Source organism: Dioscorea cayenensis, chromosome 7, assembly GCF_009730915.1.
Source record: "Dioscorea cayenensis subsp. rotundata cultivar TDr96_F1 chromosome 7, TDr96_F1_v2_PseudoChromosome.rev07_lg8_w22 25.fasta, whole genome shotgun sequence".
Classification (NCBI taxonomy): domain Eukaryota; kingdom Viridiplantae; phylum Streptophyta; class Magnoliopsida; order Dioscoreales; family Dioscoreaceae; genus Dioscorea; species Dioscorea cayenensis.
The window spans coordinates 24933947-25006035 of NC_052477.1; the positions used below are offsets into that span (position 1 = coordinate 24933947).

At 34.8% G+C, this 72089-nt stretch overlaps 4 protein-coding genes and 1 pseudogene across 4 annotated transcripts; 3 read left to right on the forward strand and 2 right to left on the reverse strand.

Moving 5' to 3' along the window:
- Nucleotides 1–11150: 11150 nt before the first annotated feature.
- LOC120265722 lies at nucleotides 11151–15439 on the reverse strand (annotated as a pseudogene).
- A 10074-nt stretch (nucleotides 15440–25513) lies between these two features.
- On the forward strand, nucleotides 25514–26248 carry LOC120265218 (cysteine-rich repeat secretory protein 38-like). Its single transcript, XM_039273099.1, has one exon. It carries the CDS (start codon nucleotides 25514–25516, stop codon nucleotides 26246–26248), a length of 735 nt encoding a protein of 244 aa, XP_039129033.1.
- A 66-nt stretch (nucleotides 26249–26314) lies between these two features.
- LOC120265219 lies at nucleotides 26315–37394 on the forward strand. The gene is made up of 2 exons (XM_039273100.1): nucleotides 26315–26626; nucleotides 37245–37394. The coding sequence occupies exons 1-2, from the start codon at nucleotides 26315–26317 to the stop codon at nucleotides 37392–37394; spliced, it is 462 nt and encodes a 153-aa protein (XP_039129034.1).
- A 22766-nt stretch (nucleotides 37395–60160) lies between these two features.
- On the forward strand, nucleotides 60161–61899 carry LOC120265721 (cysteine-rich repeat secretory protein 8-like). Its single transcript, XM_039273676.1, has 2 exons — nucleotides 60161–60916; nucleotides 61031–61899. Exons 1-2 carry the CDS (start codon nucleotides 60222–60224, stop codon nucleotides 61632–61634), a joined length of 1299 nt encoding a protein of 432 aa, XP_039129610.1. The 5' UTR covers nucleotides 60161–60221; the 3' UTR covers nucleotides 61635–61899.
- Nucleotides 61900–63032: 1133 nt separating this feature from the next.
- Nucleotides 63033–67072, reverse strand: LOC120265220 (protein FAR1-RELATED SEQUENCE 5-like). Its single transcript, XM_039273101.1, has 4 exons — nucleotides 65338–67072; nucleotides 64885–65105; nucleotides 63327–63383; nucleotides 63033–63146 (listed from the first exon to the last, which is right to left on the reverse strand). Exons 1-4 carry the CDS (start codon nucleotides 67070–67072, stop codon nucleotides 63033–63035), a joined length of 2127 nt encoding a protein of 708 aa, XP_039129035.1.
- Between the last annotated feature and the right edge of the window lie 5017 nt (nucleotides 67073–72089).

A 72089-nucleotide genomic window follows, 5' to 3' on the forward strand; every position in this document is an offset into this window, starting at 1 on the left:
ATGGCACATTAAGTGTTGGACATTATTTCAGAAAGAGCAGCATGGGTTTACAGGGATTCTGTGATGCATATCTGGGTGGTGATCTAGATGGAATGATGAGTACTACAGGTTATGTGTTCACTCTAGGAAATACAACAGTCATTTAGATATCATGACTTTAGAATAGTGTTTCACTTTCAATCATTGAAGCAGAATACATGGCAATCTCATAAGCAACAAAAGAGATGATCTAGTTGAAGAATTTTCTGAAGGAGTTGGGCAAAGAGTAGAGTAGTAGTGTACTTTTCAGTGATAGTCAGAGTGTTATTTATCTTATAAAGAATCCAATATTTCATGATATGACCAAACACATCCAGCTGAGAAATCATCACATTGGTGGGGTGACTGAGGATGGGATAATATCATTGAAGAAGACACTTGGTGAAGAGAATTCCGCAAACATGTTGACAAATAGTGTAGCCATCTAGAAACTGAGGCTATGCATGTCCTCATTTGGCCTTCAAGTTATTTAATAAATAGGAGGCACCACACTAGGAGCATCATCTGAGCTATAGAGTTGAGGGTTATAAGTGAGCTGCTTATATTAGAAGATCAGTCTCCAAGTGAAAGATTGTTGGGTATGTGGGGCCCTAATTATGTGAGACCCCCTGCCAGGCGAATCTAGTAAGGGGTATTTATGTAATTTTCCTCTTCAATTAGTACCTTAGATTTCATCTATATATGGGTAGTTCCTTGTCAAATGTATTCTATTCTGATAATGAAAGAAAACCCTAGTGTGGTCGTGGACATATGCAATCTTGCCGAACCACGTAAATCTTGTCTTCTTGTGATTGTTTTTATTTTGTGTTTTCTTTCTCAATCATAGGTGGGAATCTGATTCTCAACATCATATACAGTGAATGAAGCATGAACTCGATCAAAATAGGGTTGTTGTATGTCCAGGACAATGCAGAGGCCGACAATGTCTTTGCTTGTTCATATGTTGAGGAGTAGACATCACATACTCTATAGAAAACCCAGCTACCCTCCTTCATTCATGAAACACAGAATAACCATTCAGTTTGATGCATCTTCATCTAGCTCCAATTCTCACTTGACTATTGTTCATTCTATCAGTAATATGAGTTGGGAATATGTATAGATTATAGCACACAATTGTGAGAGTTTAGAATTAATAAAATAATGGTTATGTTCCATTGATTGAAGAGGAGTATAAATAGGTTATAAACAAAATCTGAAAACAATAATTTAAAATTAGAAACTAACTCTAATAAAGAGAATTTGAAATTCTTATATAAGTCTAAATATCTGTACAATAATCTAAATAAAGTAACTATCGTTTAATATCTCTAATAGCAATTAGTCCTAATTAAAATAATAAATATAAGTTGGAACTGCCAGTTCCTTAGATATATTAAGCATATTAAACACTATTTTTTTTAAAAATGGCGACAAACGTTTGTCTTTATAACACGTGAGTGTGGGTTGCGACATCACTCATGAGTTAATTTCTCTGAGTATTTAAACTCTCACCACTATCCTAAGACCAATTTCACCTTCTATATGCAAGGATTTCGGGTTTACAGGCAAGTGTTGATCCAAACGAGGAATGCAAAGAATTGGACATGCAAGTATAGGGCAATAGCTGTTAGAGTTTTAACAGTGAAAAAAGGGCTAAAGATTAGAATCTGGGATTAAACAACCAGTAAAAACAAGAAAAGAAAAAAAGAAGAAAAATAGGTTGTTGGCAAAGTAGGGATTGCCATCACGCACGTCACCTACCAGCCAACCAGGTGGTGCGCACACATGTGGTACAGAAAACCCATCCAACAAAAGCCCAAAAAGACATTCACGGGGATAGTTATAACAATATATTAAATTACGAACACATTGACAATATAGTTTCAATTTTTTCATATAATATATAAATAAAGTCCAGCCGTGATCAGTAGTCCGTGTTATTAGACCGCCAATCACGGCATTTCATAATTTCAATGTGGATTTTCCAACTATGGAATTCCATCTACTAATTAACATATTATAAAGTGATCAATTCCATTACTCATATTATCTTCCCTTGTGTCTCTGCACCTATCCTTTTGGTTTTTTTATAATTCTAATATAAAGTGATCAATTCCATTACTCATCATATTAGCTTCCCTTATGTCTCAGCACCTATCTTTTGTTTTTTTTTATAATTCTTATATAATTATCAAAATAAATCCTTTATTATTAAAAATCATCCCTAATTCACTCGAATATAATTTATGTTTTTTTAGTTCCAGTATTTCCTAATTGAGGAAATCTTAATCCACTTGTTAACGGCGTTATTCCCACTGTTGAAATTTATTGACATGGTTGCCTTAATATTAAATTTTTTTAAAAAAACAAAGAAACAAGAAAATTAATAATAAAATATATAAAACATATTCGAAACCAAACTCAATTTCTTATTATCTTCTATCACAAAAAAACCTTGTGACCTAGCTTCACCCACATGACCACGTACAGCGAAGCTCTCTCACCGACTCCCAACCATCATGTATAAAGGTCCTACTTGTGAGCCAAGGTTTTTCCACCATTCTTACAAGTCCTTCGGTCATTTTCTCTGGCCTAGTATGTCTCTCTTCTCCACCAAACTCTTTCTATGGATGAACTGATATTTAGAATAATGGATCACTAATCCAGCCTATTTCTCTTTGTTATATCTGTTATATTTATTTTTAAAATTAATTCAAGTTTGTGAATAGGGATGGTGATGTGATGCAAGGAATAAAATATGGGGTTTATTTTACTTCATACATTCTGTTAGAGGGTGTACTAAGATTTTTCAAATTTAGAAAATATGGGGATTAGAAATGCAAAAATTATATTGAAGGACTAAAAGGGCTGATTTCGAATATTGAAGGACTATTTTCAAATTTTGTCATGCCCTGACCCGCTAGACTGGCATGCAACAACCGCCGCAACAACCTGAGGAGGGATGGCCACACCACTCAACCCTCAAATCGCTGCAAGGTTAACAAAATCCCTGGGATTTCACATTTCTAAATACGAATAATAAGAATATACAATACATAAGGAATGCAGTACAACAATAGCATAGAGGAAGCAATAAATACAAAACTTGATAATACAGTTCAAGAAATATACTGGTCACAAGTGTAAAAGGTTTTTGAAGAAGCATAGAGAACAAACAAATCATGCATAAGGAGTTTCAAACACGCTAGTGGATCCATGTTCTTAATTATACAATACAACATGTTCAATGAAACATACATGATCCTGGAAATGAACAAAGATAGGAAGACAAGATAATGCCCAGCACTCCGCCTCGCCGCCACACTATTAGCTGCTAGGGCATGGAAGGGAGAGAGAGGGTGAGTAGACTAGGTCACTCAGTGAGAGGGTTAGCACAATTCTAAAAGAATATCAAAACAAGATGAAAAAACATCAATGATCAAGCTTTAAAAAAAAAATACAAATAACTCTGAGTGACACAACATTTTTTTCATAACATGTATATATGTATGTGAAAACCATAACATCATAAATAATTCATTTAATTCACATAAGAATTTCACATTCAGAAATCATACTCGAGCAAAATATGAGTTTTTAAAAACATTTCAACATGAAATCGCCATTAAATCCCTTTTTCTTTCAAGATTGAAACAAGAGATCACATCTCAAGCATTAAAACATAAAACTCGTCGAACTCATCATCAAATCAATATTCTAAGGAATAAAATTTTTGTGAGAGCCCTCTTAAGAGAAACAGCTGGGCTTTGTCCCCTCATGATAATCCAAGATAGCAAGAATCTTTTTCAAATACCAGATTTACATCTCAATCAGTCAATCAGTGGTCTAATAAATCCTCTAAACTCGAGCCATGGCCGCAGCTAAGTTCAGAGTCATCAAGGCACTCATGTCCTTGGCGTTAACCCACCGATTCCGTATGGTAACTTCAACCTCCCAATGTATCGTCCAAATAAGGGTTGTACGCGTCACCTAAAGAGGTCAAAGAAATGGGTTCCTCCATGCCACCTCTAAAGGCTAGCCCATGGGGACCCCTACTGCATCAAGCAAGTTATAACCCCATCACCATCAATATTAATCATTGCATCAACATCTCATCATAGGGTCTATACCGAGGACAACAGTTAAATACAAGGAATGTAATCTAATTCCTCATTTCCAAACCGATCAATAAACATGAATATTTTCACCAAACATCAAGAGTTTTCCAATGTGAATCAATAGCAAGGAAATGCTTCCTAATTGATCAACATATCAATTTAAATACAATAAAACCATGAGTCAATCTCAAATCAATTAATGAAAGCATTTGAATCATATTCTACTAGAAATGTGCATCAACTTAACCCAATCACAACTTAGGTGATGTAAACCTTGGATGGGCTATTCCTCCTCTAGCCCCTTACCTCGAGCCAAGCTTTCACCACCTAACCCAACACAACCACACACACACACAAACGAGCAAGAATCAAGCAATGGAAAAACAAGAATGAAACCTAAGGTTCAACCATGCAATGCAACTCTAACAAGATCTAGGGCTGGCTCAAAACTGGGTTTCAAGGTTTCCAATGTTTTCCTAAGGGTTTGAGTTTCACTCTAAACCAAAGAAACCAAAGAAACCAAAGAATCTAAAGACATAACCAAGTTGTACCAGTTCTATATATAGTATGCTACAATAACCCCCAATTTTAAAGAAGAAAATGGTTTATCAATTCAACAAGATTGAAAGAATACATGCAAATACATAATCTCCATCCACTACTAACACTTAACATACAAGAATTGATGCAGCGGTATACTTGAAAACCCGTTGATTCGCGCTCGAATATCTGGGAGCAATCTGTCCAACACCTGTTGATTAAAGATAGCCAGGAAATGGGGTAAGAGTAAAATCTTATTACTTAATGAAAATGATGATCACAAAACTGTTTCACTCTTACCCATAGGCTTACAATAAATAGGCGAACTAAAACTATGAAAATAACCCTAAAAAGGAGATAATTTGAAAATATACCAAAAATGGTAAATTCTCAAATTTCAGCAAGAAATAAAAAGGCTTAACAAATAAATACTACTGCCACAAATGGCTTACAAATCAAAGATTTCTAGCCTAAGATATAATGAAATCAAATCTTTCCTAAAATGGCAAAATTGCTGTTTTTCGAAGTCAAGATGATGGAATTCGGCTGAAAACTGGCATGGCGCACAAGCAAAGCTAGTGATTTGTGTTTGTTGACCCATTTTCCTTCAAGTGAAACCCTTAAAAACCAAAACTCCGCTACTTTGATAAATTACTAGAATACCCTTGTTAGGCCATGTCCCATTTGTCCAGAAAGACACAGGCTTGCTCCTCAATACGCCCCACATCATTCTTCCTAGGTTGAACAAAATTCGTCCTCAAATTCGCCCTTGATTTCGAAGGCCCACACCAATCTGATGTGTATCACTTAATGGTGGTAGCTTATCAAGTAGTTCTTCAGGACATACGTCTTTGAATTCAGCTATAATTGGCTTCACAATCTCTGGGATTGGCTCTTCAGTTGCACAACTACCTACATCAATCACAAAGCGACACACCTTATCTAGGAGGGTGCAAGTGGTATGGAAGATGTTAGTTCTCAACCAGTCATCTTTGGTAGCCCGTGGTGTCAAACAATATATGTGTACAACTAGGGCACTCCCGATGTCTTCCTCAACTACCTCCTCATAGAGGTCACCTTCGTTAAACACCGACGAGCCTACATCGGTTGTGTCTTCTTCCTCCTCTGCTAACATAATTCCCCTGCCCACCTTCTTACAATCTGGTTGACGATGCCTCTTTTCACCACAACTAAAACACTGGATAGTGTTATTGGCTCCCCTCACAGTTGTGGTACCTGCAGGTCGGTCCGTTGTAACCCCTTCTTGAGTTACGCCAACCAGACTGACGCCAATCTTTCGATTGCCGCCGGTGTCACCCCTGAGCTTGTAGGGCTGAGTGCCGATATTGATGTTAGATAATTAATGCTTGCTGGTAGACGAACGAGACAGAGATCAAGTTAAACAAGTTGGCGGTCTCCGAAATTTGGACGTGCAACCCTCCGATGTATCACGCCACCAACTGGTCTGTTGACTTTTGAATCTCATTCCGAGCTAGTAACTAATAGAACTCCATTATATACTCTTCTACGTAGCACGTGCCTAGGCGAAGATTGTGCAAACGGCTGAAAATCAAATGCTGGTAGTTGTGGGGCAAGAAATTTGAGCGCATGTGCTTCTTCATCTTCTCCCAAGAATTAATCTTGTCCTTGCCCAACCTACTACGGGTCAATTTTAGTTGTTGCCACCATGCAGTTGTGCAACCACGAAGCCTTGTTGCTACCAACGGAACCTCCTATCCTTGGGGACCGCCTTAAAGTCCAAAACTTCCTTAACTGTAGTCAGCTAGTCAAGGAATTCTTTTGCTTACAGGCCACCATGAAATTCAGGAATCTTGATTTGCATGCCGGATTCCCTCGGTCTGTCTTCATCTCGGGGACTTCTAGCAACTTCCCCACGATTTTGCCTTTCGCATTGTCATGCTTGCGCGCTGTCCACAAAGTAATTGTTATCCTCATCCAACAAGTTTTCAGCCCCACTCTCCAAGGCACGGCCTAGATTGGTGCTTCCCATCATGTGTGTAAACCTTTTGGTCAATTCCTCCATCATCCTCTACGTTTGAAGGTCCAAGGGGTGACCAACCTGTTGTTCAAAACGGGCATCATCATCACGCTCATAGATCTCCTCCATCTGCTGAGTAGGACGTTCTCGTCCGCGCAGTGGCATGCATGATCGATTCGGCTCTGGTACCAAACTGATGTAGCGGTATACTTGAAAACCCGTTGATTCGCGCTTGAATATCCGGGAGCAAGATGTCCAACACTTGTTAATCAAAGATAGCCAAGAATTAGGGGAAGAGTAAAATCTTATTACACAATGAAAATGATGATCACAAAACTGTTTCACTCTTACCCATAGGCTTACAATAAAAAGGCGAACTAAAAATATGAAAACAACCCTAAAAAAGAGATAATTTGAAAATATACTAAAAATGGTAAATTCTCAAACTTTAGCAAGAAACAAAAAGGCTTAACAAATAAAGACTACTGCCACAAACGGTTTACAAATCAAAGATTTCTAGCCTAAGATATAATGAAATAAAATCTTTCCTAAAATGGCAAAATTGCTGTTTTCGAGGCCAAGATGATTGAATTCGGCCGAAAACTGGCATGGCACACAAGCAAAGCTAGTGATTTGTGCTCGTTCACCCGTTTTCCTTCAAGTAAGACCCTTAAAAACCAAAACTCCACCACTTTAAAAATTACCAGAATACCCTTGTTAGTCCATGTCCCATTTGTCCAGAAAGACACAGGCTTGCTCCTCAATACGCCCCGCATCAAGAATGGAGACCAAAATCAAGCTCTAATGCTCATCCACCATAACCTAGGTCTAGGAATCCAAATGCATAACAAAGCATGGAGAACAAGGAGGAGGAAGATGGCATAACTTGCTAATTTGGCAAGTGGATGAGATGCTAAATTAACCTTCCCACCAAAAGGAAATGGAGGAGATCTAGGTTTTGGTTTTTTTCTCTTCCAAGGAAGATGAAAAAAACCGATGATATGATGAAGGGTAAAGGAAAGGGGAAAAAAAAAAAAAGGATTATAGGCTAATGAAAAGACAAAAACTACACTTGTTTCGTGGCTTAGAAAAGTCTTACACAGGCGTGTATCACCCCCATGTAATTGCTACAGTAACATACTATAGTACATTGCTACAGTGCTAACGATCTAAATTCTAGAGAGTTGCACACCCATGTAGTTCTCAGAAATTTTCCAAAGAATTACATGGGTAGGTACACACCCTTGTACCTTTTTGACCAATTTCAGAGTTTTGCAAAGAGTTACACAGTTACATGGCCGTGTACACTCCCATGTAATTCCCTATTTGAGATATGAGTTCCCAAAGAGTCACTCGATTTCTATAGTACAACCACTACTACAATATTACTGCTACAATGCTTTTCCATCAGTCTTTCCAGAGAGTTACACTGGTAGGTACATGCTTGTGTACTAAGTCTCTACCATGTACTCTAAAGAAAATTATAGAAATGACTATTCTACAACCGTGTAACTCGTTATACTAAAAAAAACACTAAAGAACACACCCAACATGAAAAACAAAACAAAAGAAAGTCCTTAGCATCACAAGTTTGGCCCAACTCTAACATTGGGCATTAGCTAGCCCAGTTCCAAGCCAAGATCTATTGCCTTGTGTCTGAGGTGGTGTCGAAATCCATTGCCTTTAGCCACACCGTCGTGCCACTGTCGATATTTTTGCCATCAACCTCATTGCCAAGCATCCTTATCAATTCAAGTATGAGATTTATGCACAACTTTGGTCTCTTTCTACTAATTTCTCCTGGTTTTCATTTCTATTGGTTTTGCTTAGGTTTAATCTCTACTCCTTTTCATTCCTGTTGATTTTGAAGATAGAGTTGGGATTAGATGTTTGGAATTCTAATATGAAACTTATGATTCCAATTTTTTAGATTTCTACATAGCATCATTCAACCAACAATAATTAATTTGTCCGGATCTCTCCATAGTATCGTTAATGTTTGGATTTCTTTTCATTACTGAAACCACAACTTCTTCTTACATGATATCATTAACGACTTGTTAAATCCATTTCTTATTTATCATGTTGTTAAATGAATCCATTTGTTTGATTTTGAATGCATTTAGCGAAAAAATCATAAAAATTATAATTGATAATTTTTTAATCTATAAATATTAATTGGATTCAATTAGAATTTGTAATTTATAGTAATTGATGATTTTGTTAATTTATAAACATCAATTGTATTATGATATTTATGTGATATGATCAAAGAAAACCAAAGTGTATATTATACTATTCTATGAATATTATATTTATTCATTTATGTGAACTAAAGACACCATCTTGAGTTTCTTTAGTGCTAGTGGTAGAACTAGGACCAAAATGAAGGGGGTTCTAACTTAAATTTAAAAAAATTATAAACATTAAAAAAATTATATTAATTCAAATTTGAAATTATAATAATCAGTATTTCAAAAAATATATCACTAGCGATTATCACTATGAGATGAGAGTTGAATCATTTCCAGTCAAATCCAATCTAGTTTCAATTTAAATATGAAGAAAATTATATTAATTCAAATTAGAAAATAATAATGATTAATATTTTAAAAAATATAAAATATTCATACTGCTAACAACTACCACTGTGAGGTAAAAGTTTAATCATTCAGTCAAATTCAATCTAGTTTTAGTTTTAACTAGTTTCATAGTAAGACTTGTAAGATCATAACATTCAATAAAATCAAAATATCTTCTAAAGTTGATTTTTTTAGAATTTGAAGATGTTATATAGAAAAATCATATGAATAAATTTCCAATAGGGTGAAGTAGCTTCTTACTATAGAATAAAAAAAATAAGCCTACATGATAGGTAAGATTATATTAAATATAAATGTATTAATATATTATGTATATATGTCACCCTCCTTGAGCCCCCCTCCTTCCACCCCTGTTTGGTGCATATTCCTTTCATTATCTAAATAGTTATTATAGGGTCCATCTTAGTTATGTTAGTCAAATATTTCTTTGGTTTTCTAAAAACAAACAATATAAATTTTTTTGTAATCTATTCCTAAAACTTTGCATATAAAAATTATTTCATACTTTTTACTTACGAATGTGTTCATAGAACTGGAGAAGCCATCACTATAGTATTTATTATGCTTTCCAATTGCTTGTGAATGTTCATTTGTGTTCTGTTTTGGATATAGTAAAAAGTTTGGACTTTTATTCTTTCCAATTAAGATACTTAAATAGTTTGTTTACTTATAATGGTCATTATGCTTTACAATTGCTTTCTATTTTTTTCACAATGAATATTCCAGATATTAATAAATGGTCATCTTACATTCCTTCTTTTATTTATTTATTTATTTATTTATTTATTTATTTATTTATTGTGTAAATTGATCTTTTCTCTCCTAAAAAAATTTGGTTTGCTTGCAACCATAGCTTATTTATATGAAAAAGATGATAAATAAACTAGCTATATTAGTTCATGTCATTATCTTAGAGTGTAGGAGTAAAAGTAAAAAGACACGGATTGCCTATGATAGCTAGAGTAGGCAATTGATTAGGGGTGTCAATATATATAGGTTGGTCTTTGAGTGTGATCTAGCTTGTATTAAGAGTATTAGTATATCACAAGGTGCACCTCCAAAGAAAGTTAGGCATAAATGCTCATTGGGCCAAGATGTTGGCAATGACGAGTTCTCAAGCACCATTAGCTTTATTTGAACTTGGATTGATAGTTCTGGAGAGCACATATCAAAACTTGATAGTTGCTTCAAATTCCTAGTTGATGAGGCAGAGGCAAAGAAGAAAGTTTATATTGAGCTACTGAAGATTGAAGGCTTGTCCCAGTGGGAAAGGATCAAAGCTGGTGGACTGATTTTATATTACACTAGTAAGGTGTCATATTTCTTCTCATTTTCTGATGAGTGTAGGAAGGAGATGTTACTTGGGTTTTAGGGGGTTGCCAATAGAATTAAATCTGGATGATTTTTTATGACTAGACTATTTAAATTGTGTGATGTATGTTGAGTGAAACAAGTAATGTGTGTGCTATTATATGGACGGCTTGTTATGTATGTTTTGTGTTGTGTAACCATTTTATATGCTTTGTGTTATGCAACTAATAAGGTGTCAATGAATTTTATCTTAGTTGCTTCAACATTTTATATGATTTATGTTGAGTGAAAATTAACTTTTTAGAATATGTATTCTTCTTATACCTGAATTGATCCATCTACTTAGGTCACTCTGCCATTTTAGTCCATTTACTCAGAAATGCTCCAAACTAGTCCCTCTACTCTTGAAAATGAGCACATTCAGTGTTTTACGCTTGAAAATGACCAATAGAGGGGCTAATGGGCAACAGTTAATAAAATTCATCATAGTGGTTTTATAATCCTGTACCATTTTACAAATAATAATTTTAATAATCCAATTCAATAATATTATACATCATCCTAAAATGTAATAAACACTTAAAGCCAACAACATTATATTAAAATTAACAAAAATATTGAATAACATAAGAATTCAAGGTGAAAACTAGTTAATATAAAACAATTTTGAAGTAATTACAAAACAAGTCATCTTCAATGTTTTCGGATGAAACCAACTCAATATAGCATCACCGTCCCTGTAATTATAAAAAAATTAGTTAGTAGAAATAACAAGAATAAACTTGTACGATACATGCAATATATATTACTTAACATAATAATAAAATTTGTTAAAATAAAATGATACAATAAACTATATTCCAACATAATGACATCAACTAAAATGATAATTATTATAAAAGAATATATGAGGTTCATGATAAACTAAAAAGAATACTTGAACTAAAATAAAATTTTGCTCAAGTTCTAATCTACAGAGAATAACAAAACATAAAACAAACGTTATCAATTCAACATGTGATTGGAAACTGATGGCCATAATTCACCAAGGCCTAAAACATTTTCTACATATAGAATTGAAAGAGAACATGGTCAAAGATCTCATCTCTCAGACTAATCTTATTTTATTTAGTTATGTACACTGCCTATACAAGGCAACAAGGGCTTCTACAAACCACAGAAGTTTGGCTGGCAACTACTCAGAGATCATATATAATCAATGAACTAAAACAAACTCAAAGCCAAAACATAACCAAGTTAAAAATAAGGAAAAGAAAAATCCTACAGCAAGGACCACAAAGAAAGGGCATACAATCACCAGCTTTAACGAGCGTGATCACTTCTTTTCAACAATATGAAGCTCACATATTCTACTAATTAAATTAATTTTTAATTTAACTAATAAATTAAAGGCAAACTAAAAAGGTATTAAATAATACATAAAAAAAGACACAATAGATGCATCACAAAATGAAAAAAATTTAAATTAAAAATTAAAACGAAAATTTAAAAATAAATATAATAAGTAGTAAATATAAAATAAAAATAAAACAATAATAAGTAAAAATTAAAAATTATATATGGAGCAAAGGGCCTGGATTGCAAAAACCAAGGATGTTGCAGTTTCATATGGAGCATGCAGGAACATAGCATGAATCAGTATGATGCTCTCTGCATTGAGAATTGCAACAATTTTTTCCATGATGCACAAGCTTACATGACTATTTGGAATATCAAGTCAAGTAATTTGAGTTGGTAATCTAACCAAATAGAATTTACTTATGAATTTTGATGGTGTGAATGTTCAAAGGACTATATATTGTTCCTGTTAAAATTCTTACCTTTTAACTTTGAAGTCAAATGTTTTTTATTTCTTTCTTTAAACTATTTGTCTATAGATTGCACAATTAAATACCTCATTTAACCTGATATGTCGAATTGGATCTCTGAACCAAATTAGCTATTGATGTAACATGGCCAGATTAACTTATGCCTTAGGATCTTATATATAAGAACTCAAAGTTTTATTGTATTTTGCTTGTGAAGTTTCTATCGAAGTTCTTTTAATCAAGACATTAGCAGCCTCCCATGTCAACAAATTATATTGAATATATAACCAGCTGGAAATTTGAATTAAAATTCAAGGAGCCAAATAAACTAGTCAAATGTTAGATATTTCACTGTATGTTTTTCAGTTTACAAACATGCTAAACAATAGTTCCTAGTTCAAAGACTAAATTTAGCTTTAATCCTAATGAAATCTAACTAAAATATTGTTTGGCATAGAAAAGAATGACATAAACTCACACAGAAGTACACATACGATGCTAACATCAAATAGCCTTGTTGAAATTGCTAAAACTTCATGCAATGTGGGATATCTATAAATCAGATGAAATGATTCTAATAACTTCAAATCCACTTACATGTTTAAAACTTACCCAGTCATGGCAAGCACCTTCGTATGCAGTGAACTACTACTACTACTTCCAAGATCAACAAGTGATATCAAGTCCTTTTCAGAAAAAAAACAATCTATCCCAAGATTCTCTCATATATATATTCTGAAAAAAATCATGGAATAATGAAACATTAATTAATTAATTGTTAACAAGACTAGTAGCAAGCTAGGAATTAACAGTATATATGTAGAGATGAATAGAAGGTGAATTGGAATACACATTTTCCATGATTTAATTACAGCATAAATCTTAGTTCATGGATTAATGAAATGAATGGTTAACAAAAGAAGATTATCAGTTAATTGGAGTACTAGAAAATCACTTAAGTTTATGCCTATACAAAGAGCATGGATTAATGAAAATGGGATCAGTTGGAGGAATAATATGTATTGACAGTATATATATATAGATCAACACTGAATTGGAATAGAAACAAAGGTCTTGTTCAGTTATTTTTTCAGTAGAAATATTCTTGTTTAACATCTGTTCAAACTAACAAAGAATAATGAGTAGTGAAAATGTTTAATAAGATTAACATGAATTGGCAGTAAGTATCTAAATATATACAAACATCAACAAATGAAAACACAAAAAACTAGAGATTTCCCCAATCATCTGATATTTGTTTTTTCAAGAAACTGATAATTAACATTCTAATCACTAGGAACATTAAAAGAAACCGCAGCACGCTCTGATCAATTGATTCTCAATAAACATCAAAATTTTCAAACAATTCACATACATTATTCAAAAACAAACATCAAAACGTGAAAAAAAAAAAACCAAAGATCTAACCATTCAGGAAGCTTTTTCCCAACGATTGTCCAAAAACACCACCAATCCAGCCTCGCGGATCGATCGAGAAACCCTGGATAAGAAGCAATGGATTCAAGGGAGCTCATAAGATTTGCGATAAAATGAGAGAAATCGGAGAACAGTGATGAAAAATTCAAGAAAATACAGCAAAATTCTGTAGATCTAAATACTATAAACAAGATCAATCAGTAATTCAAACAGAAAAATGGAAAAACTAAGTAAAATCTATCCTTACTCCAAAACCGTGGATCTATTAAATAGATAGCAAAATTAACCAAAAATAGGTCCAGAATGCACAAATGTACTCAAAACCAAAGCAGGATTAAACTGAGAACCATTAGATCTATTGAATGCATGGCAAAATTAATCATAACAATGCCTGGAATCAAAAGAAATAACTAGTGCACATGCATCTAACACGATTTGGAAAAACAATCAATACTAATCCTGATAATTATCAGATAAAATTTCCATTAAAACCACTCATCATGGATTTCTTTTATCAATCAAAAGTACATCATACTTCATTCAAATCATCCAATTCACAAACCCCTGAATCAAAATCGAAAATCATTTTTAAAAGAAAAATGAAAAGAAATTAATTGAAAAGAAAAGAGCACAAACCCGAAGAACAAAAACTCTTGTGAAGTGCTTCAGGATCAACCATTTCATGCATTTGATCACATCCTAAAAAAACAAAAACATCACAAACATGAAAATTAAAGTGTTTTATGTTTTCTTTTGATCATCTAAGAAGATAAAAACAAATCTCTAAGAAAAAAAAAATTCAAACCAGTAAATTTTGAGAGTGAGTTTAGAAAGAAAACCTCAACAAAGCCTTTAGCTCCAAGTTTCACACCATCTCCAACTGCTGCTCCGGTATCAGCCTCCGCCTCTAACAATTTCTTGTTCTTCTCAAGTGTGGTAGCAACCTCCTTGAGCATGTACTTGTCGTTGTGCTTCGCAAGCACCTCCGTGGCTTTGAAGAAGCACCCAATTTGCGTTGCCTTCTCCGAGACTTTGGGCTCCGACCCGAACCCCTCCGGCAGAGCCGGCTTCATGAAATCCTCCACCACCACTGAGGGCCTCTCCCATAAAAGATTTGGCAACGAGCCCTCAAAGCGAACGAGGATGTCAGTGATGAGATCGATAATGACGAACTCCATCGCTGGGATGAGGGCGGGTACATAACGTTGTCCTCAAGGACGAGACCACCGCGGCGGAACCGAGACTTGGATGTATCAGTGCTGAACTTCTGGAAGGGCATCGAAGGGGTGATGTAGAAGACGAGTTGGTCCTCAAAATTAGCAAGTACGATGACGATTAAGCCGGTGACGCAACCGAAGGTCAGCGTGTACATCCAGAGCCTCCGGGACTGGAGCTTCCGTGCCCTAGCACTTATGTCAATTGGGCAAGGCGGGGAGGGTGAGCGGTGGTTAGGGAACGTGGAGAGGCCACGAAGGAGGTAGGGATCTAGGTTTTGGGAGATAGGAATGGGGCGGAAGCGGGCGGCGAGGAAGCGAGACACCATGGATTCCGAGAGAGGTCGAGATCGAGGGTTCTGTGGATTCGGCGGCTTTGGGATTTTTTTTAGTCTTATTTTGTGTTCTTTTTGAATTTCTAGGACATTTTTTTGGTGAATTTTTTTTTACTTTTTAATTTTGTTTTTATTTTTACAATTTAATATTTTTATAATTTACTTATTACTTAGAGCTCAAGTTTTTGTAAATAACGATCATAATTTTAAGAATTTTTTTTTTTTAAATTTTAGTTTCAATACAAGCCTTTATTTTTGGTTTTTTTGGCTTGTTTTACAAATACTTAAAAAAATTATAAATACCCACTAACGGATCATTTAGGGTGTATCAATTTTTATTTATTTATTTACTTATTTTGCTTCTTTTTTTTCTTTTTACGTTATTTTTATTTTGATGTAAATTTTTTAAAAACAAAATATTTTTTGGATATACTACTATTGTGTATATTAAAAAACTGAAAACACCAGTTGAATTAGCATTGACACTTTTTTATTAAAAATATTTTTTATACTAGTTACTTGATTGTATTATTAAATAAAATAAATAACATGAGACTGGTATTTTATGGATAAAAAATATCTCATAAAAATTACACTATTTGAAACTAAAACATTTATATATGTTGGTAACCTTAGAATAACATAGTTGCAATTTTGTTTTTATTCAAGTGACATTTATTATAGCTTACGTGGTATCAATTACGAAAGATGTTGCATTTGTTGATTTGAAAAACTGAAATAAATTTTGGATTCAACTAAAGGTTAAAATCAAGGTGTGGAGAAAGGCCTATTGAGAGATAGTTATAATTTTTTTAATATGTTATATCTAATTTATAAAATTTAGTTAGTCAAACATTAATTTTCACAAATACTGTTTAAAAATATAACTTTTTTATACTATATAAACTTATTTGTACAATATCAATAGCACAAAAATTGTAAAAATATTTTTTATATAAATAATTTTTAAGGGAAGACAGAAGAAAAGGGTAACAAAATATTTAAAACATTAAAAATATATTTTTTTATTTTAAAAAAATGTCAAACATCAGTGTATTGGTTTTGATTTGATAAACACAAAAACAAAAACAAAAAATGCAACAATGCAGAACAACGAACACCTCAACAAAGAAAAATAAATTTATCACAAACTGTTTGCTTATATTCATTATACATGGGTAATTTCATCAATTCAACACAAATTTACAAATTAAAAAAGAAGCTATTTTTTTAGGTTGCCACATCACACATTAGACAAGGGCATATTTATAATTTTAATTAAAAGTCATGCCCTATTTTTATCGAAAGGTATGTATACGATAGACAAAAATAGATACATTACTTTGAAGAGTATACTCGCACAAGTAAAAGTACTCTTTCTAATTTATTTATTTCTATCATTTATTTTAAACAAATGATTTTTTTTACTTATTTATTAGATTTATTGATTTTGTCATATGTATTAAATTTACGAAAATTATGTATTATTCTCGCATATACAACGATTCTTTTAAAACAACTGCATATCTTAACACATATGCAGCGGTTACAAAAAACTGCTGCATATAGTGACCCATATGCAGCGGTTATTGATAACCGCTGCATTATAATGCATATGCAATAGTTATGAACCGCTACTATTTTAGCATTTGCAGCAGTTGTATAAACCGCTACATATCTATCTTATTATGCAGCGGTTTTGCAACGGATTAAGTCAAATGTAATACTAATTTGAAAAATTACTTGCAACGGTTTGAAATCGCTACAAAACCGTTACAATAGATAGTCTATTGCAGCAGTTTTATAACCGCTGCATAAGTGCAGTTATGTAGTGGTGCGTCCAAGGCCATGTACAAGCTTATCCCGAGGCGTTCAATCAATAGCTGTCGATCGTTCCAATGTAATCTTGAGGCGCTGCATTGATGGCGAGGCTGGATCTCGAGGCAAGGGAGAGACGATCCTTCCAGTACAATCACGAGGTGTTGCTGAGTTTCCCCATTAATCGAATCCCGAGGCAAGGTAGGAGTGCTGGCTTTACTGGTTTCTCCAACACGATCTCGAGACAAATCCCTCATAGCCGAATCTCAAGGAAAGGGAGTGCTGGTTTTGCCAGATTCTCCTACCAGATTTTCCTACCAGATCTTGAGACAAATCTTGTTCTCTAAACAGATCCCGAGGCAGCACTAACTGATGAGTGTAGAAATTATGATCAATTTTTATTATAATTAAAATGGGTGAGAGAAAGGGTTGATTAAATATGTTGTTATTCCTCTCTAATCAGATATTCCAATGAATAGCTTAAACAAGGAGATGCCACGATTACCTTATATTTATATATGTAGTTCACATAATCTTAGGCCAATTTCGTATTATAAAAGATTGTAATATCTATACATATATTTAAAGTATATGTATAATCTGTTTGGAGAGGATTTTAAAGAGATTTATAATTTTTTTTTTAGAATTTCTCCTATTGCATTTAAGTCATTTAGTACAAGTCTTTATTTCTATTAAATGTAGTATCTATACATATTATTAAAGTAGATGTATAATCTACTCCGTGAGCGTTTCAACGAACAATTTTAATTTTTTTAATAACATTTAAGTTTTTATTTATATTACTTATAATATTAATAATTGAAAAAAATTAATTACACATAATTATTTATGTAATAAATGTCCATAAGACCTTTAAAATTCAAGGTATAAAATAGTTTATATGGTAGGAGTTGTTTAATTATATTATTTTATATATGATATTGCCTCAAAACTCCTCACAAAATTTTAAAATCTCCGATGTGAAGCCTGGAAAAATGCCTAGTACATATATTTAAAGTACATGTATAATCTTCTTGGAGAGGGTTTCAAGGAGATTTTTAATTTTTTTTTTTTAGAATTTTTCCTATTGCATTTAAGTCATTTAGTACAAGTCTTTGTTTGTATGGAATGAGATATGTTTAATTCCGTTTATTTATTTGCATTAAATATTCCATTATATGTTTCAAATAAATTATAATTATAAAAAAATTATTTTATGAAAAAAGTATACCGATAGTTTACAAAATATTTGGAGTAGACTTATTAGAACCAGTTCAAAGATCATGCTTTGTGTATTAGATTAAATAGTTCAATCTTCAGGTCATTCGGATAAATGTTAGGTTAATAAAAATGTTTTTAAATATTATTTTAGAATTATAAATTAATTTTTTTTAATTATTTGATATATAACACATATAATATAATATCCTATTAACTATAAATAAATAATTTAAAAGAAAAAAAGCAAATTATTAGTCACTTAATTGTAACTATGGATTAAAAAAATCGTAACAAAAAAAAGCTTCAACCATAGTTATTAAAAAATAAAATAAAATAAAGCTAAGCACTATTTTTAAAATTTTTTAATTTAATGGAAATTACGTATTATTTTTCTTTAAACATAAAAACTAAATGTAATGAAAGAATAAAAAATTTATTTCAAAAAAAAAATTCTGCTCACCTAAGTCAAAGGAATCCAGGCAATTCAGTGGGGTTGGCTGGTTAAAGATGATCAAGATGGGTTACATTAGATTAATTCCATAAGTGGCTCAAATTAGAGATCTAAACTGATTTAGGCACCAAGTCACCCGGTTTATCGGTTTGAGTTTAATAATTATATGAAAAATAGACATTGGAGGTTGTGGGCGGTATATTTTTATTAATGATGGACATTGATTATTTTTTGGTTTTATGGAAAATGGAAAGGATTATAGTTGAAAATTCGAAAATACCCCAACAATGTAGAAAAATTGAAAAGACAGAAATATGGGAAATCAAATGATAGAGGGTGTTGGAATTTCATAAACAGAATGAGTTTCTCAACAAAATGTATTCGCAAAATTTTAATGTAAAAGAACAATATAATTTAGAAGCGGTTTATTGACCATGTGATTTAATGCTCAAAATGACAATTATCGTGGAATTGATTCTTTCAATGTGTTATCAAGAAAGTTACGAAATATATCATTACTTAATTACATTTATTTTACCCTTTTATTTCTCTTCTAAATATTATTTTCATTTTAGTTTTGGGTTGTTTTTCTACTAGATATTGTTTCATTTATACCTACTTTGTCAGTTGAGAAAATTTTATTAAAATTTGTGTTACAGATAAAAAAATACATATCCCAAAACAATTACAATTGCAAAAATTCCGATGCAATTTATCTAGTAAACCTTAAAGTAAATAATTGTATTCAAAGCCAAAGGGTTTATAGCCCAACAGCTAATGGTGCCAAATGGGCTGGCACGGGCCCACTGCGGTCTGAGTACTGTGTGTGCCCAAGCCGCATGACCCACCTACTACCAAGCTAGGCCCTGCACGTGGCTCAACCAAACCATATTTTATTTATATTTTTTTTTTAAACCCCAAAAATATATAAAAACCTCTAAATTGCTAAACCATTATTAGAACATAGGGGAAAAATATAAAAACACAAAGTGAAGGTCTCATTGATTAAAAAGTTGGAAATATAAAAAAAAATAAAAATAGTAAGAAAAATCTCACATGGGTCGTGCCAAGCTGATGCTTGTCGCATGCCGGCACCGCCCACGGGCTGCATACCCCTGACCCAGCATGGACCCAGGGTCTAAACCGTGCTCGACTTGGGCCTAAGTCGACACATCTCGTACGACCTATCTCATGTCATGCTGCACTAGACCTAAGTCGACACAACCCATTTGACACCTCTACCAGCCACATTGGCCCTAGTTCAAAAGACTTTAATCTGGGTATTTTTAAAGTCTCGAGTTTAAGTCTTGGTGGATGTAGTGGTGGTAATAGGTCCTTGGTTGTAATTTTAAACTTGTAGCTAAAACTCCATACTGTTGGGTGAGTGCGCACGAGCTAAATAATAATTTCTCAACTTGTGCGCACATCTTTTAACTATAATGTGTTTCTCGCATTTGTTAAATATATATATATATATATATATATATTTAAAAGTTTGGTTGGACTTAGTTCATTTTATTCAAACCATTAAATAAACAATACATTGATAGCATGAGATGCATTTCATTATTTTTTATCTAAAAGTTGCAAAATAAAATAAAATAAAATAGATCAAAATACCAAAATGGTCCCTCTATTTTGCGCTTTCTGACCTTTTAGTCCCTATAATATAAAATATGCCCTTTTGGTCCTCTTATTTGCATATTTTCATTATTTTAGTCCTTCCAGCGGACGGACGTTGGTTCGGCAATTTTCTGGCTCTGATGTGGCAACATTAATATTAAAATATTCACTACTCTACCATTTATTTACACTACTCTAAGCTTTCCATTATCCCCTCACACCACCTCCTCATGCACTCTTATCTTCTTCTCTCTCTTTCTCTAAAGAAACCAAGAACAACAACAATGGCATCTCTGTCTCTCCATTTCCTCATCTCTCTATTCCTCCTCCTCCTTCTCTACATCCACAAGTCGGAGCAACAGTAACAACCACTGAACCCAATCACAGTCCCTACCCACCATACCTCCGATGACCTTTTCCAACCAAACATGCCATCTGGACTTCTTTGCCAAACTCTTCAGAGGCGTCATTGAAGCCTACGGCCAAACCCTCTACTGTGGTCGCTGCTACCCTGTCCTCACAACATGGCTCTTTGCTGCCCATGCATGCTCCGCCCTCCATCTTCACAATGGACAGGAGCAAACCCCTTCCATCAACCCCCCCCCCGACCACCAGTGATGTCTTTCCCGTCATGCCCGACTTTGACTCTCAACACTACTTAGATGTGCTGCAGAGCTTGTTGGCCAGTCATAACATTCACTTGAGTCGGCATAATGATGTGTTTCTGTGGCATTAGACTTTATGAGCTTGGCTCCTTGAGTTGGCTAGCGGCGTTTAATGTGTCTGGCCACCAGAATGCCAGCCAATGATGGCGCTCAAGTAGTTGGAATGGAGTTGTGGTAATGTTTCCCATGTGCTCAAGTCATTTCTGGGTTTTTAATGAATATTTTTCATCAGATGAATCGGCCGTTTTCGAGTCTCTGACTCCATTGTTGATTTTGCTGTGCAAGTTTGTTTTGAAGACTTCCAAGACACTCAACCCCTCCTAAAGTGAAAATAAATCCACTTGTTGACTTTGTTTCATCTGAATCTGAAATCCAGTTAGCATCACTATACCCTTCAAGTACTGCAGGAAAACCAGAATACATTAGTCCAAAATTAATAGTTCCTTTCAAATATTTTAATATCCTGATAAGGGCAATCCAATGATCCTTATTTGGACTATGTATATATCTGCTTAATCTGCAAACTGCATAAGCAATGTCAGGACGAGTACAGTTCATCAAATACATTAAACTACCAATTACTTGTGCATATTCATTTTGAGAAACACTAACCCCTTTATTCTTCCTTAAATGAAAAGACTATCATATGGAGTTGAGACAGGTTTGCAATTAAATTGATTATATTTCTTTAATACTTTTTCAACATAATTTTCTTGTGAAAGCATTATTCCATCATCTGATTTAGAAATTTTAATTCCAAGAATAAAATGTGCTTCACCCATGTCCTTCATGTCAAATTTAGATGCAAGAAAATCCTTTGTCTCAACTGCTATTTCTAACGAAGTACCAAAAATAAGCATGTCATCAACATATAAACAAATTATAACACCCACATTGTTAGAAAATTTGTTGTAGATACATTTATCAGATTCATTTATAAAATAACCATTGGGAATTAAAACATGATTAAATTTTTCATGCCATTGTTTTGGTGCTTGTTTGAGCCCATATAAAGATTTCATAAGTTTGCATACCGTATGCTTGTTGTTAGGAATCACATACCCTTCGGGTTGATCCATATATATTTCTTCTTCGAGATCTCCGTTTTAAAAAGCTGTCTTAACATCCATTTGATGAATAATTAAATTGTTAATAACAGCTAATGCAATTAAAATTCGAATGGAAGAAATTCTAGTAACAGGAGCATAAGTGTCAAACTAGTCAATGTCTTTCTTTTGAGAATATCCTTTAGCTACTAATCTAGCTTTATATTTATCAATAGACCCATTAGGTTTAAGTTTTTTCTTAAAAATCCATTTGAAACCTATAGTTTTTGAACCAGGTGTAAGGTCTACAAATTCTCAAGTATGATTAGATAAAATTGACTCTAATTCACTATTAATAGCTTCTTTCCAAATCACAGCATCAATAGAGGTGATAGCTTGAGAATAAGATTAAGGATCATCCTCCACAAGAAATGTAATGAAGTCATTTCGAAAACTATGTTCTTTCCTAGTCCTTTTACTCCTTCTTAATTCAAAATCAGAAGCATCAATATTTGCTGAATCAGTATTAGGAGTAATATGAGATGAATGAGCAATGTTATCAACACATGATTTCAAAGGAAAAATATGTTTGAAAAAATCTGCATTTTTAGACTCCACAATAGTATTAGGTTCCATAATGTCACTCTTAACAACCATGAATCTATATGTAGCACTATTCAAAGCATATCCAATTAGCATACAATCAAAAGTTTTGGGATCAATTTTCCTCTTTTTAGAATCAGGTAATAGTACTTTTGCTAAGCAACCCCAAACTTTAAGATATTTTAAACTAGGTGCATATTCTTTCCATAATTCAAAAGGAGTTTTACCAGTTTTCTTTAAAGGAATTCTTTTTTGAATATGACAAGCTGATAAAATGGCTTCTCCCCATAAATTATTAGGAGCGCCTAAACTAATTAACATAGCATTCATCATATCCTTAAGAGTTCTATTTTTCCTTTCAGCTATTCCATCAGAAACAGGTGAGTAAAGGGGAGTTATCTCATGTATTATACCATGGTTTTCACAAAAGATTTTCAAAATATTATCTTCGTATTCTCCACTTCTATCTGATCTAAGTCTTTTGATTTTTTTTATTTAGTTGATTCTCAACTTCATTTTTATATTTTATAAATATTTCACATGCTTCATCCTTTGATCTAAGCAAGTATAAAACAGTATATCAAGAGTAATCATCAACAAAAGTAATATAATATTTCTTTCCTCCTCTAGTCATTGAATGTTTTAAATCACCTAAATCAGAATGAATTAAACCTAGTAATTCAGATTCCCTTTCAATAGTCTTACAACCTTTGTTGGTAGATTTAGATTCTACACAAATATCACATTTGGCAATTTTATTGGAATCTGTCATGTTATAAATCAAGCCTAGTTCTTTCATTTTCTTGATGTATGAAAAATTCACATGTCCTAATCTAACATGCAATAAATCAATTGAATTCACCATGTAAGCAGAAGAGGATGCTTTATTTCCATTGTTAACATTGAGTACATTGAGAATAAATAAACCTTGACTACAATACCCCTTCCCAATGAAAATTCCATTCTTAGACATTATTAATTTATCTGACTCAAAGGCAACTTTTATTCCAGCCTTTTCAAGCAGTGAGACAGATACTAAATTAGAATGAAGATCAGGGGCATGCAACACATCATTCTGAAATAAAGTTTTTCCTGATGTAAGTTTTATAAGTACCTTCCCTTTTTCAAGAACCGGAGAAGGAGATGAATCTCCCATGAATACTTGTTCTTCACCTTTGGCTAAAGGAATGTAGGATTGGAAAGCATTCCTATCTGCAGAAACATGTCTCGTGGCTCCAGAATCTACAATCCAGTCTTTTGTATCCGCTACCATAAGTGCTTGAGAAACAACAATTACTATGACATCATCATTACCTCCTTCCGTTATGTTGACTTTAGCAATTGTCTCCTTTAGTTCTTTCTTGTAGTGACATTGAGATGCATAATGCCCTGGTTTGCCATAAACATAACACGCACCTTTTCTTTTTGTTTGAAAATTCTGATTAAATTTGAAGCCATCCTTCTTATGTTCGTTGAATCTTTGTGCAAAGCCTTTGAATTTATTTCTGGTTCCTTTGACTTTCTTGGAATTCCTGTTGGAATTCTGTCTTTTGTTTGATCCTACTTCAATAAGATTCGCCTTGGATGAGAATTCTTTGATCTTGTCTGCATTATCCCTTTAACGGTTCTTCTCTTCAATTCGGATATGTACAATGATGTCTTCAAGAGTCATGAGTTTCCTTTTATGCTTCAAGTTGTTTTTGTAGTGTTTCCAAGATTCGGGTAGACGTTCAATGAGGAAGCCGGCAATGAATGCATCAGGTAAGATGATTTCTTCATTTTTCAGATCATTGACCAAAACATGATAATCATGAATTTGGGAAGATACATCCTTCTCTTCAGTCATTTGGAAATCAGAGAAATCCCCTATTGCATATTTTTGATTCCCGGCATCTTCAACTACGTATTTCTTATGCAATGAATCCCAGATTTCTTTTGCTATCTTGAGATCGCAGTAGATGTCATACAGTTCATTTGAGAGTGTGTTGAGGATGGTATGATAACAGATCTTGTTTCCTTTCTCCCAAATTGGCAAGGTTTCCGCATAAACTTCTGATGTTGGGTCCGGCCTTGCTTCAGTCAGAATATGTACGAGGTTGAACATGTCTAGCGCTGAGAACACCTTCTGTTGCCATCATTTGAAGAATGTGCCAGTGAATTGATCAATCTTTGAGACGTCAGGAAGTAACTTAGCGGTGGTCATCACGTTCTCCATGAATTTGTCCTTAAGATTGTTGAAAAATCTGATTTGTCATTGGCGAAAGACGAAGAACCACGACCGGAACTGAAAAGCCATTCACGACAAAAAGGCGCAAAAAATTAAATATGATGAAAGGGGCAAAAAGGTAAAAAAATCTATTGCGTGACTGCACACCCAATAAATCTGGTGCATTCATGTTCGCATCATGCGCCTACGTGAGTTCAGAATTTCTAAGCTAATTTTTGGATCCAAACCCTGAAATTTGCACCCCCCTGTGTCTGCGCGTAAGAGAGCATAACCACTAAAGTAAAGTTAATGGATAATGAATAGTATTATATATAAAGTGGGTGAAGTTCTTGTAGCTAGGCAATGCGGTACTAAACTTTGGTCGGAATATTTTGAAACAAATATGGCCCTAAAGTATATGGGCCCTCTAACAATGTATTCATGCTTTTCACATCAAAAAGCCAACCAAAAAAATGGTTCTTCTTCTTCCCAACAAATCCTTAAGCTTCGCCATCTTGTGTCTCCTCCTTGTTCACCATGTCAACACCGGAATCCTGAGTTTCTCTAAAATCACAACCAACTGCACCGGCGGCAACTACATAGACAGCAGCATCTTCTCCACCAACCTCAACTCCCTCCTCTCCACTTTCAATTCCAAGTCCTCATACTCCAACTATACATATCAAACCTCAGGGACTGTCTATGGCCTCTTCTTCTACACTGGTGACCTCTCACAAGACAACTGCCAGGCCTGCATCCAATCAGCCATTAAAAACATCTCTGAGAAATGCCCAAGCTCAAAACAAGCCATCATATGGTATGACTACTGCGAACTACGTTACTTTGACACCAACTTCTTTGGATTCCCAGATACCAATGGCTTCCCCATGATCAATCCTTATGAGAACACCAGTTCATCAAGGCCAATTGAGGTGATGTCCCAGTTGGTCAAAGAGGCCCCATCCCAACAACCCGTTATGTTCTCTTACAGAGGATTCCCCCCTGAAAGCTTGTATGCTCTGGCACAGTGTTCATCATACTTAACCACAGAAGGATGCAGTTGTTGCTTGACTACTATCTTGGCAAACATTAAAGCTTGTTGTACAATGAGAAAGGGATGGAGATATCTGGCTACTAGCTGTTGGATACGGTATGAAGCCACTTCTTTTCTTCAGAACCTTCAGGGAACATATATAGAGCTCACTTAGAGCTCTTGCCCCTACAAAAGCACCCATCATAATGACCTGAATCTCAACAAGATTCTCTCTGATTTGATGACAACCACTCCGTTGAAGGGTGGGTTCTATAACACTAGTGACGGGGAGACAATGAACAAGCTCTATGGCTTAGCACTATGCCAAGGAGATCTAGCTCCACAAGGGGAATTTTGCAAGATCTGTCTACATAATGCAAGAAATAGCATTCTAGAAGATTACACAAACAAGACACAAGCCATTGAATGGTATGAGAGCTGTTTTATTAAGTACTCCAACCAGAGTTTCTTTGGGGTTGTGAATATTGTTGGAAGGACAATGTGTGGAACTGAACAAAGCAACCGGATTGCTGCCAATATCACCACCGGAATGGTATAGGGTAGAGAGGGGCACGGGCTGGGTTCGGGACCCAGCCCGGTACTCCTCACAAACCGGCGAGCCATGCCAGAACCCGCCAGTTTACGGGCCGGCCCGCTATTTTTTAAAATTTTACTATAAAATTAATTTAAAGTAAAAAATCTAATAATGTAACAATCAAGAAAACTTATATAAGTATCTAATCCACTACTCTATATTTATGATTTATTTTAAACAAAATATATATATATATATATATAATTACAAATTAAGGTTTTTTTTAATTATCTTAAAACAAAAATATAATTGTTAACCGATTAAAAATTTTGAGGCAACTCAAAATAATTTTAAAATAACTTTAAAAAAAAAAAGAGGACGGAGGGATTGTACTTAATTCATTTCTCTATCGAATTAAGTTGTTAAAATATCTTTATGAGTATAATAATAATTAAAACTTATATAATTCTTTTACTTTAATTCATAGTTGCCACTTGCTAACTATTCATTGCTATTCAGGTATGTCTCCACCTTAGCTTAATTATCAAACTTTACAGGATAATATTATGCTAAACATATTGTTAGTGCAAAACAATAATAAAAAAATACTAACTTCAAAATTTTCCTTTTTTTATTAAACTTAAGCATATTTAGATTCATCCGTTAAAATTTATGATTTAATGTTTAGTTGTGACAATTGATAACTTGCTATTTTAAATACATTTTCATTTGTATTTAATATTTACAATAATTAAATCACACAAAAATTCAATTTTTACAGTGTGATGGTTGCATGTTTATGAACTAGTTGTACCTATTAACTTTTTTTCATTTAATACTTGTGACAATCAAAACACAAATATATATATATATATATATATAACTATTCATTTTTATTGCTTTCCCACCATTCAAAAATTCAAATGGGTTTAATTTACGTTCATGTTGATGTTATTAATGAATTGGAAGTTGACATTCAACTATATTTATTTATATATATTTATTCCTAATATTATACAAAAGTTAGTGTAGCCCAAGTTGTTAGGTGTTTTCTTTTTTTTAAAAAGGTCTTGGGATCCAAACCCATAGCATGCATAAATAAGCATGATCTTTTTAAAAAAAATTAATATAAAACTAAAAAAAAAAAGTGCAACCCGCCAAGTTGGACTGCCAACCCGGCAGGTTGATGAACCCGTTGACCGTCGGGTCAACCCAGCCGGGATCCTGAGTTGAGAAAAGGATAACCCGTAACCGGGCCCACTATAGTGCGGGCCGGTTACAGGTTTCCGGCCCGCCCCGCTAGGTCACTTGAACCGGCGGGTTTCAACGGGCCGGGCCAACAATCGGCCCATGCCCCCCTATAGTACAGGACTCATTCATGATGTAGTTAATAGTCCAACATTTTTAGGAGTCGGAAAGGTAATGTGCATATATATTTTAGATAGGGAAAATTACTATTTACCCCTACACTATTTAAAATTTCCCAAACAACCCCTGCAAGTTATGAATACCACGGACAACCCTTCCTTTATCATTTTACTTCCTTTTTACCCCTTGTAGGTCACTTAGACTGGGTCCATGCTGAGAAATTCCATCATTGCCCTTAAAAATAGTGGGAAAAAACCGTCCAATCACATCATGTCTAACATTTTTTACATTTCTTTTTTATTTTCTGAAACAAACTTTGGAAGACTTTTATCCTTGTCCTGTCCCTGTTTCAGTTTAAAATTATACAGTTTTTTGTTTAAACATAAATGTTTCCGTTTAAAATTATATAGTTTTTTGTTTAAACATAAATGTTTCCGTTTAAAATTATCAAGTTTCTGTTTAAATATATCCAGTTTAAGTTTAAACAGAAATGATTTAGTAGGTATTCGGATTCTACTAGCGTATCCGTCCACCCTCAGGGCCACCCTGACGGTTTAGTAGGCCTTCTTTACTCGTTAGATCATTTTGAAGTTTTCTCATTGCATGTCAGACAACGTTTTGTAGGCTCTAACCATTTAAAAAACTCACTTCACTACCACGAGTGCGGACACAATAGTAGATCTTGCAAAAAAACTATCGAAAACTAAGCATAAATGATAACTTATATTCGTTACATATGTTTGCCACAACCTATCGCATATTATTGTACATTTTGCTCGTTATTTATGAAAATCATTTTCATAAACAAACGCAAATTCAAAAATGAAACAATGATATTTAAACATAAGCATAGTTGTATAAGTTAATTATTGATTAATTATCCCAGTTTCCGCTTAAAACTTGTGTTTTTTCTCAACTATTATTGTCATGTCCTTGTTTCCGTTTAAAATTATACATTTTTTTGTTTAAACATAAATGTTACCATTTAAAATTATCAAGTCTCTGTTTAAAATGTTATGTCTCTGTTTAAATATATCCAGTTTCAATTTAAACAGGAATGATTTTAGTAGGTATTCGGATTCTACGAGCGTATCCGTCCACCCTCAGGGCCACCCTGACGGTTTAGTAGGCCTTCTTTACTCGTTAGATCATTTTGAAGTTTTGTCATTGCATGTCGGACAACGTTTTGTAGGCTCTAACCATTTAAAACACTCACTTCACTACCACGAGTGCGGACACAATCGTAAATCTTGCAAAGAAACTATCGCCAACTAAGCATAAATGATAACTCATGTTCGTTACATATGTTTGCCACAACCTATCGCATATTATTGTACATTTTGTTCGTTATTTATAAAAATCGTTTTCATAAACAAACGCAAATTTAAAAATGAAACAATGATATTTAAACATAAACATAGTTGTATAAGTTAATTATTGATTAATTATCCCAGTTTCCGCTTAAAACTTATGTTTTTTCTCAACTATTATTGTCATGTCCTTGTTTCCGTTTAAAATTATACATTTTTTTATTTAAGCATAAATGTTTCCGTTTAAATTTATCAAGTCTCTGTTTAAAATATTATGTCTCTGTTTAAATATAATTTAAAAATAAAATAATGATATTTAAACATAAACATAGTTGTATAAGTTAATTATTGATTAATTATCCCAGTTTCCGCTTAAAACTTATGTTTTTTCTTAAGTATTATTGTCATGTCCTTGTTTCCGTTTAAATTTATCAAGTCTCTGTTTAAAATATTATGTCTCTGTTTAAATATGTTTAGTTTCAATTTAAACAGGAATGATTTTAGTAGGTATTCGGATTCTACGAGCGTATCCGTCCACCCTCAGGGCCACCCTGACGGTTTAGTAGGCCTTCTTTACTCGTTAGATCATTTTGAAGTTTTGTCATTGCATGTCGGTCAACGTTTTGTAGGCTCTAACCATTTAAAAAACTCACTTCACTACCACGAGTGCGGACACAATCGTAGATCTTGCAAAAAAACTATCGCCAACTAAGCATAAATGATAACTTATATTCGTTACATATGTTTGCCACAACCTATCGCATATTATTGTACATTTTGCTCGTTATTTATGAAAATCATTTTCATAAACAAACGCAAATTTAAAAATAAAACAATGATATTTAAACAAAAGCATAGTTGTATAAGTTAATTATTGATTAATTATCCCAGTTTCCGCTTAAAACTTGTGTTTTTTCTCAACTATTATTGTCATGTCCATGTTTCCGTTTAAAATTATACAGTTTTTTGTTTAAACATAAATGTTTCCGTTTAAAATTATCAAGTCTCTGTTTAAAATGTTATGTCTCTATTTAAATATATCCAGTTTCAATTTCAACAAAAATGATTTTAGTAGGTATTCGGATTCTACGAGAGTATCCGTCCACCCTCAGGGCCACCCTGACGGTTTAGTAGGCTTTCCTTATTCGTTAGATCATTTTGAAGTTTTGTCATTGCATATCGGACAACGTTTTGTAGGCGCTAACCATTTAAAAAACTCACTTCACTACCACGAGTGCTGACACAATCGTAAATCTTGCAAAGAAACTATCGCCAACTAAGCATAAATGATAACTCATGTTCGTTACATATGTTTGTCACAACCTATCGCATATTATTGTACATTTTGCTCATTATTTATAAAAATCGTTTTCATAAACGAACGCAAATTTAAAAATGAAACAATGATATTTAAACATAAACTAGTTGTACAAGTTAATTATTGATTAATTATCCCAGTTTCCGCTTAAAACTTATGTTTTTCCTTAAGTATTATTGTCATGTCCTTGTTTCCGTTTAAAATTATACATTTTTTTATTTAAGCATAAATGTTTCCGTTTAAATTTATCAAGTCTCTGTTTAAAATATTATCTCTCTGTTTAAATATATCTAGTTTCAATTTAAACAGGAATGATTTTAGTAGGTATTCGGATTCTACGAGCGTATCCGTCCACCCTCAGGGCCACCCTGACGGTTTAGTAGGCCTTCTTTACTCGTTAGATCATTTTGAAGTTTTGTCATTGCATGTCGGACAACGTTTTGTAAGCTCTAACCATTTGAAAAACTCACTTCACTACCACGAGTGCGGACACAATCGTAGATCTTGCAAAGAAACTATCGCCAACAAGCATAAATGATAACTTATATTCGTTACATATGTTTGCCACAACCTATCGCATATTATTGTACATTTTGCTCGTTATTTATGAAAATCATTTTCGAAAACAAATGCAAATTTAAAAATGAAACAATGATATTTAAACATAAGCATAGTTGTATAAGTTAATTATTGATTAATTATCCCAGTTTCCGCTTAAAACTTGTGTTTTTTCTCAACTATTATTGTCATGTCCTTGTTTCCGTTTAAAATTATACAGTTTTTTGTTTAAATATAAATGTTTCCGTTTAAAATTATGAAGTCTCTGTTTAAAATGTTATGTCTCTGTTTAAATATATCCAGTTTCAATTTAAACAGGAATGATTTTAGTAGGTATTCGGATTCTACGAGCGTATCCGTCCACCCTCAGGGCCACCCTGACGGTTTAGTAGGCCTTTTTTACTCGTTAGATCATTTTGAAGTTTTGTCATTGCATGTCAGACAACGTTTTGTAGGCTCTAACCATTTAAAAAACTCACATCACTACCACGAGTGCGGACACAATCGTAGATCTTGCAAAGAAAATATCGCCAACTAAGCATAAATGATAACTTATATTCGTTACATATGTTTGCCACAACCTATCGCATATTATTGTACATTTTGCTCGTTATTTATGAAAATCATTTTCAAAAACAAATGCAAATTTAAAAATGAAACAATGATATTTAAACATAAGCATAGTTGTATAAGTTAATTATTGATTAATTATCCCAATTTCCGTTTAAAACTTATGTTTTTTCTTAAGTATTATTGTCATGTCCATGTTTCCGTTTAAAATTATACATTTTTTTGTTTAAACATATATGTTTCCGTTTAAATTTATCAAGTCTCTGTTTAAAATGTTATGTCTCTGTTTAAATATATACAGTTTCAATTTAAACAGGAATGATTTTAGTAGGTATTCGGATTCTACGAGCGTATCCGTCCACCCTCAGGGCCACCCTGACGGTTTAGTAGGCCCTCTTTACTCGTTAGATCATTTTGAAGTTTTGTCATTACATGTCGGACAACGTTTTGTAGGCGCTAACCATTTAAAAAACTCACATCACTACCACGAGTGCGGACACAATCGTAAATCTTACAAAGAAACTATCGCCAACTAATCATAAATGATAACTCATGTTCGTTACATATGTTTGCCACAACCTATCGCATATTATTGTACATTTTGCTCGTTATTTAGAAAAATCGTTTACAAACGCAAATTTAAAAATGAAACAATGATATTTAAACATAAACATAGTTGTACAAGTTAATTATTGATTAATTATCCCAGTTTCCGCTTAAAACTTATGTTTTTTCTCAACTATTATTGTCATGTCCTTGTTTTCGTTTAAAATTATACATTTTTTTATTTAAGCATAAATGTTTCCTTTTAAATTTATCAAGTCTCTGTTTAAAATGTTATGTCTCTGTTTAAATATATCCAGTTTCAATTTAAACATGAATGATTTTAGTAGGTATTCGGATTCTACGAGCGTATCTCGGGTCCACTCCTCGTAGCCACTCCCGACGGTTTAGTAGGCCTTCTTTTACTCGTTAGATCATTTTTGAAGTTTTTGTCATTTGCGTGTCAAACAACGTTTTTGTAGGCTCTAACCATTTAAAAAAACTCACTTCACTACCACTAGTGCGGACACAATCGTAGATCTTGCAAAAAAACTATCGCCAACTAAGCATAAATGATAACTTATATTCGTTACATATGTTTGCCACAACCTATCGCATATTATTGTACATTTTGCTCGTTATTTATGAAAATCATTTTCAAAAACAAATGCAAATTTAAAAATGAAACAATGATATTTAAACATAAGCATAGTTGTATAAGTTAATTATTGATTAATTATCCCAATTTCCGCTTAAAACTTATGTTTTTTCTTAAGTATTATTGCCATGTCCTTGTTTCCGTTTAAAATTATACATTTTTTTTGTTTAAACATAAATGTTTCCGTTTAAATTTATCAAGTCTCTGTTTAAAATGTTATGTCTCTGTTTAAATATATCCAGTTTCAATTTAAACAGGAATGATTTTAGTAGGTATTCGGATTCTACGAGCGTATCCGTCCACCCTCAGGGCCACCCTGACGGTTTAGTAGGCCTTCTTTACTCGTTATATCATTTTGAAGTTTTGTCATTGCATGTCGGACAACGTTTTGTAGGCGCTAAAAATTTAAAAAACTCACATCACTACCACGAGTGCGGACACCATCGTAAATCTTGCAAAGAATCTATCGCCAACTAATCATAAGTGATAACTCATGTTCGTTACATATGTTTGCCACAACCTATCGCATATTATTCTATATTTTCCTCGTTATTTATAAAAATCATTTTCATAAACAAACGCAAATTTAAAAATGAAACAATGATATTTAAACATAAACATAGTTGTACAAGTTAATTATTGATTAATTATCCCAGTTTCCGCTTAAAACTTATGTTTTTTCTCAACTATTATTGTCATGTCCTTGTTTTCGTTTAAAATTATACATTTTTTTATTTAAACATAAATGTTTCCGTTTAAATTTATCAAGTCTCTGTTTAAAATGTTATGTCTCTGTTTAAATATATCCAGTTTCAATTTAAACAGGAATGATTTTAGTAGGTATTCGGATTCTACGAGCGTATCCGTCCACCCTCAGGGCCACCCTGACGGTTTAGTAGGCCTTCTTTACTCGTTAGATCATTTTGAAGTTTTGTCATTGCATGTCAAACAACGTTTTGTAGGCTCTAACCATTTAAAAAACTCACTTCACTACCACTAGTGCGGACACAATCGTAGATCTTGCAAAAAAACTATCGCCAACTAAGCGTAAATGATAACTTATATTCGTTACATATGTTTGCCACAACCTATCGCATATTATTGTACATTTTGCTCGTTATTTATAAAAATCGTTTTCAAAAACAAATGCAAATTTAAAAATGAAACAATGATATTTAAACATAAGCATAGTTGTATAAGTTAATTATTGATTAATTATCCCAGTTTCCGCTTAAAACTTATGTTTTTTCTTAAGTATTATTGCCATGTCCTTGTTTCCGTTTAAAATTATACATTTTTTTTGTTTAAACATAAATGTTTCCGTTTAAATTTATCAAGTCTCTGTTTAAAATGTTATGTCTCTGTTTAAATATATCCAGTTTCAATTTAAACAGGAATGATTTTAGTAGGTATTCGGATTCTACGAGCGTATCCGTCCACCCTCAGGGCCACCCTGACGGTTTAGTAGGCCTTCTTTACTCGTTAGATCATTTTGAAGTTTTGTCATTGCATGTCGGACAACGTTTTGTAGGCGCTAACCATTTAAAAAACTCACATCACTACCACGAGTGCGGACACAATCGTAAATCTTACAAAGAAACTATCGCCAACTAATCATAAATGATAACTCATGTTCGTTACATATGTTTGCCACAACCTATCGCATATTATTGTACATTTTGCTCGTTATTTAGAAAAATCGTTTACAAACGCAAATTTAAAAATGAAACAATGATATTTAAACATAAACATAGTTGTACAAGTTAATTATTGATTAATTATCCCGTTTCAGCTTAAAAACTTGTGTTTTTCTCAACTATTATTGTCATGTCCTTGTTTCCGTTTAAAATTATACATTTTTTTGTTTAAACATAAATGTTACCGTTTAAAATTATCAAGTCTCTGTTTAAAATGTTATGTCTCTGTTTAAATATATCCAGTTTCAATTTAAAGCAGGAATGATTTTTAGTAGGTATTCGGATTCTACTGAGCGTATCAGTCACTCTCGGAGCCACCTCGACGGTTTAGTAGGCCTTCTTTACTCGTTATATCATTTTGAAGTTTTTGTCATTGCATGTCGGACAACGTTTTGTAGGCGCTAAAAATTTAAAAAACTCACATCACTACCACGAGTGCGGACACCATCGTAAATCTTGCAAAGAATCTATCGCCAACTAATCATAAGTGATAACTCATGTTCGTTACATATGTTTGCCACAACCTATCGCATATTATTGTACATTTTGCTCGTTATTTATAAAAATCATTTTCATAAACAAACGCAAATTTAAAAATGAAACAATGATATTTAAACATAAACATAGTTGTACAAGTTAATTATTGATTAATTATCCCAGTTTCCGCTTAAAACTTATGTTTTTTCTCAACTATTATTGTCATGTCCTTGTTTTCGTTTAAAATTATACATTTTTTTATTTAAGCATAAATGTTTCCGTTTAAAATTATCAAGTCTCTGTTTAAATATATCCAGTTTCAATTTAAACAGGAATGATTTTAGTAGGTATTCGGATTCTACAAGCGTATCCGTCCACCCTCAGGGCCACCCTGACGGTTTAGTAGGCCTTCTTTACTCGTTAGATCATTTTGAAGTTTTGTCATTGCATGTCAAACAACGTTTTGTAGGCTCTAACCATTTAAAAAACTCACTTCACTACCACGAGTGCGGACACAATCGTAAATCTTGCAAAGAAACTATCGCCAACTAAGCGTAAATGATAACTCATGTTCGTTACATATGTTTGCCACAACCTATCGCATATTATTGTACATTTTGCTCGTTATTTATAAAAATCGTTTTCATAAACAAACGCAAATTTAAAAATGAAACAATGATATTTAAACATAAACATAGTTGTACAAGTTAATTATTGATTAATTATCCCAGTTTCCGCTTAAAACTTATGTTTTTTCTCAACTATTATTGTCGTGTCCTTGTTTTCGTTTAAAATTATACATTTTTTTATTTAAGCATAAATGTTTCCGTTTAAATTTATCAAGTTTCTGTTTAAAATGTTATGTCTCTGTTTAAATATATCCAGTTTAAGTTTAAACATAAATGATTTTAGTAGGTATTCGGATTCTACGGGCTTATCCGTCCCACCTCACGATCACTGTGACGATTTAGTAGGCCTTCTTCACTCGTTAGATCATTTTGAAGTTTTGTCATTGCATGTCGGACAACGTTATGTAGGCGCTAACCATTTAAAAAACTCACATCACTACCACGAGTGCGGACACAATCGTAGATCTTGCAAAGAACTATCGCCAACTAAGCATAAATAATTACTTATATTCTTTACATATGTTTGTCACAAACTATCGCATATTATTATACAATTTGCTTGTTATTTATGAATATCGTTTTCGTAAATAAATGCAAATTTAAAAAAAATGATGAAATTTAAATAGAAACTGTCGTAGTTAAACAGAAACATTAATATTTAAACATAAACTTTGAAACTTAAATAGAACAATCGATAGTTAAAAAGAAATAACATTATTTACATTCAAAATTAAACCTGGCCGTCCAAGACAAATGTGGATTGAGTCGGACATCACAATGAAATTTTAAAACAATCGAAAAATCTCCTTCAACACAATATTATCACTTTTGATTATGTACACAAACGAATATGAAAAACAAACAAAACTCTTGCCGAAAAATCTCCCTACAAACTACAAGATCATCCAATAATCACACCATGAAACCGAAAAATTTCTCTTTCTAATAGAATACTTTAGAAATCAAACTAAAAAGAAACCCACAGAATCACACCATGAAATCAAACTTCACAACATCTTCAACGGCATCCACCTCGCCTCAATACCTTGGACCGCAAACTAATGAAATGCCAAAGAGTTGAGTGTGAGTTCTCCTTCGAGGCAGTGGTCCAATCCTACAGAAGATGAAGAGATGAAGAGAGAAAAAAGAAACCAGCACCAATAATGGTGTTCTCTGGGGATTAACCAAGAAAAAAAAACTGTTTCCTCTTAAAGAGAAAAAATTATTGCAGCAAAGGGCGTTATGGTCAAACCACGTCTACTTGCCACAACTTTCCATGCAAGAGATGATTTCGTCCAAAAAATTTAAAACTAACTCCATTAAATGCTTGGGGGGTTTCAAATTTATTGTATTTAAAAAGAAGGGGTTTTTAGGGATTCCCAAATTAATGGGGAGTTTTTGGAAATATTAGAAACTTAGGGGGTTATTTTGGCAATTTCCACTTTTAGATATGCATTACAGATAATGGTCCTACCAGTGTGACTTCATCTAATGTCGAATTATAACAGATTGCGATCAATAGTTCTCTGGAGAGCTATGCGCTTGTGCTGCACAAGAGACCTCAGCAGAGAGGGTTGTGGGGATTGCTTGCAGAAAGGGATGAATATTTCTTTGCAAAACTGTGCATTGTCTCAAGGATGGCGATATCTCTCTGGTAGCTGCACCTTGAGGTATGAGGCCTTTCCCTTTTTTGGCACCTCAGTGATACGGAAGGTACTCCTACATAGAATTTGGTGGTGAGTGTTCGGATGTATATTGAAATCTATATTTGTTTAATTAAAAGCATGCGAAGTGTTAGATGATGAGTGGTTTGTTATTTGAATTGGCGATGAGGAAGAAGTCATCCAATGTTAGTGTTCTGGTCATTGTCATGCCAATTGTGGGATTCATTCTCTTGGTTATTTGTCTCTCTTGTCTGTGCTGGAGATTGAGGCAGAAACATGGTACATTCTCTTCAATAATTGATTCTGATTGTCTGGTTTTTTTTTTCTTTAATGACAGTGAGATATATTGTGAAGCTGAAGCTGCTAACAAATTATTGTTTCAATGTGGTCAGCAAGCAAAAGAGCTCAGTTTGATAAATACATGCATCTGATAGTATACAAACAGCTACAAATAATTTTGCCGATCAAACTAAGCTTGGTGAAGGTGGATTTGGCCCTGTTTATAAAGTAAATTCGTCGCACTAATTGTATTCATTTTTGAAGGACTGTAACTAATAGTCAATAGAGTTAATGATAGTAGATTATTATGCATGTAGGGTGTCTTGAAGAATGGAGCAGAGATCGTGTAAGAGACTCTCAACAACATCCAAAGCAAGGTGCCACTGAATTTGAGAATGAGGTCAAGTTAATTGCGAAACTCCACGCACGAAATCTTGTGAGAATGCTTGGTTGGTGTGTTGAGAAAGAAGAGAAGCTACTTGTCTATGAATACCTACCAAACAAGGGTCTTGATGTTCTTCTATTTGGTCGGGTTGCAAATCAAAACAACTTTCTCTCTTCATATATTCAAACAATCGGGACATTATTTCTTTTCCCTTGATTCCATTGCCGATTACAGCGGGTGCAATTGGATTAGAATCAACGGCCTGGATCATCGGAGGAATCGCGGAGGCCTTGTCTATCTCCATGAAGACTCCATTTGCTCAAAGTCATTCACGGGGACCTCAAAGCCCGAGTAATGTTTTGTTAGACAACAAAGCTGACACCCAAGATATCGGACTTTGGCATGGCCAAGATATATGGAGAGGAAATTGAAGCCAATTCAAAGCGAGTTGTCGAACTTAGTAAGAAAAAAACTCCTCTCTTTGATGTCCGTTACATAAACTATACCCTCCCCATACTAATTCTAAACCTAAAATTTCAAGCAAAGTGGATACATGGCCCCGATTATGCAATGGCGGGGCTATTCTCCGTAGAAGTCTCGATTGTTTTAGCTTTGGAGTCCTCTTATTAGAAGTACTAACTGCACAAAGGAATGGAAGAGCACACTTTGAAGAATATGGCCAAACTCTTATCAGACATGTAAGTTCATGATATGTTAATTGATAGTCATTAAAGCAGGTGCTTAACTATGAATGGTTATCTCCTTCTCAGATGTGCCTCGCAGGATGTCATGCATAAAATCCTGTTTGAGGGTCCATGGGCCGTGAATGGGATTATTTTGCAGCTTGCTCAATGGCAGCCGTTCTTTGAACCCGTCTTCACTAAGCTCACTACGGCGGCCATTTGGGTACAATTACACAACTTACCTGTGGAATTCTGGGAGGCTGAATCCTTGGAAAAAATTTCAACCGGCTTAGGTCGCTTGCTCAAAGTTGATGATTTTACTGGTTCTTTAGCTAGGTCCAAGTTTGCGAGAGTGTGCGTGGAACTTGACCTGGCTAAGCCCCTAAAGCAAGGATTCTGGCTCGGAGACGACTGTCACCGAGTGTTCGTTGTGGTCCTCTATGAAAGGTTGCCGACTTTCTGCTATGTCTGTGGTGTTATTGGCCATGGGACGAATACCTGCAGCCGTCGAAACCTTGACAACCAGAGCTCTCCATCTCCACCCCTGTGTTCTGACCCTGGTGACGGACAAAGGCCGGCGGTAATGGAAGAGCAGGGGTTGCCAAGTATCGACCGAGGAGGTGAGTGTGGTTCTCGGCACGCGGAGTTTGAGCAGGCCTTGGATCGAAAGGATGAAGCCTCTGAAAATGATTTCGGGCCGTGGATGCTGGTTACCCGACGAAGGGGGCCGTGGTGGTGGTCGTGGTGGCGCCGGTGGTTCTGGGAATCTGGAACCATGTGAGACGCATGCGAACCCACGCACCCCTGTCGGCGAGAATCCCAATATTTCCGCTGCCCGTTCTGAGGTGGGTCGCTCACCACGTGGAGGTAGATTCAGAGGGAGAGGAGGACACGCTTCTCCTAGGCCTCGCGTATCTGATGGGTCTGGTCCCAATGCTCCTTCTGTCCCATCTGGGAAGTCTCCACACGCAAACCACGATTCTGAACCTATGGGCATGGCTCCTTCTGCTTTCTTGGGAGCTGAAGTGGGTGGCCTGTCAGATACTTTTCATTGTCCCAAGGAAGCAACAGGCTCCATAGCCATAGGTAAAGAAAGCAACGTTGAAGGCTCTCTGGCTTCTAATCTCAGATCCTCAGTGGGCCCGGGTCTTTTGCCGGAAATGGGAGAGTCCTCTGTAGCTCATCTTTGGACCGTTGACAGAATTGCAGATCTCCTTCAGCCCCCTAACATGCACCAACGAAACCCTAGCATGGAGATGAGTGAATCGGATGAGATGTCTGGTTCAGAATCCGAAGACGATGAGGAGAATGAAGAAGAAAGCGAAATGGAGGAAGGAGAAGAAGTAGTGGAGGCAGAGGACCATATGACCCTAGATCAATACCAGACCGGAATCCGGAAAGAAAACTTAATCCGTCGTGTTCCTTTAGAAGCCTCGTCCTCTTTCAAAAAGGGGAGGCTTGAGAAGGGAGTTATGGGAGCCTGAGTGTTTTCTTTCCTCCAGTTTTTATAGCTTTTTCTTTTGAAGTTTCTCATCGCTTTAGTTTCTTTTATTTTTTCTTAATTTCCGGTTTTATGATGAATACAGATCTGACTAAAATCATTTGTTGGAACTGCAGAGGGGTGTCTAACAGGGATACTTCCTCCCGTATTATCCGAATGATAAGGAAATTCAAACCTCTCATCTTCTGTTTGGTTGAAACTAGAGCGGACTCTGCTCGACTGGAGAAATTTTGCAGGATTCTTGATAACAACTGGCATTGGGCAGCATTACTTTTGGTAGGTTACTCAGGTGGTATTATTGTTTTTTGGAAGACTAATATTGGTTTAGTGACCCCGATAGCAAAATCTCGCTTTGCTTTGCACTTACTTATTACTTCAGTTAACCAGGAGTCCTGGGTTCTCTCCATTATTTATAATTCTAATAATATCCAAGGCCAACGTCACATGTGGCGGGAACTATCAGGTTTGGCTCCTGCTAATATTCTTTGGATTGTTATGGGTGACTTTAATGTTGTTTGCTCAGATGAGGAAATCAGAGGTGGCAATTTTGCTTATTATCGCCCCAAAGCCCGTGAATTCTCTAACTTTATCTCTATAAACAATCTTCTGGATGTAAGGTTCATTGGTTCTTCTTATACTTGGTGTAACAACCAGACTTGGTTTAGCAAGGCGATGGGCGAGTTGGACCGTACCTAATTAATGCCAATTGAGTGCGCTCTTTTTCAATAATTATTATGTAACTCATCTTCCCAGAACTGCTTCTGACCACTCTCCCCTTCTTCTCACTATCTCTCCTAATGCTAGTTTTCCTTCTAAGAAAATTTTTTGTTTCGACAATTACTGGTTAGATTATTTGGGTTGTCATAATGAGGTTAGGGATGCCTGGTCTTTCAATAATCGAGCCAATCCGTTGCATGCTATATCACATTTTTTAGCTCGTACTCGTACTAACTTGATCATATGGAAAAGGACAGGGCTTAATTCACTGGATTCTGAGCTTGATAAGACTGAGAAAGCGATCTCTTAGGCTGAGATCAATGAGGATTCTGCCAGACCGGACTATATCACCTTCACTGGGTTAAATGCTCTCTATAACAAATTTTCAGCCCTTCAGAGGCAGAATTCGACTAAATGGGCTCAAAGAGCCAGGTTGCTTTGGATCAATAATGGTGACTCTAATACCTCCTTTTTCCATAACTCTATCCGCATCCGCAATCATGCAAATTCTATCATGAATATTATTGACACCAATGGTAACTGTATTGCTGATCGAAACGATATAGAATGCTCTTTTTTGACTTTTTTCTCTAATTTATGGAATGAACCTAATGATTTGTCTCTTCCTGAGATTTTTCAAGCTCTCCCAGATGATCTTCCTAAAGTGGACACTAGCGAGAGGGACATGCTCCTTAAAGAGGTAACTAAAATTGAGGTCCATCAAGCTCTGCTTTCTCTTCCTTCAGTAAAAAGCCACAGCCCGGACAGTATGAATGTCGAATTTTACAAATTTTTTTGGGATGACATAGGTGATTCTCTCTTAATGGCTATTAAATATTTTTTTGAGAACTCTATCTTGCCTAAGTCTTGGGGTCAAACTTTTATTGCCTTAATTCCTAAAAAAGCTAATCCCACTCAAGTTTCTGATTTTAGACCTATATCTTTGTGCAATGTTTGCTATAAGATTATTTCTAAAATCCTTGCCAATCGTCTTAAACATATCTTGCCTCGGATTATTGACAAAGAACAATGTGCTTTTGTTTCCGATCGTAGCCCCTTTGATAATATTATTGCTCTTCAGGAAGTTGTTCACTCGATGGATAATGATCGGGATTCCCCCCCTAGGATGTTAGTTAAGATAGACATTGAAAAAGCTTATGATTCTTTGAGTTGGAATGCAATTCTTGCCACCCTCTACCGAATGAATTTCCCTAGCAAATGGATTTCTTGGATTAATGTGTGCATTAGATCAGCCTCTTTTTCGCTCCTGATTAACAAGCATCCCACTGGTTGGTTTAATGCTTCTAGAGGCCTTAGGCAGGGTGACCCTATTTCCCCTTACCCGTTCATTCTAACTACTCAAAATTTGACTGCCATGCTCAACTTTGCCTTGAGAAACAGATTGATTCCTGGCTTTCACTCATCCCTCCCAAAAAACTTCAACCATCTGATGTATGCTGATGATCTCATTCTTATCACTCAAGCTTCTAGGAAAACAGCTCGCAATATTAATCTTTGCCTCTCAATTTACCATCGGCTAACTGGTCAGAAAGCCAACAATTCCAAATCAGAAATCTTCTTCCCTACCAGGTTTAATAAGAGATTGCAGAAAAGTATTGTTAATATTTTTAACTTTAAGCCTGGTACCTTCCCTCTTAATTACCTTGGAATTCTTGTGGCTCCTAAGAGATTAGCTCCGCATCATTTCAACAACATGCGGGACAAAATTAGAAGAACTTTATCTATCTGGAACCATTCTAATATTTCAGCTGCAGGTAAAACAATTTTGATTAACTCGTCTGTTCTTTCCACCCCTCTCTATTACCTTTCAGTCTATCCCATGCCTGACTCCATTTTGGATGATATTTCCAAGTTTGCTAGATTCTTCTTTTGGTCTAAGGGTGGCAACAGAAAGGGCATGAACTCAGTTAGCTGGACGGATGCTACTCTTGATAAATCTGAGGGGGGGTTATCCATTAGGAATTTGCATAGATCCAAAATATCTTTAATGGCCAAGAATGTATTCAAATATCTGAATAAGCAAAATACCATTTGGGTTGATATCCTTTTACTTAAGTATGGTGACTTTAATCCTTGGACAGATAGCATTGCTCCTAATTGCTCTTGGTTCTACCGTGGCCTTTGCCGCACTGCCAGAATTATTAAACCTTATTGTTGGATTCTGTCCGCTAATCCTTCGAAAACCTCCTTCATGTTTGACCCTTGGTATTTTGAGATCCCTCTAGCTTACAAACCTACTTTTATTAATATGGAGGTTAACTTTGAAACCTCAAACTTAACTGACTTCTTGGTGGATTCCCACTGGAACCTACATTCTTTGAACTTGATGTTTGGAACACATTTAAATCTTGAAACTATCAATTATGGAAAAATTACTCAAGACTCAAATAATTTGTTGGTTTGGTTCCCTAAGACTAAAAATAACAAACTTTCGCCTTCTATCTATTCCCATCTTTCTAAATTGGCAGTTCATCAAGATCGATGGGATGGTGGGGTCATATCCCGGAAACTTAAAGATTGCCCCAAAGGGCTAAACATTTCCTTTGGCTTCTCTTCCATAATGGGATCAAGACCTATGACCTTTTTACATACGCCTCGATTGGGTCCTCATACTAATTGTGCTCTCGCGACTTGGTGTATGAGGGATGCGAGCATCTCTGTATCTACGCTCGAAATCTCAACTCATATGGGAATATGTAAAAAAATATGGTGGCAAATCTTTCAATTTCAGGAATGGTTTTTCTTCTGGGAGTTGGCTTAGCCCATCTATGTCTGGTCTTGACCTCTATACACAATCGATTATTCTCATTATGACTTGGTATATCTGGAGCATCGAGATCTAGATAAGATATTTAAAAATGAAGATTTGAATTTGCAGGTCTCTCGGCCTCCAAAGTTTGTTGCTCATACATAGAGAGTATTATTACTCTTGACATCTCGACAAGGAAGAAACCTTATCTTGAATAACTTCATGACCCTTGATAGCCCTGTTCATGGTCTTATCGCTATACGGAGCGTGAACTTTTCTATTCTTTGGAAATGGCTTTTATATATTTGATTCTAATGCCAAAATTCTTATTGCAGGTAGTTACAGATTTAGAGCATGCTCTAGTCTTGAAGCCGACACTGAGGCGATGATGACTTTTCTACACTATATGATCCAAAAACATTTGAAGGCAAAGCATCTGTTCATCACCAATGATGAGATTGTCAAATCAGTTAACCTTGGTGTTCAAACCTTCACTGTTGGAGATCGAATAGATCGATGGAGATTATCATGCAATCTTTTTGAGGTCTTTGGGAGAGGTTAAGGCATTTTACTATCCCTAAGAACCGGGCTAAAATTGCATCCTGTCTAGCATCTCTTAGTGGGAATCTGCACAACTTATCTCTTTCCTTCCAAGGCAGAGAGCTCCCAAGATGGTTAATGAGAAATGTGCACAAGTTTGGTTTAAACTTCTAATGTATCTGATCTGTCCTCTCTGTTTGTTAGCTTTAGCTTCTTATTTTTCTATCTCTGGGTTAGGCTTTGTTACATGCCCCAGTTTTGGCAGTCTTGGCTTTTTGTTTTTGTTTGTCTTTTTCTTTTCTGCAATAAATTAGCTGCTGAGCTCCTCTTTATCAAAAAAAAAACTATGAATTACATATTGGAATAAAAACAGATGTGGCATTTGTGGGATGAAAACAAAAGCTATGAGTTGGTGGATCCTTTTGCTTAAAGGTTCATATTTAACGGCGAGAAGCAATAAAGTTGATCAAAAATAGGATTGTTGTGTGTCCAAGAGAATGTGGAAGAGAGGCCAACAATGTCTCGGTTATTCATATCTTTGAGGAAGCGGTGACCACACCATGTTCCCAACACCCGACTGACCTCCTTCATTCATAACTTTCGGCCAAGAAACATTCAGATTCTAGCATCTTCATCAAGCTCTCGATGCGCATGCAACCGTTGTTTACTCCGTCAATGATGTTACCAATTCGATCTCACTCGCCAAGATAGACTCTCATTGGTTAAATTCTTCCTTTGCTTTCACGTTGAATTTTTTTAGTTGGTGACATCAGCTTGTTTATGTGCATCTGAGTGTTATAAAGTATATTATTTATTATCTTGTATACTAGAAATTCGATAGCGGTGGCTTGGTAATCTACATGAGAATATACTCAGTTGAAGTGAAATTACATGTTGAGTTAAAAGAATTTTTATGGTCGGAAATGAAGCCCTACTATGCTTTTCTTTTTTAAAAAAAAAAAGGATAAACCACGAATTTTTTAGCAAAATAAAAAGAGTGAACAAACAATTTGAGCAAACAAACAAGGAACTACAAAAAAACATGCAAAAAAGAGAAAAAAAGCTAGACCCATAAAATGACAAAGGGAAAACAAAAGACTAGGAGTGCATCACCAGAAATGTTACATTCCTAAATCCAAAAGCAACAAAAAAAAAAACAAACAGATGAATGACGACTGAGACGACGAAGTACACCAAGAAGCAACTGAGGTCTTTTCAGTCGAGTGAAGGAGGATCACTCTTGAGGCTGTGTAGGTGCCGAGCTGCTGGCGAGGTCAGTTGATATGGCACTCAGGAAAGCGAGAGAGCGCTTCACAGACAGAATAGCATCACTAGAGATTTGCTAGGTTGGGTCTCTAGTTGTAGAAAGTCAAGCAAGAAGTATATGAAAAATTTTAAACAAAATCGAAGCTGTAGAGAGAGAGACGTAATTAAGAATGCGGTTATTTTTTCATAGCCAAATATTTCAAAAATAGCTCTAGAAAGAAGATCCCAGAAGGAACGCTGGGTCATTTCAAAGGACGGTATCTAAGTCATCCAAACCTCTTCAATTGAACGTGAAAGCAAATGGAAATTAAGGTTATGCATGAAGAAAGTATAAATGCGGGTAACAAAATCACATTCTAACAAAAGATGGTCCATTATTTTGAGTTTCGGTGGCATAGCACACAAGTGTTTTTCGTATTTTGGAAGTTGCAACCTTTTTTTGCAAGATTGGAAAGAGTCAAAATTTTATTTTCACTAGTGAGCCACCAAAAAAGAATAATTTTGCTTGGGCAATCCACTTTCTAAAAAAATAGAATAAAGTGGATTCGCAATCCTCCATCAATTAGGAACTTGTAAAGTGATCTGACTGAGAAAGAATTTTGCTTGCTTCCTGAGGGGGGGGGGGAGTGCAATCTGGAAGGGATTACAAGAGGGGTGGAAGATCCTTAGAGGATGTCTGACGAAAAAGGGCCTCCCGTATAGAGATATTTTCAAAAAATTGTCTGAGCGTGATCTAGGGTGCTAAACAATTGTTAAAGAGAGCAGGGCACAGGTCTTTAGAAGCTCGACCAGTTGTCGAACCAGAAGAAGGTAGTAGTACCATTATGTATTGCTTTGAGTTACAGGCTCTAAAATCATGTAGAATCAGGATGATACCTACCCAGAAAAAAGATTTGTTTCCAGGCGGAGAGTGAAAAAGTGGCCTTGGAGGTCCTCTACTAAGGTAATTTGGGTGGATAATTTTAGACTGGTACCCTTGATGTCCGATATAAATTTTCCACCACTATTTGGCTAGCAGAGTGTTATTGAAGGAATGAAGATTGAGAATACCCCACCCACCCATCCATACTGCATGGATGGCATAACCTATCCCATTCTACCAAGCGCATGTCTTTTGATCCCAATTCTGGTACTTTCCAAAGAAAATCTCTGCAAATCTTGTCTATCTCTTTAATTACCCAAGTGGTAATTTGAAGACATTCATCTAGTATGTAGTAATAGTGGAGAGGACTAAATTGAGAAAAGTAAGACGACCCTAAGGGAGAGGTAATTGGTTTTCCAAGACGATAATTTGGCTCCAACCATCAGTACTCCTAGGTAAGTAAGAGGGAGGAAATACCTTGCACAATTTAGGATTGAAGCACTAGGTTGAAACACGAAGTTTGTTGAGTATAGGAAACTCTTGTTGTAATTGATGGTAAGGCCAAAGACACCTTCAAAGAGGTAAAGGATAAGCTTGATAATAAGCAGGTTTTCTTACCCTCCCATCGAGAAAATGATAAGATCATTAGCAAATTGAAGATGACAAATGTTGCCTGAAGATCCAATTGGAACACCCAGAAAGACGTTGTTTCGAAGAGCGTTAGTGAACATCGCACTTAGAGTATCAATTACTAGTTCGAAGAGAAAAGGGGGGAAAGGATCTCCTTGTCGCAATCCTCGTTTACAACAAATGAAGACATGTGGTTCCCTATTCACTAACACTTGAGCTTTGGAGGTGCTAAGCATGTTGAAAATCCATGAGACACAACAAGGACTAAATCCTCTAGCTGAAAGAATATCTAAGAGGAAATTCCAATCTAGTGAATCAAATGCTTTAGCAAAGTCAACTTTAAAAACATAACCTAGGAGCTTTTGCTTTTGGAGATGAAAGATTAATTCTTGGAGAAGTAATAATCTTTAATGAAGACTGATTATGAATTATCAACCATAAAGTTTATCACTTTCCCTAATCTATTAGTGAGCACTTTAGAAATAATTTTATAGGAAGAATTTTTTTAGTTGATAGGGTGAAAGTCAGAAACCTTTTCAGGTGAACTGTTTTTAGAAATCAAAACAATATGGATCCAATTGATAAGTTCTAGATTAGCCTTTCCTTCGAAGAAATCTTTGCAGAGCAAAAAAAAAAAAGTGAATTATTCACTAAGTCCCAATGTTTTTGGAAGAAAAAAACAAGGAAACCATTACCTTGGGGCTTTATCAGCACCTAAGTCAAACACTGCCTATTTAATTTCTTCTTAAGAAATGGGCTTGTCCAAGTTGGAAAGATTTACTCTTTCTTTATAACTGAACAGATGTTGCCAGCCCAGTAGAAATCGAGAAGGCCTAGAGGTACCAAATAGAAGCCTAGTTGATCTAAATAAACCTTGCCCAAATTTTGGTTCCCCTCTATCCAAGAACTATTGAAGCAGATTCTAGGAATAAAATTTCTGTTGCGTCTCTCATTAGCAACCGAATGAAAGAATTTTGTATTAGAATCCTCTTCTTTGAGCCAGGTGATTCTGGATCTTTTGTCTCCAATATGTTTCTTCTTTTTTTGGAGAGTATATAAATCCAAGCGTAATTATGAGACACGTTGTGACTGTGTCTATAAGCTCTCTACTCTCATTGATGGTATCCAGGGAGTTTAGTTCCAAGATCAAGGCTTTTTTTGTGAACTTAAATGGAACTGAAGTTCTTGAAGGCCCATTTCTTGAGATTATCTTTCAAGAGAATGAGGTTTTTAGAAAGAATGAAGGTGCCACATCCTTGTGAGTTGGTTTTTCACCACCACTCTTGAATTAGAGGACTTAAGTGATCATTTGAGTACCAAGATTTTTCCAAGCATAAAATACGAGATCTTTGAGAGTGTGAACCCAAATCTAGACAAATGAGAGCATTGTTTGACCCAAATCTAGGCAGAGCGGATTGACTTAATATGGGAAAAACAGAGTACCAATCATGAGAAAGCAGGAATAGATCTAAATGTGTCCAAATTGGGTCTGATTGACCATTGGTCCAGGTAAAGCCTCTACCATGAAGAGAATGGTTAGAGAGACTATGCTAATTTAGGAAATTTTGAGCCAAAGCAAGGTCACCTAAATTAGGAAAGCCTTTATCATTCATGGAGAAAATCTGTGTTAAAGTCTCCACAAAGGTCCCAATTAGTCGAACTCAATCCTTAAACAAGACGAAGTTCATTCCAAAAATCATTTCTGATTACCGGGAATTAGGTCCATAACCAGTTGTGTAATACCAAGGAAGGTTGTCGAATCTATTTGTGAACGTTAAGGTGAGCAAAAAAAGTCTCAGAATGAATTAAAGATCCAATCCCTTTGGTACTATCTCAAGACACAATGATGCCTCCCGTGGAACCAATTGCAGGAATAAATTCAAAACAGCCAAGAAGTCTTCCACCGATCGTTCTCCAAACAAATCGATGAAGATCTTGTAGTTTGGATTCCTGTAAACAAACTATATATGTTTTCACCGAAAATAAGAAATCCCTAACTAGGTGGCGTTTAAAGGGCTTAACTAAACCCCTACTATGTGATTTCCCACTTTTTATTTTTATTTGATTTTATATTTTTTTTACAAAAATGGCAAGTTGATATTTTTTTTATTTTTATATTGTATTGTGTTTTCTATAATTTTATTTTATTTTATAAAAAAATTATGATGCTATAAATAAAAAAATTGATTTTTTATTTTTCTTACATCTCAAAGTTTGTTTTTTTTTTAAAATTGACTATAATTTTCATAATTTATAAGCAGTCAATTATTTGACCCATCTGGCAAAGCCACATTGCTATCGCCTACCATTTGACTTATTTTTTAAAAAAAAATTATAGTCTAAATTATATTAAAAAGAGAGTAAGTACAAAAAAAATCCAAACAAGAGCCGGCATAAAATTAAATTTTTAATTATAAAAAAATTAATAAATTGTGGAAAGATCTTAAAATAACAAAATCAATACTAATTTTTTTAAAAAAAATATTGCGCTTTATCTGTATGTTTTCTTTTTTTTTAAAAAAAAAATCTAAGCTATTTTATAGATAGAATAATGCAAATATTTATTGGTCTCATGACCATAAATTAAATGATGCATGCTTAGTAGTGTAAAAACTATTAATTTTAATTTGAAACTGTGAAGCATGAACCAACATTTTTTTCTGCCAAGCATATATTTTTTTCTGCCAAGCATGAACCAACATTTTTTTTTTTTGGCAATTTATCTCTTTTTATGTTGATTCATCATTCTTTGGTGCTAGCTATATGAGAAACCAGTAGTCTATGTTTTCTACTATCCAATAAAATATTAGTTTTTTGTTAACTTTATCTTCTATGCCTAACTACTCTCTTATAGGAGTGGAAACAAGATGGGAAATCCCAGATCCTCGCAAGGACCTACTCTAACCAGAAGGAGATTACTCGATTATGGGGGTGAGAACTAGGGCCAATTTGTCTTTATTACATGGAATGAGACTGGGAATGGGTAAGGGCTGAAAAAACATTTCCCGTCCTATGAGATATCTAATATGATAATTGCATATTAACTATTTAACATGTTATATAATTATAGCAGGATTTTGTTCTATTCATATAAATTCAAAATTCTATATTTTGATTTATATTAATTAGCATCTAATATAGTATATATATATATATTAGGTTTTTATATGGTAGTTTGTGTTTAATTTAATGAATAATATGTCATGAGTATATTACCAAATATATTCATTTTAATAATTAATAATTTTTTAAAAAAAAAACTAAATTTATGAGTAGTAAGTATGAGGATGGTAAGATGATGGCTCTCATTGGCGAGTTAAGAGTTGGGACCAAAGATTCTCCATCCCTGACCTTGGGTAGGGTGAGGGAGGGGTGGGGTAGGAAGTAGGGAAAGGGGTGGGGTAGGATGATGACTGCCTTGTTACCATCCTTACTCCCTACAAACATATATATATATATATATATATATGATGTTAAAAAAGGAGATAATGCCAATTAAGTCATATTTTTAACATCATATTTTTAACATCATATTTTTGCCAATTAAGTCATTATCTCCTTTTTTAACATCATATTTTTTTGCATCAAAAAAATTTGTGATGTTATTATTGCCATTGGTGTCGTTAAGCTTATCTACAGTGTGCAATGTAAGGCAATTAATTTTATTTATCTTCTAAAATGATAAAAGTTCAAAGATGAGAAAATTTCAAAAGCTTCATAAATTAAAAAATCCTCAAAATTAAAATTTGAAAACAAAAATTCATATTGAATAAGTGCTATAAACCATTGATCTCTTACTTGCTAATACCATAGATAGACTAGCTTTGGTCTATTGTGGAGAGTTTGACTCTAAGCATTAGAGCCCAAACCCAAACATCTTTTTCCCAGTCAAATCTTTTGAAATTTTTTTAATGACAATAGCAGGGGATGTAATATTAAACCTTTCATTTAAAAATGAGCCCTACTTTTTAGGGCTTGTTTGGGAGAGATGAAGGAGGGGTTTATAATGAAAAGTAGGGTAGGGTAAAGTAAGAGAAATGAAGTTTTTAAGTTATACTTTGTTTGGAACAAAGGTAAGATAAATGAAAGTTACCAAACCTGTAATATTTGGATTGAAGGTAATAAAGGGTAAGATTTTATAGTAATATTACTATAATATCTTTACAAGAAAAAAGACAGATAAGACATATAATTATGTAAAACTATCTATTGATTATATTTATCTATTGATTTTTTCCTATACTTTTCTTCATGTATTTCTATTAAATATTTATGCACTCCAAAAAAACTCCAAATATGCAGATTTTAGAATAAACTATAGGCATTAAATGAGTACAATAACTCTACCCGCCATTGATATGCCAACATATTGCCCTCATCAATCTTCCACCTCAAAATGATATCAGGTGTCCAAGAATCATGTGCAACAAGTTGGATGCTTACATTTCTCAAGGATGTAGTTTCTAAACTAGTTTCTAATGTACAAACTATCATATAAACCATTTAACCTACTATCTCAAAAGATCAATTGCAGTATAACTTGAACAAAATTTTGCATCAACTTCAATAAAGCTGTGGTTTATTCACATTTAAAAAAAAAAAAAAATTTGCATCAAATAATCATCAATCCAACTAAATGTGTTAGCTCTACAAGAATTAGTTTCAATAGCATCCTGCATGAAAGAAGAACAGAAGATCATTAGGGACATTGATGTGTAAGTTTCATGAGCTACATCAAGTTTTCCACATAAAGTAATTTACTTTGTAACTTAACTTTCGTTTTCCAACCATCTGAATGACAAATGAGAGTGCAAAACCAAAAGGTAACAAAAATCAACACGCTTCAGTTCATCACTTGTGAGCACAAAGAAGATTTTGACAATAGCCCTCACAGAACAAAAGGCTAAGAAAGAAAATGAGGCATCGATCACAAGATATCAATAACCTAATCATCTCCATCCTTCTCAGCAACGCCAATCATGTAGTCAAGAGCCATCATAAATCTAGTCTCCATCTCATCCACTCTCTTGCCCACCACTCCCTGTGCCACCACCTGCACCGCCGCCTTCTCTGAGTCCTCATCCATATCCATGTCTTCAAGCTAGATCAAAGAAGAGTATCAAGAGAAAAGGAAATTAGAATCACAAGGGGAAAAAAAGGCTGGCATTTGGATGAGCAATTAGACTACCAGCTTGAGCATCTCCTGGAGGACAGAGATGACCCGGTCGTCGCCTTTGAGGAAGATCTAGTAATCCTCAGAGTCCCAACTTTCAAAGTTATCGAGAGTGGGGAAAGAGGTTCTGGCGGTGGAACCGAGCATGGAGTAGCGGAAAGAGGTGGAACCACGGAGCTTGTCAGTGGAGAAGGAGATGGATGGGATGTTGAGCAATGGTGAGGGATGTGAGGGTGGGGTTGCAGCGAGAGAAGACGGAGTACAAAGGGAGGAGAATGGGGAGAAGAGAGCCCCGACCACCAATGTTGTCCTTTGTTTGGAGCTTGGCTCTTCAAATTGATGTAAATTTTTGAAAAGGTAAAGGTTATTTTGGTCCAAATAAAAAATAAAATCTTCTTAACACCTTAATTTGAAGGGTTGAGAAAATGGGGTAAATGGAGGTTTTTCAAACCTTCATTTAACCCCCCTCAAACTGTACCCTTTACATAACTCTGGATCCAAACAAGGGTTGGTTGATAACTTTACCTTACAAAATCTCCAATAATTCTCTCCCAAGCGAGTATTAACATATTCATATGGTTAGCCTAGGACAACAAAATCCTCACAATTAAAAACCTCGCCATAAGATGTTGTAATAGGCTCTGCACCTCCATATGTATCATGTGCTTAGTTGCAATCGAAGCTGTGGAGCACCTCTTCTTTTATTGTCTGGTTGCATCATAACTTTGAAATTTCTATTGAAGTCTCCAAGGCCTTCATCCTTACCAAGATCCTTTGATAATTTTATGAGTTTTGGGAGATCTAAACTCTACAGTGCACCAAAGAAGACCAAAGACTTGTTATCCAAATCAGTTATTTGAATGTTATCTTGGATTTTTTAGCTCTAGAGTTGTTATCCAAAGCGACTTATTTTAAATAAACTAGAGTTGGTTTTTCTAATAAAAAGGAGCTCAAGAGCTTTTTTATTGAAGAAGAAAAAGTTACAAAAGACAAAAAAACAAAATATAAAAAGCACGTAGAGGAATAGCTAGAAATCAAAACCAGCATTTCTAATACACTTCATAAGCCAAAACGGAAGCTCACGATCATGAAGGAAAAGAGTAAGACAATTTAAATTGACACCATGGATTGCAAGTTTACAAGCAGGAATAGCTAGGTAAATTTTTTTAGTAGAGTATCTAAAAACTTTTGACTCGTTTTCACTTTTGATCATTAAAACTTGATTTGTATCGATTTGGTCACTCAACTTTAATTTGATTCCAACAGGTAATAAATCAAAGATTTCAACTCCCAATTGATTATATGGTTGTCTAAAAATCCAATTCAGTCCTCCCGATGATATATTATTAAGTTTATTAGAGGTGTCCATGTCATCGAAAAAGAGTCATATTATTCATTTGGGGGCCGAAATCCATTGATTCACTACCCAATAAAATCAAATTAAAGTTGAATGATTAAATTGATGCAAATTGAAGTTTAATGATCAAAGTGAAAATGAGCCAAAGTTTAGTGATCTACTAAAAAATTTGCCCAAGTCTTAGGAATAAAGTGAACATAAGGATTGGCTACAGAATTTAGGATATGCTCCAAATTTGGAGATCCAGCACAAGATTGCAAGATATTAATAACTTTAAAGGCCTCAGCATTGGTGATGAAAATGTGCTGAATCTGGAGACCTAACTGAACAACACACTCAATAGCACCTTCCAAATCAAAAAGTTTAGCAATCGCAACAGACTACGCAAGAATGGAACAAGATCCTGCAAAGGATAAAGAATAATTAGGATTAGAGCAGAAGAAACCTGCACCACTTACCTCATTTGCAACAATCCAATGACTAGAGATGAAGAGGAATGAACGGGAATCATTGGAAAAATTATTAAGATGAAGAAGAATGACTAGAGTTGGTTCAAGTGGTTAAGATTTGGGCTACTAAATTCATTAATTTCTAGCATTCAAATATTTATATATGTAAATAAAAAATTAAAAAAATAAAACTCCGGTGAAGATTTTTTATAAGACTCTTTAGTACTCCGTTTTTAAATGGTTATTTAAAAAAAAACAAAGCCATGTTAAAAGTTCTAGCTCGGCAGCCCAAGTTTTTAATCGGCATCTGGCCCATTGAACCCATCAGGCTGCGGCCTTGGCCATTGCTTTCATATTTGAACTCTTCTCTTAAGAAAATATTTCATTTGCTCTGTTCCCATTGATCATATGAACTTGTGTGGTTGGCCAATAAGTCTTCCACCCAAGTCAACCATGGGTGGCTCTAGTAGTGGAACTCAGATGGCCACTAGACTCCCAAAATTAAAAGACGGCATTCGCCATTCATGGCCTTCTCTCTCATTCAATGTTATCTACTTTGACTTTAATGGCAACTCAATCATTCAAATGCAATTCAAGACTTTTGCATATTTTGATAGACTTTATTTATTTATTTATTTACTTTAACATCTAGCGCATTCTATGAGGAAAAGTAGTCTATAAATTTTAAAATAAAGGAAATTTGAAGAAGTGGGTTTATATAAAATTCTATTTTGGTGAAAATATACTCAAATATATTTAATTTAAAATCTAAAAAGTGTTGAAATAAAAAAAATGGTACTTCCACCATTTTTAGAGTAAACGAATATCTAAATCACTGTAACCCATGTTCAAAATAAGAGTAAATAAATTTTTTAATTATATGAAAAAACTGAGCCATACCTTAATTAGGTTTTAATACACCTTTAATTTTTTTTTAAAAAATATTGTTAGTATTTATAAAAAGAAATCACAAGACAATCACTGCATGGTACAATAGTATTTTAATTTGACAATGAGTGAGTAAACATGTGTTTGAAACTTCACATCAAAGAAGTTGTAAAGTACTATACTCTTATTGTTCATTGAGACCACACTTGTGGACCCCACTTGTATATTTAAATTTTATTTTTTTAAAAAAATTAATTTAAAATTCCCAAACCAACCTTATCTTTCAGGGATCGTGAGCCCCACGTTCCTGGTAACCGCCAGTGGTTACGGGATAAAATAAAAATTCCCAAAATTAGATAATTCGTAGCCTTCCTCTTTCGCTCGTCGTTCAATTTTGGGGATGTAAAGCAAGGGCGAGGAAATCTTTCGTGTCGAGTGCTCACCTAGAAGTATTCGTGGTAGGTTCCCTTTTTCCCTCCTTTGATCTATTTATTTTAGTTCGTGTTTTGATTCCTTAATTTTTAGGGTTTCTTTTTTTTGGTTTAAATGGTTCTAGGGTTTGAAGATTGGTCAGAAGAGTACCTGGTTTTACCCTTCAAAAAGTCATCAGGTATTTTTTCCCTTCCTTAAGTGGTTATGACACTCGAATCCATTGAATCGATAGATTATACTGTATGTGCATAAGAATTTGTATGCTTTGATATTTTCTTAGGGTTTAATTGTTTTCAGTGTATGGCGTTGAAAGGTGGGATTTTTATGGGAATTAGACGTATTGCATAATTGTCAGGATTTTAAATTGATGTTAGTATGTTGGTTGCTTAATTATATTGTTGACTAATGATTGATGGAAGAATGGAAAAAAGTTATCTGGAAAGTAATTCTAGCAATGGCATTGTATCTTCAAAAGCTAGTATAGTTTGTCAATAGTGTTATTGTTAGGTTAAGGATAACCATGCTATCCATTGAATGCACATGTTTAATTAAAGCCTGGTATTCTGCCCACATGCATATATATATATATATATATATATTAAATGGATGTTGGAATGATTCTCCAGTCCTGCCGCCACGTCCAACTATTCGTGGGTGTAGATGTACATTTATACAAGCTGTAATGGTTGGTAGTTATAAACTAAGCTTTCCTGTCATTAAGAGAATTAATTCTTAGTACAGTCCTATTAGGTATAGAAGTTAAATTTTTTAGCAACTATAATGTTATTTTCTTGGCAGGGTTTACCTTGGTCATAGATTATTTTTGAAACTTACTTGTTTAGTATCTCAAAGTCCTGTGAATTGCTAGTTAATGATTTGTGTTTTATTTAAACTGGGAAATCTAAGTCAAAGTGTAATGTTCATGTTTTAGGGCCTTTGTTCGAATTCTGATTTTAGTGTTCAAGTGGGTTCTATAGCTTGGGGATTTTCCAGGTAAGTAAATCACGTATAAACCTATATATATATAATTTCTGATTACCGTGAATCATCGATACAATTATTTAATAACTTTGGATTTTATTGTTAAAACCATTCATGATATTATATTTAAATGTTTTGAGATTTAAAATACTGTATCTATCCTTATTTCAAAACTTAGATTTCTAATTATTTAATTGCTATTTATTTGATTCTATACTTAATTAATTACGGATCTAAGATTTATTTGACAGCCATTACTCTGATGATGTATTAATTCAATATTTTTGATTTTGATTGCTGTGAATACTTTGACTGTCAAAGATTACGAATTTTGCATGTATTTATTCGTTTATTTAATCGATTAATATCTGATAATTTAATTAAGGATCTCATGTTCTGTCAACAACCATTTAATTAGTTATTATATAATCTACTCATTTTTGTTTTTATTATGAAAGTACGTAAATATTTATTCATTTGGAGAATTTTTGGAATGGTTTTTCATAATTATTATTCAAATTCTTTAACCATAAACTCAGTGATGGATTTTTATACTTAATCAATTACCAGATTAATTATTGAGTGGTTATCTATGTTATGTAAATTGTATTCATTAATTGCTTTTATGGATTAGATTATGAAGATATTGTACTTCAATTATCTATTTGTTTAAGTTATTATTATTTGATAATAATTGGAATTATTTTTCATTAGAAAAAGGGGATCACCGAATTTACGTATTTTTTTGTATTGACAATGATTTTTAGACCCGACATATTTTTGACATAGTAACACTGTAGTCCCCAAATTAACTTTGCAATAACCCCTCATCAGGGGTTAAACACGGCCAGGTGTCGACACGTACTCGACTCGATAAGAAACTAGTTTCGCACCGTTCCCGCTCGGTGGAGAATAACGGGCTCTGAAAATCTGGCTCGGGTCACCGAGGATAAATAAATGAACTCTGACAATCCAACTCGGGTCACCGAGTTTAAATATATGAATTCGTGGTTTTTGTTTTCCGGCATTAGTTATTTGGGGGACATATATACTCGTTTACTTGGAGAAATTATGGTTGTTTGAAACACTCGAAATCAAGTTTTATTTACATTACTTATTGTATAAATTTTACACTTAAGCATGTTTTGTGAAATTATTGAGTTTTGTGATCCCTATATTTTTAGTGGTTTGCTTCATTTGGGTCGTCAAGCTCATAAATAGTGGTTTTTATCCTTTTTCAGATCAGGAGTAAGTGTGTGGTGGATAGCTTAGCGGGGACTGTTGAGCGAGCACCAGTTGGTTATCATGTAAATAGTCTTTCTGTTTGTGAACTTAGAACTGTTATTTGTTTAAGCTTTGAACCTTGCACTTTTAGTTTCCGTGGATCATAGTTGTGAACCTGGTTATCGTATCCCTTAAATTCTTGTTCTTGTGATGTTAGTGCCTTGTTATATCTTATCTTTGTAAGACAGATCCTGAGGCCTTGTATGTCCATTGGGTCTCGACCTTATGGGTATACGGCCGTTTGTCAATGCCTCGGGCTCGGGGCGTGACAACACTGTACACTAAATTTTCGTGTGAGTCTTCTATGGGAGGAACTATATTCTCCATCCTTTCATGGTTATATGGCAGGGAAGATTTACTATCATAGGTTTATGGTCTCTAATATATCTTTTTGGGCGCTGTGGTAGGTCTTCATTGCCTACATGTTAGACCGCCCGATATGATAAATTCCTAAATGTTGTTAAGCCACTGTAGTTAGTGTATTTTCATGTCTACTTATATTCTTAAGTGGGGGCATTTATCACCTATTTGTAAATAAAAAAAATAAAAAAACACACACACACAAATCAGAACCTTAAACCTTTAAATCAATAACGAGTGAAATGAAAAATCAAATGTTATATTGTAGAAGTGGTCTCTTAACTCTTCTTAACTCGGTTCTTTCGACTGTTCCAGTCTATTGAATGTCTGTGTTCAAACTCCCAGCCTGGGAGATTAAAGATATTGACAGGATTCAAAGGGACTTCCTTTGGAAAGACCCAAATTTGAGTTCTAAAGGTTTCAGATTGGTTGCCTAGAAAAAGATTTGCAGACCCCGAAACATGGGTGGTTGGGGAATCCTTAACCTTAAGGAATTCAATTGTACTCTACTTGGAAAATGATGGTGGAAAATAACTTCTAATCCTAACTTCTATTGGGCCAAAATTATTAAAGATAACTACTTCTTTTTCAGAAACCCTCCTGGCCCACTCTTTCATTCACCATGAAGGAATAAATCCTTTTTTTTTTTTTTTTTTTTTTTTTGGCAGGTACACTCCCTGATTCCTTATAGTTTCTGCATTTCAAAATCAATTAAAAATGGGACCAACACCTACCTCTGGTTTGATAGGTGGTATTCGAGGAAAACTTTGAAAGACCTTTGGCCTTCTCTCTTCAACGACTATATTTCTCCATGGATCACGGTTCGCCAATTTTTTGAACAACTTAACTCTCTACAGAATCTTTTCCACTCTACTACCTCTAAAGAGTTATCACCTTTTTTGGAAGCAATTCCAGACTGTTCTAGTGATCAAGAAGACTTTTACACTTGACATTTGGAAAAAAGTGGAACCTTTTCGATCAAATCTTTTTACAAGTTTTTTGTCAATGGAGGTTCTCGCTGTCCACTTTATACACAATTTTGTAAAATAAGATGCCCAAGTAAAATTTCCTTATTTTGCTGGCTTGCTTGGAATGATAAACTTCGCACCCTCACAAATCTCTTCAAAAAAGGATACAACTTTCTAAATGCCACCAATAGTTGTGTCCTCTGTCACAAGGCGGCGCCTCTGAGACCGTAGATCACCTCTTCATTGATTGTATTTACTCAACACGTATTTGGTCCTTCTTCACACAATTATTCGAAATACATCTCACTCCTCCCTCCATTTCGAAGATCTAGACCACTTGGATTTCTTCCCTCCAACCTCAATGCCAATCCCTTTGGGATCTATGCATTAGAGCTATTTTATGAAATATGTGGCTTGGACAAAATAACAGCATATTTCAATTTTTGGCATTACCTTCTTACACTTTAATGATTAAAATTGTTAATATGCTTTTTTCGTGGTTCTCAACTATAGCAGACAACGATTAGCAGTCACTTAATGAAACTTCTCAAAAGATCAAGCTCCCTCAAATTCATCAGCGCTAGGGTTTCAAACAATTCCAGCAACCCAGATCCTAATCTAGCTCTGCAGTAGATCTTTACTACTCTTAGTTTATGTAGACCTATGCTACTTGATGATAGCTTTCATCTACTAAGTTGTTTTCTTCTTCTTAGTGTTTTTCTAGATTGCTTCACCTAGTAGTTTTTGTGCCTTACCTCTAGTGAGAGTTTCTGTTATTCGCTTTACTTATTTGTCTGTACTGTGCTTGTTTGTATTATTGTTTTTTCGATAAATTTGTGGTTTATCTATTTTTATTAAAAAAAATATAAGTGATATTGAAGTTTTTTCTAATATAAGATCTTTCATATTTTATTAAAAACATTAAATTACACAACAAATGACCTAGTCTTTCCAGTCAAAAATTGTTTTTTTACAAAGCCAATGAAACATTCTTACATGAATAACTAAAAAACATGTTAATTTTTTCCAGTAAAATTCATATTTAAACGTTTAATTATATTCAGGATAATTTTATATATTAAAGTAGTGGAAGAACTCCAAACCCACTTGGAAAAGAAAAGCAAACGTATAATAATAAATAAAAAATATTAGATTAATTAAGGAAAAATTAAACATAAAATTACTTATTAATACCACCGATGTAATAAGAGAATTGGCAGTTGATTCCCCTTCTAACAGCCACTTGGTACTACCATATAACCATGTAGAAACACTTAATAATAGCCAAGAGGTCTAATGGCTTCTCATCTTCTTCATCACTTCAAAGCTTTGAGCTACCTCTTCTTTCTCCTCTTCATCTATCATAACACAGCCATGGCAACTCTCACTTTCAAGCCAATCAAGGCCAACTGCGCCACCACCAGATACACAGACAATAGCCCCTTCTCCACCAACCTCAAGACCCTCTTATCCACCCTCAAAGACAAGTCCTCATCATCCATTTCCATCAATGAAACCGCCGGCAAGGCCCCGGCCACCGTCTTCGGCCTCTACTTCTGCACAGGTGATCTCTCAAAAGACAACTGCCAAGCCTGCATTCAAACAGCCATCAAAGACATCATTGATAGTTGCCCAAGCTCCAAACAAGCAATCATATGGTATGATTATTGTGAGCTGCGTTACTCTGATACCAACTTCTTTGGACTTCCAGACACTAATGGCTTCTCCATGATCAATGTTAATGAGAACACCACTTCATCAAGACCAGTGGAGGTGGTGTCCCAATTGGTGAAAGATGCTCCACTAGCCCAGCCTCTCATGTTCAAGTCCCAAGCTTTCATATCTGAGAGCTTGTATGCTCTGGCACAGTGTTCTTCAGACTTAAGGAGTAAAGGATGCAGTGATTGCTTGACTACCATCTTTGCAAATATCAAGGCTTGTTGCACTAGTTCTAAAGGATGGAGGTTTTTGGCTCCTAGCTGTTGGATAAGGTATGAAGCCACACCTTTCCTTCAGAATCTAAATGGAACAAGTACATACATCACTCAGAGCTATTGTTCAAGCAATAACTTCTCTTCTAATGGTGCCTCACAAGGACTTGTCAGGCTTTTGTCAAGCTTGACCAAAAATGCTCCGGCGATGGCCGGGTTCTTCTACACCATTGTGAGGGAGAAAAGGAACATGCTCTATGGCTTAGCACTCTGCAGAGGAGATTTACAAAACAAAAGGGACGATTGCCAGAGCTGCCTGAATGATGCTAGTAGAAGCATAGTAGAAGACTGTCCAAGCAAAGCACAGGCAATTGAATGGTATGAGAAATGCTTTGTTAAATACTCAAACCAGAGGTTCTTTGGGATGTTGGACACCGTTAATAGGACATTATGCGGCGTGGAACAAGTGTCGGCTGATGCCGATTGTGCTACGGAGAAACTAGCAAGGAGTTTAATCAATGATGCAGTGAAAAATAAAAAGTTTGTGAGTGCTGGAAAAGTAGTGATTAGTAGTTCATTGTCTAGCTATGTTCTAGTGCAGTGCAGTAGAGATCTTAGTAAGGGAAGATGCATGCAATGCTTACAAAGAGGGATGGATAAGGTGTCCTGTGAATGCAAGCTTACCAATGGGTGGAGGTATCTCTCCGGCAGTTGTACTCTGAGGTATGAGACCTTTCCATTCTTCGACACGGCCATCATATCCACTGTGTCCCTTTGAATATGTGTCTGAAGTCTGAACTCAAAATTGGGTTAACTGGGTCAATGAAGAACAATCCTTTTTCTTTAAAATTTGTTTAATTTGCATGCTCTGTTTGTTGTGGAACATGATGTGAGTTGTGCAGCTTGTGCTCACACCAAACATGGTGAATTTGCTTGTCTAAACAGCTAGAAATAACTAGTTAGAATTTTTAGAATTGCTGCTATTGTTGGCCCCTGTTCTTGTATCTTCTAGCTATGGTGAAGGCTGAGTTACAGAAATGATATGCATGCTTCTTAATTATCTGGCTTTGATTGTGTGGTGATTCTTATGCTAGTGATTTGACTTTCCAATTATCAAAGAATAAAAGATATCAATTAGATCGGATGATAAATACATGGCACTTATCAGCAATGAATTCCGGTTCATGGATCTGGCAGTTTGCTTTGCTGATGAAAGTGAGAAGGTTTTTTTTTTTCCAAATAGAACATATACCATTAATATATATAGGGGTTACATCTCCTAGGGACGTCCGCAGAATCCATATCTGGGGATATCCCTAGGGACCGTTGGATCAAATGATCCAACGGTTCCAAGAAAAACAAGTTACACTTAAATCATTACACTTAAATCAAAACGAGACTGATCCATTTCCTCCACCCATCAACGACGCCTCCATCACCTCCACCACCGTCTCCCGTCTTCTCCACCAACACTGCCTCCCCGTCGTCTCCATCTCCTCCACCAGCACCCACCCATCAACGACGCCTCCCATCGTCTCCACCACCGTCTCTCGTCTTCTCCACCAACACTGCCTCCCCGTCGTCTCCATCAACGCCAACGCCTTCTCTGGTGTCAAGGTTTAGATCCATCTCTCTATAGATCAACCGATTTCTTTTTGTTGTTCTTCTTTCTCGAAGCACTGATTTGGGAGAAATGATGTTAATTTTGAGATCATTTGAATATTTGATTCGGTGTTTTAACTTTTGTTTAAGAACTATTGTTTTTCTTTTGCTCTGTTTAATGAGCATTGTGACAGACCAAACATGTATTTTTTTCATGCTAACATGTTTTCAGGAAGTTATATAGATAAAAAAGGAGGCAGTGAAGATGGTTTTGCTATTAAAATCAAAGCATTTTGCCATAAATTAATGAGATGTTGTGAATCAAGACAAGATTGCAGTTGCCTGAATGAAATAAAATACAAAAATTTATTGGGTAATTTTATTTTTATTCTCCGAATGGAAGTTTTTCCACTTGGTTTTGCGAGTGAATCCAACTCAAACTTGGGAGACAATTTCATTTATGTTTCACGGAAACTCTCGCATGAATAAGTAATAAAAATGATGAATGTTGATACCGCCTTGATTAGTGAAAAAGAATCTTTGGAAAGATTTACGTAAAAACATACATGATCGATTAAGAGAATGGTGGCCTGGTCCTACAAAAACCTTCCATCTCTGCAGTGACATGTGATTCTTGATCGGTGGTGCTCCAACGACAAACCCGAAGAATGAATTTGCCGGATAGAACCTGTTTATTAGTAGCAATGATCGAGCATTTCATTGCTTTTTCTCATAACGGATATGATTGAATTCGGATGTTTATGAATCGCAGAGAACACGACGAGTGTGTGATATGAAGATTTTTCCCGCTTGCATTGATGACGATCGAGCAAGTTGTAGTTTAGTTTGTAGCCATTATCTTGATCACCTTCAGGGGGGATAAGGCAGAAGCAAACAAGCGAAAAATATTCCGAGGAGCAACAACCTGTGTATATTAACAAGTTACACATTGGTTTACATGGAAGCGTTCGCAAGTAATTTGTTTATATGATGATAACATAATCTGTGCATCATATATCATAGTTTCTGTTGTCAAAATCCACAGGGAATGCCAACAAGCATGATGTTCTGCTTGTTAGATTATTTAGTGGGGATAGTTAACTGTTTATTAACAAATAAAAAAATTGATGAAAGTTTCAGATGCTATCAAAATCTTAATAATCTGTATTGATTGATCTTGCATAATCAAGATGATTATTGAAAAATAAGATGCCAAAATCCTGAGTAAAAGGAAGAATTTGTTGTTGGTTTTCTATGATTAATACAGTCATGAAAGTACACGATTGCTATAAAAATACGAAACTTTGGCTACTTTTCAAAAATCAATATAATTCATCAGCCATCACCATTTGCAGCTTTGGAATCAATTAGTTTTGCAGCCAACCCAGGTGGCCTTCGCCAGCTTCTGTCTTAGCCATTTACCTGTTTAGTGAAATTAGATGTTACATTCTTGATTTAACAAAAGCGATTTCAGCATGTATATTGTAATCAACAACTCCCGATCCTGTTATAATAATTAAAAAAAAAAACAATGCCAAACAATTTATCTAGCTTTTCAGAAAAATATTCCCACTTTAACTGAAACAAAACACCGAGACTTTAAATGGTTTACCTAGTGTGTCATAGAGGGGAACACAGATTAAGCTGAATCCGTTGCAAGCCTGCAAATAATTAAGTCCAAAAATAGTCAATCCAAATTAAAACAGAGCCAATCACAGCAAAAAAAAAAAATCAGTGAACAACCTCCATTGCAACACTGACTGAAAATTTGTTCAGAAGCCTAATATTTAAAACCAATTAAGAATTAAAAGAAACAAAATGGTTTGGATAGTGAAATATCACTATTAGAATCTGAAGCTTCTTCTGGGTAAAATGCAGTAACTGATTTGATGCTATTGGTTTCACCGGTACCAACCATCCATCTTGCAATAGCATATATACATATATGCTATTAGAATGTCCAGTAATAACCTACTGAAAGATGCAGACAATCAAATTAGATCTCTCACATGGAATTAACTTAGCATAGAAGTTGTTACAAACATTGTGAGGCCAATTCAAGCAACCAATCTGCTACTCTATATGACCAATGAGAATCATATACAATGCATATGAAAATCCATAAGATAGAATGAAAAATAAATTCAATATAGCAAATAAATCTCCTAATGCACATCAATTAAAGACGCAGATAAATATATAGATCCAAACACAAAATAAAATTTTCATATTAAAAGGGTACAGATTCAACATCCATTAATAGAAGTAAACTAAAAACACCATAACAAATAACCATGCATTCACAAATAACTCTTTTCAGATGTGCATGTGGTCATGTAATGACCCTTTTCCCCACATCTACTACAAGTCCTTTTCCTCTTGGCTGATAATTGAAGGTCAATTCCGGATTTAATCCTTGTATTTACTCTTGGCCGCCCTTTGCTCTTGACAGGTTTTGGATCAAGAATACTAACGTGTGACCCATAAACATCATTATCACATGAGAAGGTAGGCAAAGAACATGAACCAATAACCTCTTGATTTTCCTCATTTTGCTTGGTGCTTAATGAATGCTCTGGTGCATTTGACTTTTCAATAACCATTTCAAATATGTCATTTAGCTTAGGCATAATTTTCTCATACATGTCTAGAGATGATATACTCTGTGCAATACAGAAACACATATTTTGTGCACTCCACTTCATCAATGGTGTAAAGGCATTGTTGTGGGTCTCAACCATCATAACACTTGACTAATACCTTGCATCCATACTCCAACGACGTAGAATATATTTTTTGGGAATCTTCGGCACCTCTTTTTTTTTTAAATATTTTCAATATGTGGCAACACAACACGCCCTCTCTCTCAAACTTCTTACACGAGCACGTTGCGTAAGGTTCCCCATCTTCAGTACAGTTTTTGCCAAATACAACAACATGATTGCAAATTGCATATTTAGCATTATCGGACCCATCTCGAATGCATTCAGCAAGCATGCTATCACTTTCTCGCAATTCTGCCTGAAAAGTATCAAACACAGCTCTTGTATATGCTTCTCCTGCATGTCTCTCAATTGGATGACCCGTATAAAAGTTAGCTATAGAATTCAAAGTCTTGAAGTCTTCACTTTCTTCAACATTTCTTAGAGCTAACAAAGCCTTATCATACTGCATAACAAACTCATCCAGTGGGGTTTGTGCATTAACAAAGCCATCAAAAAATGAGTTGATACTTTCACTACGTTGTGTACTGGTCATTCCTGTTGTGAATGTATCTTGCCAATATAGAGAAACCCATTTGCTCCGAATTTCATACATCCTACTCAACCAATGTTTATCATCAATGTTGTATGTTACCTTAAGTTCACCCCATCTATCCTCGAATGCTTCAATCGATTCACTAAGATGCAACCAGTTAGTGTAATCCCTCATAAAGCCATCTTTGCTTTTCAAATCTGCTAAATACTTCATTGAATTTCTCCCAATGTGCCAAGAGCAAAGCCGATGAACAGAATTTGGAAAAACATGTGCAATAGCATTCCCCATAGCCAAATCTTGATCTGTAATAATTGTTTGTGGATGTTTCCCTAGCATGCATTTCAGCCATGTTTGAAATACCCATAAAAAACTTTCTTCTTTTTCATCTACCATGAGAGTACAACCAAATAAAATGGACTGCTTATGATGGTTGACTCCAACAAAAGGAGCAAAGGGGAAACAAAATCTATTTGTTTGATAAGTAGTATCAAAAACGACGACATCTCCAAATTCTGAATATGCAACTCTAGATCTTCCATCTGCCCAAAAGACACATCTAGTTTGACTAAACTCATCAAGCTCCATATCAAAAAAGAAAAAATCATCATTGAGTTTTTTCTCCTTGAAAAACTTAACAATAGCCATGCATTCTTGCCCAATATTGTTGCTTCGAACTCCCCTCAAATGATTTGAACAATCGTTCGGGGTAATAGATGCAGACCCTGTATTTGAAAGTGTTTCATTCAATATTCGAGACATTTGGCTTGGTCCCACTCTACTCTTATGCAATGTCTCCATTAAACTTCTACACATCACACTGATATGCTGGTGAGACCGCATCTTCATCACCTTAGAGGGAGTTCTTAGTAAATGATGGTTATGAACATCTTCAAAGGTCTTTGCTATCCATATCCCATTCTTCATTTTTGACACTACCATCCGAGCTTGGCAATTTGTCCTTGTATCTCTACGCCTTTGAACAATTTTTCCCAGTTGCCTTTTGTCTACCAACTTGGCTCCTTCCTTATCACAAACAAAGTGTCGACATGTAATTAATTGAGAACGAGATGAACGATACATGTGACCCTTTCTTACCCCAAAACCTCTGGACTTTGCATAATCCAAATAATATCGAAATGCTTCCTCCTCATCCTCAAACTCCATACTAACAAATGGGTTTTCTGCTAATTCTTGTCCATCTCGAGACTTTGGACTCATTGCCAATTCTTGAACATCTTGTGTTACCAAATCATCTTCATTTTCAAGTTGTTGGCTATCATTCTCTTGTGTTAGACCACCACGTTCTCCATTTAACCCGAGCTCATTCAAATCTATCCCATCAGTGGTATCGGCCATGATATCCTATTAGGAAAACTACAACTAGTTAGAATATATTAAAGCTTATAATTGAAATAAATGGGAAATCAGATAGAGATCTTGAGCTTCTTGAAAATTCATTGTATATCACCCAATCAATATTACAAAAAGGAGAAATATAGTTTAAAGATCCAGTAATAAATTAAAAATTATATTTGCATAAATATGGCTTTAGAATGTTAGTCAGTAATCTTGCACAGAACCATCATTTGAGACATTAGTAAAATTCTCATGCAAACAAAAAATTAAATTCTCATGCACACTAATCAGCCACTTTTCACAGTTTCAACAAACCAAAATTCTAAGATTAGGTAAGAAATCATAGATACATATCTAAATAAAGGAAAAGAAAAAAAAATTTAAATTTTAAATCTTTCGGTGAAATTTTGGAACCCTAGAAATTAATGGACTAAATCAAACTCGGAAATCTAGGACAATCGATGAAACTTAAAGTTAAAACACCGAGGAAAACTTCCATTCAGAGAATAAAAATAAAATTACCCAATAAATTTTTGTATTTTATTTCATTCAGGCAACTGCAATCTTGTCTTGATTCACAACATCTCATTAATTTATGGCAAAATGCTTTGATTTTAATAGCAAAACCATCTTCACTGCCTCCTTTTTTATCTATATAACTTCCTGAAAACATGTTAGCATGAAAAAAATACATGTTTGGTCTGTCACAATGCTCATTAAACAGAGCAAAAGAAAAACAATAGTTCTTAAACAAAAGTTAAAACACCGAATCAAATATTCAAATGATCTCAAAATTAACATCATTTCTCCCAAATCAGTGCTTCGAGAAAGAAGAACAACAAAAAGAAATCGGTTGATCTATAGAGAGATGGATCTAAACCTTGACACCAGAGAAGGCGTTGGCGTTGATGGAGACGACGGGGAGGCAGCGTTGGTGGAGAAGACGAGAGACGGTGGTGGAGACGATGGGAGGCATCGTTGATGGGTGGGTGCTGGTGGAGGCGTTGGTGGAGATGATGGGAGGCGTCGTTGATGTGTGGGCACTAGTGGAGGAGATGGAGACGACGAGGAGGCAGTGTTGGTGGAGAAGACGGGAAACGGTGGTGGAGATGATGGAGGCGTCGTTGATGGGTGGAGGAAATGGATCAGTCTCGTTTTGATTTAAATGTAATGATTTAAGTGTAACTTGTTTTTCTGGGAACCGTTGGATCATTTGATCCAACGGTCCCTAGGGACATCCCCAGATATGGATTCGGGGACGTCCCTAGGAGATGTAACCCCATATATATATATATATATATATTAAAAAGAAAACCTCAACTGAGGCTATTTTATTAATAAGGGGAAGAACACAAAGCTAAACTGGATACAGATAATGGAAACAATGACGCACTATGACCAGCCATCAAATCGAACAAAAGAAACAGAAAGATGCCGTAGAGAGCCCAATTTTTGTTTTTTTTAATTAGCTAGATTGCCCTATGACCAGCCATATGCATTTTAAAATGTCAAAAAAAAATTGCATTATAACATAAAATGTGCATTTGTGTAAGCATCAAAACTAAAGTTTATGGCTAATAAACAGTGGCATATATAAAATGGGTGAAGGCTTTGTAATAGATAATGCGGTACTAAACTAAATAAGAATGTTTTGAAACTAAAGATGGGTCCAATATACATTGGCCTCTTACAATAATTGTATTATTAGAATAATTTTTTATTTTTACTTTTATTTAAGTCGTCTACCTTCTCACTTATATGCGTATAAAACATGATATTTGTTTTCATTGTAAAGAACCAACTTGTTCTTGATACTGTTACAAAAAGGGTAGATATTTGCAAAATGCTGTGGTGTTGTTTATTATGTTTTCCATTTTTTTTGCTCAACCACTTCTTGTGGTTGCTGTTTGTTATTTGGTTGTTATTCTTTCATATTTTTCTTCTTATTTTGTTTGATTTTTGTAAGCTTTTGATTTGTTTTTAATGCATTCGTTGTTTATCTATTTTATAAAAATATATATATTTGCAAAGGAGATAAGAAAGTTTTGTGGACAGGGGAGCTAGAAATAGCTAATTAAGGTCCACAATACTCAAAATCAAAAACAGAATTACAGACATGACAGTAACCTCCACAAACCACCTTGGGAGGTCTAGTCCACTATGAAACAAAGAAAGCCTATTATTTTGTCTACCATATTTTGGCTTAAGTATCTGCAAGCCCATTACTGTCTCTAGAGATAAACTCCAATGTGATTTTCTGGATTTCATAGCCGAAGGGAAAATGATGAAATGTGTTCACCATCCAATGGCTACACTCCGAATAGCCGGGGTCCGTCATCACTATGTGCTTCCCACTCTTGTCTTCCGTCTGTCCACAGCGCTAGATAATCGTTGCGCATCCGCCACGAATGTCTTGATAATCGCCCCTACTGATCGAGAGACAGTCTCCGCTAGTATGCGTCTGCTCATATGGATGATGAACGATATTTTCTAAGTCTTGCCAGTTGAGCGGGTCGCTACGCCGCTCTCGGTCATGAAACCAGATCACGCCCGAGTAAAATATCTGACCGTACAGATGTGTTGAAAAACGGTATAAGGGAATGGAATAACCACTCCCGGCTCCATCTGGCCTTATCACGCCCGCGCCAAGGGTGTGACGCCAAAGCCCTATCACAAACCTCCCCCATTCGCTAATTAAAAGATGAACAACAGTTGGACAAGTGCTCACTATGCGGCTTGGGTTTAGTGGCCATTCTTAGCATCTCTCCAATGCAAATCCAATGGCAGCCACTTCAGCTGCTAGGCTTAAATCTTTGACAGTGTCTATTAGCGGCCTAAACCACAAGGCAACTCCCTATCAGTCCAGGAAACATCAGTACATAAAATTGAAATAGAATAGGAATTGTGAGAGTTTGCGAGAAGCTCCTAAATATTATCCCTTGTCCTTCTTGCATAATCTCTAATACTGCATCATGCATATGCTTTGTTGAAAGATTTAGGCTTCAGTGGCGATTTTCAAGTTGAAATCCATGTCACATCTTGCCTTCCAGATCCTGTATGCACTAATTGCCGATAGTCCTTTAAAGGTTTGACTACCCAACCTCGAATTCCATTATTTAATCAACCAAGACTCTTGAGCAAAATCAACTGTCTCATTGAGTTGAGTACTTGCGAAATTCTCAAATAAAGCCCAACATTTCCTGCTGAGCTTGCAATTCTAAATGATGTGCTAGCTCAGTTGTTTCTACATCTAGTACACAAACCAGGCACATCATTCAGGGACCAATATTAAGTTATAAAAGCTTTCATATGTTGGGACAATAGTGGAACAACCTACATATGCATGAATGTTAATTTTCACTGGAGGAGCAACAGGGATCCTCCAAAGCACTTGCTAATCCACCTAATTCTCAGCATCAAGGCATTGGTTAACATAATTATGCACCACATTTGAGATTATGGATAAAGCAGCTGCAAGAAACCATACCCAGTGATTATTTTTATCAAAGTTAAAACTATCTCAAACCCAAAACTTTATTTGTAGCTTCAACACAGAAAAATATAGCTTTTATAGTGAAAATTTCCCCAATCGTCAACTCTATTTTTAACTCTAAAACCGAATATTCTAATAATACTTTTCCCACTTCATAATTTATATATTCATACGGTTAACAAATTTAATCAATTTTAATTCTAAAAGAGCGTTGTGGTTTTTTTTATTGCTATTGATGACAATGTTTATTTGAACTATTTTTTATGTTTTTATTTTATTGTTTGTGTAATTTTTCTTAATTTTAATGAATTAATATTTCATGTATTATTTTTAAATTTTTTTTATTTTTAGTAATTAAAAAATATAAACTTAAATCACAAAGTTAATTAATTTGATTAAAATATGAAATTATAAATAAAAAACAGAAAAACAGAAAATTAGAAAAAAAAATAAAAACAAAAAACAAAAAATGAAAATAATAATAATAATAAATAGTGCTAGCTACTATGGACCCCACTTGTATATTTAATTTCTTTTCATAAAAAAAATATCTAATTTAAAATTCTCAAACCAAGCTTATCTTTCAGGGATCGTGAGCCCCCACGTTCCTGGCAACCGCAAGTGGTTACGGGATAAAATAAAATTCCTAAAATTAGATAATTTGTAGCCTACGTCTTTCGCTCGTTGTTCAACTTTGGGAGTGTGTAGCAAGGGCGAGGAAATCCTCCGTGTCGAGTGCTCATCTAGAAGTATTCGTGGTAGGTTCCTTTTTTTCCCTTCTTTGATCTATTTATTTTAGTTCTTGTTTTGATTATGTAATTCTTAGGGTTTCCTTTTTGGTTTAAATGGTTCTAGGGTTTGAAGAGTAGTCAGAAGAGTACCTGGTTTTACCCTTCAAAAGTAATCAGGTATTTTCCCTTTCTTAAATGGTTATGACACTCGAATCCATTGAATCGATAGATCATACTGTATGTGCATAAGAGTTTGTATGTCTTGATATTTTCTTAGGATTTAACTATTTTCAGTGTTTAGAATTGAAAAGTGGGTTTTTATGGGAATTAGACGTATTGCATAATTGTCAGGATTTTACATTGATGTTAGTATGTTGGTTGCTTAATTTTATTGTTGACTAATGATTGATGGAAGAATGGAAAAGTTTCTGGAAAGCAATTCTAGCAATGGCATTGTATGTTCAAAGTATAATTTGTCAATAGGATTATTGTTAGGTTAAGGATAACCATGCTATCCATTGAATGCACATATTTAGTTAAAGCCTGGCATTCTTGTTACATGCATATATATATATATATATTAAATGAATGTTGGAATGATTCTCCAGTCCTGTCACCACGTCCAATTATTTGTGGATGTAGATGTACATATATACATGCTGTAGTGGTTGGTGGTTATAAGCTATAAGCTTTACTGTCATTATGAGAATTAATTCTTAGTATAGTCCTATTAGGAATAGAAGTTAAATGTTTAGCAACTATAATTTTATTTTCTTGGCAGGGTTGACCTTGG

Bases quoted from the DNA above. Each gene is read 5' to 3' on its own strand.
- LOC120265721 (XM_039273676.1), top strand. From the start codon at position 60,222: ATGGCTTCTCATCTTCTTCATCACTTCAAAGCTTTGAGCTACCTCTTC. The intron at 60,917-61,030 runs GTATGAAGCCAC...AGGACTTGTCAG, and splicing joins GCTCCTAGCTGTTGGATAAG to GCTTTTGTCAAGCTTGACCA.
- LOC120265219 (XM_039273100.1), top strand. From the start codon at position 26,315: ATGACAACCACTCCGTTGAAGGGTGGGTTCTATAACACTAGTGACGGG. The intron at 26,627-37,244 runs GTATAGGGTAGA...GAATTATAACAG, and splicing joins CCAATATCACCACCGGAATG to ATTGCGATCAATAGTTCTCT.
- LOC120265218 (XM_039273099.1), top strand. From the start codon at position 25,514: ATGGTTCTTCTTCTTCCCAACAAATCCTTAAGCTTCGCCATCTTGTGT.
- LOC120265220 (XM_039273101.1), bottom strand. From the start codon at position 67,072: ATGGCCGATACCACTGATGGGATAGATTTGAATGAGCTCGGGTTAAAT. The intron at 63,384-64,884 runs GTAAATACAAGG...TAATATACACAG, and splicing joins AGAGCAAAGGGCGGCCAAGA to GTTGTTGCTCCTCGGAATAT. The intron at 63,147-63,326 runs GTGATCAAGATA...ACTAATAAACAG, and splicing joins CTGCCTTATCCCCCCTGAAG to GTTCTATCCGGCAAATTCAT.